We start from the raw sequence: 72,089 nt of genomic DNA, 5'->3' as shown, positions 1-72,089 counted from the left end.
AATAATTACTGATGAAAGCATTATTTGTTACGGTGTATCAAGAGGTTAAATGGAATTCAAAGCACAAATCTAGCACAAAGCAGTTAACTTATCAAAGCTCAGCATGATTCAATGCTGATTTTGGAAGGGTAAGAACTTCAGAAGAAGCAGACTGACCTATTGCAGCAGTTATAAACTTCTGGGATACATTTCACTATGAGTAAGTTGATCCCGTTATTCCAGTGCGATAGCTAAAATGTGCAGAAAATTACTCTAAACATAAAACAAAACAAAACAAAACAAAATCTATCTAATAAGGTCTGTAAGGTCTTTCAAATTAAATCAGCAAGATACTTCCATACCTGGTTTAATTTTCAGGTAGTCCTGTGCAGAGCCAGGAGTCAGTGATCTTTGGACTCAATGATCTTTGTGGGCCCCTCCCAGCTTGGGATGTTCTCTTCTGTTCTGTCATTAATTCAAACTAGATTTCAATAGGTCCTTACAAAACAATAAACTGAAGCAGTTGCATTTTATAATATTTCATTAACTACTACCATGACTACCATAGATCTTCTAATATGAATCAGAATCTTCTGACTTCCATATATCAAGTTTAGATTAGAACTGTTTTAGTCTCCTTGAGGACGAGATAAAGAAATTCCAGTCCTCTCCAAAAACATAGGCAGAAATATTTTAATAGCCTTATCATTGAACAATTTCAGAACAAACTTGCTCAGAAAAGTCCTCACAAGCCTGTTTTCTCAAAGTACTATTGAAATGAGAGTGCTTCGCCAGTGAACATATTTCTGACTCTCACTCTGACAAATATTTATTGTTGTTGTTGTAGTTATTGTTATCATTTACTCAGACATAACAGTAACATTCCCATTCAAAAAAAAAAATAAAAATCAGTAAAATGCAAGGTGCAAGGTAAAAACATTTTTAAAAGGCCACCAAGAAAATTTTAGAAGATCCTCTGCACCTAACAAGATCAAATCCTTTATCTCTACTAATTCCTAATGATCATGCTGCATTCCCTTATCTGAGCAATATGAACATGGATCACACAATCTCTGCCTACAAAAAGTAGGCATAAGAAAGTCAGCCAGGCATCAGAAACAAGTGAATGGCCTAAGTCAAATGTCTTAGCATGGAACATAATCTCCTTCATCTCTCTCATCCCTGAAAACACTGAGACACTTTTCTGGAGTGTGAGTAGAAGAGAGAAGTCAGTGTAAAATTTGTTGTTAATACCAGCTGGGAGTAAAAACAGAGTCATCCACAAACCAGGTTAGTAGCTGTGAATAAAAGTGGTATCATCCCACAAAACAGATATACATGTATCTCTAAACAGGGCTTTGTGCTTTATGATTCTACTAACTGCCCATGAATAACTTTTAAATTATCTGCCAATAACAAACTGTTAAACTGTTAGCCTAAGTCTGGTCAGTGCTTAGCATCAAATTTATCTATTTAAAAACATGGCATTTGGGTTAGTAAAGAAAAATAAATAAATAAATAAATACAAGCAAACAAACTTACAGTTTTGCTTTCTTTAGTAAAAAAAAAAAATCCTGTGTGGGTGAGAATAAAACATCATTATTTTCATTACTGTTAATGAATGTGTAAAATATAATGACCTGACATTTACTGTAGACTAGATATGTACATCTTAAAATAGATTCAGATAATACCAGAGAAAAGAAAGGAAGAATTTCAGGGTTTAACCATGCTTGTCAGGCAGAAGGTTTATATAAATTTTTTGGACTGCATTCCATTCTTGGTTACATGGTTAGTGCCTGGTGACAAGTGAAGCAATTCTAAAGTTTCAAGAGCAGAAAATGATTTTTAGTATTTAAGAAGTTTATAAGAAGAAATTACCCATTTATTAATGGTATTAATGGTATATCCCATATTGTTAATTACATGGATTTGCTAACTTTTTGGAAATGGGAACATCTCAGAAAGACTCAAAACTCTCATCTGTAATTATCAGCGACCCTCAGGTCCCGTGCTCCAGGCTATAGGACTCAATAATGAGGACAGTGCAGTCTTTCTTCTGCTTACGGTTTGGGACGTTCTTAATAAGTCATTAAGTGGAATTCCTATTCTGAAGTGAACAAAACTGGAATAAGACTTCCACACCTGTGTTGAAAAACACAATTTTTCTTACTTTCAAAAATATGGAGAAAACAAGTTTCTTATTTTGATTTGAAAATCTAGCTTTCTGTGTTAGAACTTGATGGGTTTTGTAGTGTTTTTGTTTTGTTTTGTTTTGTTTTGTTGATTGTTTTCTTTTTTTGATTTTTTTTTTTTCTGTTCTGAGGTTGCTTATCTTCCGAATATCAAAACAATGACAAAATACAAGAAGATTCTACAGCACTTCCAGCACTAAGCTTTTTCTGCACACTGGGGCTTCTTTGTAAATGAATAATTCAAGAATTCAAAAATCTTCATTTATATTAGTCTAATAATATTTAGAAAATCTCACAAGGTCTGTGCTCTGTTTCTTGAATGTCAGTCATTTCAGTCAATGCTGGAATTTACAAATGTGGTGGAACCATGCCACATATATTTTTACGTAAGCAAAAGTGTCCTATTAAGGGTAGCAGTACTTGTCATAGCTGTTAGATATTTTCCAGTAGGAAAAAGCGCAGTGTTGTAGGCTGCATATTAGCCACCAGCAATAAGCCTGAACTGAACCTGGAACAAAGCTTAACTTCCCCACAACTGTTAAGTAACAGATAAGTATTCAGGATTAGTGTGGGATGTAGATTGTTCAATTACAATTAAAGATATCAAGTACATTATGGCAGTCTGAATCTTAGGTAAGAATATTCTTTAGTTTTGAGCATTTTCTGCTAACATTAAGATTCTAAAACAATTAACTTTCAGTCTTCTAGACTGAATCTCTCCAGGTGAGTACAATTTCTATAGTATTCAGCATCAGTGATCTTTTCCTGGATAGAGTTGCCTCTCCTCTATGTTTGAGCTAGCCTGAAAATCACAAATCCAATCACAAAAATCAAGTTTTTCTCCTCTTTTCACATAAATAGCTTCATATATTTATTTATTTATTTATTTATATTTATTTAAAATGTATATATAAATATATATGTATATTTTATTTTTTTTTTTCAAAATAAGATGTTTTTCCCTAAAACTTTTTCTGAGGTTTGCACATTTAAACTGAACAGAGATGAGATGAAAGGGGATGAAGGTGAGATAAATGTTGCTTGTATATTTTCAGTTTCAGCTTCATTACAAGCTTTCTTAGAGCTCTAATATTTTTTATTAATCCCTTTTAACAGCTACAGATCTCTTAAAGAGTTGTACCTTAAGCATCCACAAATATGTGCAAGGAGCAACTGCCATATCACATATAACTGTACTTTACAAATATATATGACAAACTTCATCTGATGCATTTCATTCTTTAAATTTGTTTTACTTAATTAATATCTACATTTGGGTGTTTTTCCCCCCATATATAACTAGCTACTTCAATAATCATTGCTCCTTGCACTGTGTGGCAAGAGGTTGAACACAATTTGTAGTCACAAGACAGGTATCATAACCCTGTTTATAGTGAAGTTTTCAGATATTTCCCTTAGTTCTGTCCATTTCCAGATGGGCTTTGCTTTTCATTGGTCATGAATGAACTTTCTGCTGGCATAACACTGCTGCATTGCAGTTCACACAGCAGTGGCTATGGATCAAATCAACACTTTGAAAATCAACACTCCTTCCTCAAGTGCTAAGTAGAGCTTTTATGCAAACTGAATAACTCTAATGGTGAGGATATCCTCAATGACCTAACTCCTACTTGTGGATTGAAAATTAGGCCTGAGAAGGCCAATTGCCAGATAATGCCTTTACACTGGGACTTGTGTACAAACTGAAAGGTTGAAGTGCACCCTTTCAGCACCAGGATTCAATCCCAGCCAGGACACCCTCTTCTTGTGGCTCAGGCCTGAGGAGAACCCAGCACTGCAGTCTCTCAGCATTCAACAGGCACGCAGGGTGCCTGGAGCATCCCCTTCACCAACACATCTGAAGCAGCAAGGCCTGGCAGGGCCTGGTTCTTGATAGGCAGCCTGAATCAAGGCAGGGAAGTTTAAAGGAAAGAAAGGAAAAAAAAAAAGGGGGGGGAACAGGGGGAGGGGGTGATGCCCGGGGTGGGGGGGGGGGACAGACAGAGGAACATGTCATCTCACACTGTGCTGTGGTCACTTTAGCTGAACTGTGAAAGATGGCTCTTTTGAATGCAGAAAGTTCCTCTGATAACCCTGTCAGAGAATGATAGAGGAGAACAAGTTATATCTTGGAAAGACACCTCTCTTAAACCATAGCCACTTTAAGTTTTGCTCCCAGTTTTAACTCTTGGTAACTGCTGCAGTCAGGTTCCTTTGTGCAAAATATAGATTTATCACAAATTAAGGTTCATGTGTCTCCAGGTCAATCCAAGCTCATGCTTTCAAAGTGATTCATGGTCTTAGGTGCCTTTGGGTTTTGCTACCACAGAAATATGTGTGCTATCTGTCAGCATGTGCTGACCATTTTTCCTCTGAAACAGACACTAAATATCTGACTTCGTGTAGCCAAAGCCATTCAGAAAAATTCTGAATTTAATATTCTGTTAAATTTGAATACCAACAACTGGATTTCACCAAGGTAGCTAGACCACCTCCACACTGTTGTTTTAGTATCTCAGTCATTTAGCATGTAGTGCCATTTTAACTTACAGGAAGTACTGAAGGATCACCTCTGTTATTCACAGGTAGATTTTTGGTTTTTCTCCAGTATGACTTGAAACCACTCATTCTGTGCGAGCTAGGCCTCCTACACAAAAGTTCCCACTAGTTTTGTAATATTGGGCAGTCATTTTTACCCAATCAGTGTTTTATTGTTTATGTAGAGCAATCTGTTACAGCCACAGCTGCTCCCCCAGCACACTTCCTTTTCTGCCAGCAGACAACCAGGCCTTACTCTTCTGAATTCTCACTGTCTACACATCCCTAATCTACCAAATATCAGGTTTGTCTAAACTGTCAAAAATCCTACTTCTCTATCTGTGATCATATTGTGCCTCTTTTTCCTTGACTAGTTCTTTAGACAGAAATGCTAATCTTTATTTTCTTTTTCTTTTTCCTCCCCTCCACTGTTTTTAAGTAGCATAAATAGAGAAAGAGCAACTAACATTTATTAGGACTTATGCAAAGCATTTGACACTGTCCCCCATGATATCCTTGTCTCCAAATTGGAGAGACATGGATTTGACAGATGGACCACTCTGTGGGTAAGGAATTGGCTGAATGGCCGCTCTCAGACAGTTAGAGTCAACAGCTCCATGTCCATGGAGGTCAATGTCTAGTAGTGTTTGTTCCTCAGGAGTCAGTATTGGGACCAGTGCTATTTAACATCTTTGTCAGTGACATAGACAATGGGATTGAGTGCACCCTCAGCAAGTTTGCTCATGACACCAAGCTGTGTGGTGCAATCAGCATGCTAGAGGGAAAGAATGCCATCCAGAGGGACCTGAACAGGTTTGAGAGGTGGGCCTTTGCAGTGCAAGGTCCTGTCTCTGGGCTGGTCAACATGCTCCAACCCCATTAACAGCTAATTTTCTGAACTTAGTCATGCCACTTTGTGTCTTTTTTGCTGTTTTTTTTTTTTTTTTTTTTTTTTTTTGTGTGTGTGTGTGGTTTTTTTTGTTTGTTTGTTTTGTTTTGTTTTTTAAGAGACATAATGTTAAGTTTAAGGAAGTTCTTTGAAATCTGCATGAACATAATTAATATTTCTTAAAAGGTTTTCATTCTCTCTTCTAACAGATTTACAAGCCACTGTTCTAAACTTAGATGAATTTCTTATTTTCATAAAATGAGGGGCAACAAAATTAGTTACAGCTGAGACAGAGTCATATTTACTCAGAACAATTTTGAAGCCTGCTATCTGTGGAAGCACTTATATGGACTTCAGTGAGATTATATTTTAGCACTTAGCAGTCACTAATGGTTTTTATCCTCCCACTACCTCTCAGAGATAGGGGAGGATTGGTGCTATCTCTGTTATTCAGGTGGAGAAGTGAGGTGCAGGTTACCCGAGAACAGAGAGTCACATCACATTTCTGTGCCTGAGTCAAATGTGTCACAGATGTGTGCCAAGACCATCTATCTAGTAAGGGCACTTTTGCTTCTCAGAACAACACAGATCACAAAGTCCAGGACAAAGTATGTGATAGCAAGGACAAACTCTTCTTGGCAAAGGGTAACATACTTTCAGATAAATCCAAGAACTAAAAATTGTTGGTAAATGCTGGAAAGCTCTCCTATGAAAAGCCACTACATGGTACGGCACTTCTTGACTTTTAGTCAGTGAAACCAGCTGTTGTCTACTCCAAGCTTCGAAACACGCCTGCTGCTCTCACAGGTGGTGGAAGATGGCAGATAGAAGATAGTCTTCTACCCCCTGTTGCCACCAGCTAACTAATGCTGAGGCAGTTAACACCCATCCAAGTTCACTTTTAACACTTCAACATTTGTTCCCTGACTGGGCAGGCTGCTGAGGGTAACTGTCCCACACTAGCTGCAGATGACACTCCTTCCTCATGCTTTTTAGGGAATAGAGTGAGAATATATATTTATTTTTATATTTATTACTAAAACCTTAGATTCTGAAGCAAGGAACTGGTGACACTTTGTAAAACACCATATCCTGCTCTGCTTAGTGACCTTTGTCAGTTATTCAGAGCTACTGCCTGTGCTGTTTGAATTCTGTAATCTACCTCTGTTATCCGGCCTCTGGGTTTGATCCAAAGCCTATTGGTATTTGATGGGCTTTAGTGAATGAGTGCTTAGTGTACTCTGCATCTTGCAAATCAGCTGTCATAGAATCATAAAATCACAGAATCTAACCATACATTATTATCTTTAGGGTTACAATTTAAATACATGAGACCCATATATAATATAGTATGTTTTAATAGGAAAACATAAAAAAATACAGTTATGCTGAAAAGTAAATCATGTCTGAATCTCATGTGTATGGATTTGCATAGTGCTTATCTCAGGGCTGCAAATAAGGATATAAGTAGGCATTAAGTTGGCAGTTTCGGTTGTTACAGACAGAATTAATCAAATACATTACTTTAAAGAATAAATATGGAGTTAGCTGGGGAATCTGTATTGCATATAGTCTTGCACCCACTTCATAATTGCAGATTCAAGTGTCAGTTTTGTGGGCGTGAATTTTGTGAGAGAAAGGTCATTGATTAGCTTGCAACTGGAGAAAGTCTTTTTGTTAAAATAATTTGTTCATATGCAATGACTATGCAAAATATATGTTTATTTTGAAAAAATCAGCCACAATAGCTGGTTCACAGAAAAATACTCAGTGTGTACCTATAAGGATGTTTCAGATTTAAGGTTGTCCTGTAACAGTAAAACTAGAAATGTCTAAGGTTTACATCTGCCTGCTTTAAAAGATTGTTTTCTTTTTTATTTTTTTTATTTATTTTTTTTTTTTTTTTGAAAGAAGTTCAAAATGTCTGCCAAGCTTAGAAATGATACAGATCATGTTTCTATGTCTGTTTTGTGGTGCTTACTGGGCAGTCTGGCTCTTGTCAGCAATTCTTCAACTGTTTTGCTACAGTGGAATTACTGTAGAGTTAGAAGTTGGGGCTGGTGGGAGGGATTCTTTGTCCCATTTGCATTTAAAATTACATCTAATCTTATCAAGGAGTTCGTCGTTGTTTCTGGCTGCCCATAGCAGGTACAGTACTGCTTTTGTTCAAGTCTGTTGCTTTACCAAATAAAGGCAAGAACTGCTTGCTTTTCTCATACAAGTAGTCCAAATGATTTCTGCAGGAATACTTGCAAGAGCAAACAGGGTTTGGTAATAAAATTAATTAAAAAGAATCTGAACATAATATTATTCTAGAAGAGTTATCTGTTAATTGAAAATTGTTTAAAGAGACAGATAAAATTAATAGATACGATTAAAACGCAGATGCTAATTGTGTTTAAAACAAGTGGAAACATGAAAGAGTATGAAATAAAGAACAAAATAAAAGTAACAAACAGACAATAAAAAGTTTTCATTGTTCATCAAAAATTAGAACATTTTCCCTCAAATGGCAAGTTTTAAATTTGTCTTTGATGCCTTTGAATAGACATCAGAATACACAGAGAGATGCATAAATGCATAATGTTGTTCTCAAGACTTTAAGAACTCTATGGGGTTTCGCTTAAAATTGTGAGTGTCCCTGAAGTATGGAAGCTGACATCCCTAAAACTGAAAGAGTATTTGCTTGCCTCCTTAGGGGAGTTATGCACTTAAAACAAAATACAAACAGACATGTATATATATTTATATGTATACATATATGTACATACATATGTATACATATATATATACATACATACACAGATGTCCTTGCACTATTTTTCCAGGAGATGATCCTTGATGTCTTTTTGTGTTCATTGGATATCCAGTCTTCAAGGTCTAGTTCCTAAGACGGCATAACTTATTTTCCATATATGATATTGCCAAATGTTTAATAAGAAAGTAAGAGCTGTAAGTAGTATTGATGCCTTCATTTTGAAAACTTGCCCTGACCAGTACTGAGCAAATTATTGACACTGTAATACTAACTCTGAAAAAAAAAAAAAAAAAAATAAGAATAAACCACCAGTGTCAGTAAAGACTCCAAGTTAAATTAGACAGAAATAATAGGTATTAAGATTTAATGGAAACTCAATTAATGCCATTTTATGATTAAGATGCTAAATGTAACTTCCAAGCATGCCCCATTTGACATCATGAAAAAGATGGTGAATTAGCCAGAACTGTGTTTAGAAGTGCAACTGTTCCTAACAAGTTACCAAGCATTTTAAAGGAACTCAGGAAGAACCCAAGTCTAAATAAATTACCAGAATTTAAGAGTTCTGTACGTTGAGAAGTTTTCCCCAAAAATTATGCATTTACAATTTATCATAATTTGGTGGTATTTTTACTTAGAGATTAAGTTAAGCACTAAAGTTCCTGTTCATGGTAGTTGGTGTCTCTGCAAACAGCTCCGTGACAGCTGTGCTCAGTGCAACACTGGTTATTAGCACAGTAACACTTACATTAGAGCAACAGGTTATCAAACATTGCTGATAATTGATCAGTCATGAAAAAATGTGTTTTTTTTTTTTCCTCACTCTTGAAGACCAAATTTATAACTTTTGATGTTTATCAAATATGAAGCATTAGTCAGAATATATTAATTCACATTCTTGTTGCCCCCTACCCACTCCCTTTTATAGTCAATTTATACAAAATTACCTCAAGGGTGTAGTCTTTGTTACCATGGCATTACAGGAGTTTATAGTTAGCTTGATCCTAAATCACAAGCTTTAATTAAAAGCCTGAAATTCAGTGGCATAATTCCAAATTTTATTGGAAAACAAAAAAAAAATAATAATAAATGAAATGAAATGTTCAACTAGAAGAAAGATTCAGATTTTAGGATTAATGACTAAGAAAGGAAACAGATAAATTTTGCATAACAACAAAGGGAATACCGTAGAGAGAAATGGCAATGTATCCATCTCATAAATAAATTAACAGGGAATAAATAATCTAGCAAAGCAACAATGAACATATAAAGATGTTTTTAAAAGTAAATTATAATGAATTTAAAGAAACAATTTACATAAGGCATTACCAAAACAAGTATCTAAGTAGAAAGCATACAGAATTGTACTTTATATAGATAGTGAGATTTTCTGTACCTACATCAAAAAAAAACAAACAATAAAGTAGAATAAATGTATGGTTTCATAGTATGAGCCAACCACTACCTGATGACAAAGTGCTGATAAGAAGCTAGCTCCAGTTGTTCACTGGGGGGATTTTAGCATATTCCTGTAAAATACAATTTACAGTAATGAGTACAATAATAGGTACAGTAAAGGTCAATATGTTCATGTTGATTTTTTTCACCTTTATCTCAGATGACTGTTCCTGGCATTGCTACCAAGAAGAGTATATGGAAACATTTTCTCTTTCTATGTTTTGAGCAGAGAACACTGAACAAAACACCATGAACTTTGAAAACCTTTCAGGTTCATTTGTATGTCTCAAAGATCTTATTAGATTAATTAGATTTTTTAATTAGAGTAATTTTCTAGCAGCACAAAAGTGACTTAGAATGATCTTAAAATAATAATATTAATAGAATTGCACCCATTTCCTAAAGAAGGTCTTTAGCATACCAGCAGTAAATATTGTTCTTAGAGATGACAATATATAAGATGCCCATAAATAGAATTCTACAGGAAAATATAAAATGTGTGTAATATAGTTATAATATTCCCATGGTAAATAATAGGTAGGATATATACTACTGAAAGTCTCATTACTTCTATGCTCATCCCACCCCCACCCCCCTTTTTTTTTTTTCCCAAATATATCTACAGTGCCTTATAAGAACTCATTGGTGGCCCATAAAAGTTTTAGAATATTTTACTGCTGGAAACACTAAAATTAACCAATTTAAAGTGTTCCAATGTAGGTATCTAGGAAAGTTTACCTTCCAACATAATTTTGAAAGATGCTAGATACTTTTCTGATGATACATGCTTTTCTGAACATCTGAAATCAAACCACATTTAGTTAGGCATCTAAATTAAGATTTTAGCGTCTCACTTATGGTTTCCAGTTTGAAATGTTGGTGTAAATTTACCTGCCTGAGACTTCCCATTACCATCCAATTTTGACTAGAATTGGAGAATCAGGAATTCTTACCTTAATATATTAACAGTGTTGCTCTGTGAGCGGCAACACCTGGTACGTAGGAATGTATCCAGCCAATATATATATGTATATATGCATAAATATTTGTTTTGTTTCTGTTATTTGTGGCCATATATATATATATATATATATATATATATATATATATACTTTTTTTTTTTTAATTGTAAAAACAGAGAGCATTGTTGGCTGCAACCAGTCACAGACACATCTTCAGAGCAAAGCTGGTTTGAATATTATATATTTAATTTGCCTGCACAAAATTATAACAACAAGGTATGATTTTTGCTTGCCTTATTAGTTTTTCACTTGTTTATCCAATTGGTATAAAGTGCAGCAGAACTTTTAAGTGGCATCAAACCTTAGTTTACACAGCATGGAGTAAAAATTGTGTATTTAGGACAGAAGCTGGAATCTGAGTATTCTGTGTATAAAACCTATTCAGATAACCATAAACTCAAACCTGGATACCATTTGAACAGATGCTGACCAGGTATCCGCAGAGATCTGAGCTCACCTAATTTGTGACTCCTGTATCACCTTGGACTTTCTCTGCATCTCAGTTCTGACAGACTTGTGTGCTCTCTGTAGCTAGCATGCTCTACCAGGACTCACTGCAACCTACCAGCCTGGAACTTACATCCTCTCATTTAAAATTTACCTGTGCTAGAAAAGTGATGGAGAGTCTGAATAAACTCAAGTGAACTTAATTTGCACGAATTTATACAACACCTGCACACCTGACATGGTCTCCTAGAATGATGTCAGAAAATGAGCCAAACAGTATTCCTGCCACTATTTTTATGTTACAGGGCATTTACCAGGCATTGTTGTTAACATCCAGTTATGGTGTTCAAAACAACCAGAGGATACAGAAAATTCAGAATATCCTTCTTCCAAAGGGTCTTTAAATTCTCTTAGGTGATGTTCAGTTTTGAGAGACAATGATGTAAAAATGACACTTTATTCTCCTCTTATTCTATACATCTCTTTGTGCACATTTAGAGTTGGACTCTTATCTGTTGCCTGCAGAAACAAAATGTAGGCTTGATGATATCCTTGTCTCCAAATTGGAGAGACATGGATTTGACAGATGGTCCACTCTGTGGGTAAGGAATTGGCTGAATGGCCGCTCTCAGACAGTTAGAGTCAACAGCTCCATGTCCAAGTGGAGGTCAATGTCTAGTAGTGTTTGTTCCTCAGGAGTCAGTATTGGGACCAGTGCTATTTAACATCTTTGTCAGTGACATAGACAATGGGATTGAGTGCACCCTCAGCAAGTTTGCTCATGACACCAAGCTGTGTGGTGCAATCAGCATGCTGGAGGGAAAGAATGCCATCCAGAGGGACCTGAACAGGTTTGAGAGGTGGGCCTGAGCAAACCTCATGATGTTCAACAAAGCCAAGTGCAAGGTCCTGCTTCTGCGCTGGGGCAATCCCAGGCACAAACACAGGCTGAGTGGACAATGGATTGAGAACAGCCCTGAGGAGAAGGACCTGTGAGTGTTGGTAGATGAGAAACTCAACATGAGCTGGCAATGTGTGCTTGCAGCCCAGAAAGCCAACCATGTTCTGGGCTGCATCAAAAGCAGTATGGCCAACAGGTTGAGGGAGGTGATTCTCCAATTCAACTCTGCTCTCATTAGACCCCACCTGGAGGCCTGCTTTCAGCTCTAGGGCCCCTAGCACAAGAAGGACAAGGACCTGTTGAAAAAAGTCCAAAGGAGGGCTATAAAAATAATCAAAGGGCTGGAGCACTTCTGCTATAATGACAGACTTAAAGGGTTGAGGTTATTCATCCTGGAGAAGAGAAGGCTCCAGGGAGCTTTATCCCTGGATTTTTTAGGCCCCCATCAGACTTCCAGCCAGAGAGGGACTCTTTGTCAGGGAGTGGAGTGATAGGACAAGAAGTAATGGTTTTAAACTAAAAGAAGGTAGATTTAGATTAGATGTAAGGAAGAAATTCTTTACTCAGAGGGTGGTGATGCACTGGGACAGGTTGTGCAGAGAAGCTGTGGATGCCCTACCCCTGAAAGTGTTCAAGGCCAGATTGGATGGGTCTTTGAGCAACCTCATCTCCTGGGAGGGGTTTCTGCCCCTGTCAGGGGGATTGGAATTAGATGATCTTTGGATCCTTTCCAATCCAAACCATTCTATGATTCCATGATTCTATCACTGTATAATCTGTACAGATTTTTGGCAGATAATTTATAATCACCAATTCAGAAATGACCATTTCTTAATCTTCATTGATGCAAGAGGAAAAGTCTTATATTCCAGGGCAACTGTTTTCATCCAAATGTGTTCTGCCAATAAAATAAATCAATGTTTTTTTTTATAGATCCCTAAACCTAAACAACTAATTGGTCTTCTTCACTTTTTGATTTTCTCTTTCTTTATTTAATCCAACAAGATGCTTATTAACAGAAACAAGCAGCTTTTCTTCATGCCAGGCAAGTTACTGAAAATTGTTTTCATCAATTACACAAATATATACACAAAATCTGCAGTTAAGACTAATTAGTTCATGTTCTGTTAAGGGCTTAGTAATTATTAGCTTCTTTTTTGATTGATATTTTCTAGATGACTGCGGTAATCATTATATAGGGTTTTTAAGGTAGTATTTAAGAATGCAAATCCAGCAAGACAATGTATTCCCACTGATATTTAGGCTTGTGGCCAATTTGCATCCTTTCTACAATGCTGGCTTTGCAACAGCAGGGCAAAAAAATACAGAAGGGAAAGAAGGAAAGAAGGAAAGAAGGAAAGAAGGAAGGAAGGAAGGAAGGAAGGAAGGAAGGAAGGAAGGAAGGAAGGAAGGAAGGAAGGAAGGAAGGAAGGAAGGAAGGAAGGAAGGAAGGAAGGGAGGGAGGGAGGGAGGGAGGGAGGGAGGGAGGGAGGGAGGGAGGGAGGGAGGGAGGAAGGAAGGAAGGAAGGAAGGAAGGAAGGAAGGAAGGAAGGAAGGAAGGAAGGAAGGAAGGAAGGAAGGAAGGGAAGGGAGGGAGGGAGGGAGGGAGGGAGGGAGGGAGGGAGGGAGGGAGGGAGGAAGGAAGGAAGGAAGGAAAGAAGGAAGGAAGGAAGGAAGGAAGGAAGGAAGGAAGGAAGGAAGGAAGGAAGGAAGGAAGGAAGGAAGGAAGGAAGGAAGGAAGGAAGGAAGGAAGGAAGGAAGGAAGGAAGGAAGGAAGGAAGGAAGGAAGGAAGGGAGGTTGTTTTTTGTTTCAGAACTTGTGGTATAAATAATTTCCATTTCTTCCAAACCTCAGTAGAAGAAAATTTGCAGTAACTTCTTAATTTTGAAAAATAAAGATTTCAAGTATCTGTTGGTAATCTTTGACATATTTTCCTAATTTTTAATAAGGCTTTTCAGATACACAATCCATGGATAGATAAGATTTTTCTTAACATAATATCAGTACTTTAATCTTTGGTTTACACAAGAAAACTTCTTTAAAAAGACTTGCCATGAAAAAAAAAAAAAGACTTTGAAACTGGTTTTAATAATGTCAACAGGATTTAGGCATTGAAAAGTTTTTTTGGCCTACTGTCCTTTTCTTTGTTACCTGAAACCTACCATATGTATCATTATATTCATATAATGTAAGGTATAATTAAAGAGCAAGTGCTTTACACAAAATTAAACAATTGAGACTAAAACACAAAGAAATGAACTTTAGTACCAGCCTTGTCACCTTTTTTTATCAAAAGTGTCTGCACTACCCAACATAATGCAGAGACATCTGGTGGCAGACGGACATGTTGCAAATAGATGTTTAAGCCCAGAGAGCTGGAAGACCAACAGTGACTTCCCTAGAGACATTCCTCTGTAACCTTCACTGGTATATCCTGTTTATCTGACTGTAACTGGGGTTGTCCAGCTTTTCACGATTTTCCCAGAGTCAGTGGTTTTTCTTTGGTCCCTGTTTTCTAACAACTAGCAGGACAATTGGATGTGGTTGCTCTCAGTTTCTTGCAAAGATCATCAATTAGAAAATAAAACAAACGTTCTAAATCAACACCCAGAAGGCTCAGTTCGAAAACATTGCAGTTTAGTGCACAACCACATATATTCCACTGGTAAAAGTCCTTCTGTTAAAATATGTTGGGTTAGCAAATCTTTCATGATTAATTTCCACATGTTCCTTCAGCTCTGGAATGGGAGCCTATGAATTAATCCAAAGGCAAAGAGGAACTGGAAAGAAGAAGCCAAATATCAAGAAATAAATTACAATTTCTCTTTCCCTTCGAATACACCTCAAAATCAACTTTGATCCATCACACTTCAATGCCATTGTTCAGCCAATAAAATCATATTTGCCATAAATATGCTAAAAGAAGAAGCAAGAGTCTTTTAAGTGGAGAGGTTAAATTACGTTAAAAAATACAGAATGTTAAATTTTTTTTTTCAATGTATAACAAATTTAAAATATTCTTGGGTCAAATAAGATATAAATATTTACATTTCTACATGATAAGGTTTAGCATATATCAAGGTAGCAATTTTTAATGCAATTCATTGGACACAAAATCCATAGAGGTCTATTTTCTTGCACAAAGGCTTTTTCTTTTCAAAAATTTATATAGATGAATCATTGATGCTAACAGTCATAGCCATGCAGCATGAAGAGCTACGACAGACACACTACTTTGAAAATTTAAGGGCACTGCCTGTATTCTGAGATATCTTTAGTAAAATGCAGCCTCATCCTGATTTGAAGCTTAACAAGAAAAGGCAAAATCTAAATTACAAGATTCCCCACATAAAACTATTTATTGCCTATTGGGTGTTTTAAAGGTCATTGTTTTGGGCATATTGTGTTTTTGCTGCTGGTGGTTTTGTGTGTTTTGTTGTTGTTGCTTCCTTTCCTTTCCTTTCCTTTCCTTTCCTTTCCTTTCCTTTCCTTTCCTTTCCTTTCCTTTCCTTTCCTTTCCTTTCCTTTCCTTTCCTTTCCTTTCCTTTCCTTTCCTTTCCTTTCTTTCCTTTCCTTTCCTTTCCTTTCCTTTCCTTTCCTTTCCTTTCCTTTCCTTTCCTTTCCTTTCCTTTCCTTTCCTTTCCTTTCCTTTCCTTTCCTTTCCTTTCCTTTCCTTTCCTTTCCTTTCCTTTCCTTTCCTTTCCTCTCCTTTCCTTTCCTCTCCTTCCTTTCCTCTCCCTTCCTTTCCTCTCCTTTCCTTTCCTCTCCTTTCCTTTCCTCTCCTTTCCTTTCCTCTCCTTTCCTTTCCTCTCCTTTCCTTTCCTCTCCTTTCCTTTCCTCTCCTTTCCTTTCCTCTCCTTTCCTTTCCTTTCCTTTCCTTTCCTTTCCTTTCCTTTCCTTTCCTTTCCTTTCCTTTCCTTTCCTTTCCTTTCCTTTCCTTTCCTTTCCTTTCCTTTCCTTTCCTTTCCTTTCCTTTCCTTTCCTTTCCTTTCCTTTCCTTTCCTTTCCTTTCCTTTCCTTTCCTTTCCTTTCCTTTCCTTTCCTTTCCTTTCCTTTCCTTTCCTTTCCTTTCCTTTCCTTTCCTTTCCTTTTTCCTTTCCTTCTTTCTTCAGAACTGTTGGAAATTGTATTTCCTAGTACTGTCATGCAGTGACACTCTAATGTTTTCCAACAGTGATTCCTGGCTCTCAGGCAGCTGCTGGGAAAGAGGAAGTTGGCCTGTGGGGAGCTGACAAACCTCAGGGCTCACCATGTCACTTACAACAAATACAGACAGGTATTCATGTACTGTACTGAACAGAAATGGAACTGCTTCAGCCCTTTATTTTATTTTATTTTATTTTATTTTATTTTATTTTATTTTATTTTATTTTATTTTATTTTATTTTATTTTATTTTATTTTATTTTATTTTATTTATTTTATTTTATTTTATTTTATTTTATTTTATTTATTTTTTTCAAGTTTGATATCTTGATTTGATGAACCAAGGTTATACCAGAAGGTACTCACAAACTGGATGAGTGCTGAATGCGAAATCCTCCTAGCTCCAGGTAGGAAGCATGCCTAACAAAACCATTACTCCAATTCAGCCTTGTCTTGGAATAATCTTAAAAGCACTAAAATGCAGTAATACAGCTTCTATTAAATATATATATATAATTTATTATTTCTTCACATTTTTGTTAACTCTGTTTTTTAAACCTTTAAGCTGTCTTCCTGTGCACCAACCATTTCTCATTACACGTATTTCATGTCTGGCCAATGCAGGCTGTTCAGAGTGATGAATAAGGGTCTGTCTCTTCCTCTTCAACCCCCTATTCCTCAGCCATTTCTCACCAGTGTAGGCAGATGTCAGCTATGGTACCTGCACAGCCTTTCACAATGACCTATCAATGGCACATCCTGGATGTGAAAACATATAAGGTTGTAAACACAAACATTTCATAAGAGAAAGGAATTTAATTTTACAAAAGAGAGCTTGCGGGTAGGAAGGTGCGTATTGTTTTGTTTATGCTTAGGATGTGCTGTTCAATTTTTTGTAATCCATATATTCATACTTTAAAACTACTGTCCACTTAGACAATTAATTTATCAATGAATTACTCATTGCCAGTGATTCCCTTGTGCTGGGTACTTGGCAAGCCTTTTCACTTCCGTATTGAGTTCAAGTATTTGGGTGTCTCTGGCAGAAAATTTATCAGCCAACAAAAAGACTTTTTTCTGTATGACTGTCTATAACAATAGGGGATTATTAATCTGAAGTCATTACAGTCCTATGTCACTGCAGGTCCTTCTTATGTAGGTAACTATTAGGGATCTGGGTTAGATTTATTTTTATTTTTAATTTGCTTTTTCAAGGATTCTGATCACTGGGCTTTTTCAGTCTTACTCATAAAAGTTCTTTCCTATTGATAACTCCCTGTGGTTGCAATTGTTTGTACTTAGGGAGAGCTCCTGAATTTTTCAGTATCAACAGATTTTTATGGCTTTCCTTTTATTTTCTGTTGAAATAGAGTAATTCAGTTCACTGACAGCCAGTTTGGTGGTATAACTATTATACCTCTATTGCATATAAACAAGGTTGTATGTCATTTAATGAAATGTGAACTAGGACACATAAGGGTCTGGTCTCTGTCCTCCCACAAGCCTGATGGAGAAGGATGATCTTTCCCCTGATTCTTTTATCTATAGTTATCTCTAAAAGAGAATACAGCATACTAGTCTCCTCTAATAAACAGAATCATTATTATCAACCAGCACTGTAAGCACATTTCTATCCTCCTTTAATCTTCTAGTTTTGTTCACTAACCATATCCATATCCAGCTGTGAACCTTGTTTTGAGAATTACTTAATTTAGTTTGAATGAGAGCAGCTTGATGAAAATTGCTTTAGGTTTAGAAGCATTTTTGTTAATCACAGAATTTGTAAGTTCCTATTGTAGCTATATGCACATAATTAATTGTGGGTTTGCATTCTTTTTAAAGCTGATCTAATTGCTTCCTACTCCCACAGCAAATTGTGAAAATATCATAACAAGAGAGGTGTTAGTGGGCTTCAGTAGTCTTCAATACTAATGGAAACCTCAGTCAGCTGTTCTCACTAGTCTTCCATATCGCTATTGGTACCCCAGAGTACTGCATAGTCTTCTAGGCTTTTTGCATTCATCTGTGAACCAAATACTTCTGTAAGATCTTAAGCAAGTGCTTAATACGTGTTACAGCTAAAACATCATATATTTCTATGGGTTGTGCAGCTTTCAGATACAGTCTTTTGGACTGCAGACACAGTCCATTCTTAGCCAGAAGATTATCACTCACGTAAAAATGTCCACCTGATTCTGAAGAAAGCCTGAAAAAGTGGCTCAGAACCGTGATTTTTACTAGCTTTGAGGATACGTCAACCTTACTTCACAACCTTTCCACTTCACTGTCACCGTGTTGAACAAATGGTCCTATAGTGCTTATACTGGCCTGAGACTAAATTTTGTCTTAAAAAAAAATTTACGTGGAGGAAATATTTTTTTACAAAAGGATACTCACGGGACTCTGGAAAGAAGTAAAGGAGAAGATAAGAAAGAAGATATGAAAAAAAAAAAAAAAAAAAAAAAAAAAAAAAAAAAAGACCCCAGGAGAAGTTTTCTCTCCCTTTTCATTTATTTATTTATTCTCTCCAAAAAGGAAAGAGATTTTACTTGAATTTACTGATTTTAAAAAGAAAAAAAAAAAAAAAAAAAAAACTGCATATGAAATATTAAATTCAACATCAGACTGCTGAACATATGGCTGTTGCCTGAATCCAGACAGTTTCTCCAATCTGCAGCCCTTGCCTTGATTCCTTCTTTCATGGCTTGTCCTGGACATCCACTCTAGTTTGATTTTGTTCCCATACATATCCTTCTCCTGTCAAATGACTGGGGTTGCCCATCACAGTACTCACCACTATCACATGACAGACATACTTCTAGTCACAGACTAGGTGCAATAGGCTCATAAAGAAGGTATAATCCAACTAAAATATTGCCCTTGTATTATAAAAAGCATGCAGTTATGTCCCAATGCGAGTGCTGCAGCATGGCAGCTGTAGAGTCTTGGATTTCTGCCATAACCGAGGAATAACCACCCATTCAGTATAGAATCTGACAGTTTCTTTCAAATGAATCTAACCTTCCCCTTTTTTAAAATTCAGACATCATGAGACAGTAATAGGCAGTTCATTTCACTTGCTGTGCTGATAATTCATACATAATATAGCTGTTAATTTGCTGAGCCAAAGCATCAGACCTGCTGATACTGTGCATATACCTCTTCATCTCCTTTGGTTATTTTGTGTTCCATAATCTATGAAGATTTTTTTCCAATTCTGTGTTTCATAATAGGAAGGAAGTGAGCTGAAAAGCTGCAATGATTTCCATCTAAACTGCTCTCTTTTTGTCTGCATTATAAAAACTAACATCCTTTTGCCAACATTTGCTTAGACATTTTTCAAATCATAAGAAAGGAAATTATGGGAGTGAGAATACAAGAACGGAGCAAAATCTTCTTTTTACCATAAAGTGTGCATTGGAAATGAGTGAGTTTCCTACTGTTCAGAACATACATGTGAACAGTAGGAGACAATGAATACTCTAAGGACTGTCTCCTGCCTGCCAGCACAGCAATCAGAAGTGAGGAGGCTGTTTGCCTTTTCAAAATAAATAAATAAATATAGAAATCACTGTTTTTTGAGAGTCTGTGGCAGAGTTCTTTATTTTTATTTCTTCTGTGATGCTTCACAGTCTCATTGGACTTTTAAATTTAAATACCCACTACCTTTTTCTCTGTGCTTTCGGATCCTGGGATAATACAGATTCTTAGTGTTTTCCCTGGATTACATAAGATTCCCAAAGATAACATCTTTAATGATGCCATCACTTGGACGAAAAAACATGCAAAAACTTCTGCCAGTTCCATTCCACTTAAAAAATATATATATATTGTTTGTGGGTGGGTGTTTTTTGGTGTGTGTTTTTTGTTTTTGTTTTTGGGGAGGTGGTGGACCAGAGGAAGGGAGAAAATACTGTATGGTAGGTATACAGGAGATAACACTGATACAACCTGCTCACAACAAATCAAGTAGTGTTTCTTTGTATGTTGGCATTACTCAACAACTGAGATATGCAAAATACCAACTTCTGGACTGCATTTATCTGAAGTTTAGTCCATGATAATATTTAACCTAATCCAAATGTTCCACAGTATTGTCAGATTTAAACCTTCAAAAGGTCTGAGTATAAGCATCTCAAATCTTGATCTTACTATTATCTTAAATCACTTTTTTTTTTTTTTTTAAGTGAATCCAGTTAGTTTTCTTGTGCTCACCTTCTGGTTACTAAATTAACAGGTAATTTTCGTATCATGGTTGTGCTTTATATTTTCTCCAACCATAAGTTATAGAAACTGAAGTCTTTTATGATTATTTGCTCATTTGATCAACCAGCTGTGTGGTAAAAATGGTTAACACTTTAGGGAAATTATCTAAAATGACTGGTGTTTTAAGAAAATCCTTGAATATCTTGCAAGATGTGATATGATTATGAAAACTAGTGAAACTCCACCTCTGAAGTTCCTAAAATTTCCATTCATTCAAGTGCTGCATTTTATTGTCTAAAACTGACAGCATTTTAAACCAACAAGATATTAAAATTTTCCAGATAGTCCTTTGATAATCAAATAATGGTAAACATGCCAGTCTTCAAGATAAAGTCAGAGATTCTTCAGAGAGACTGAAAATTAGCATAGCTAGGTCAGGATGAACTTAATACAAAAAACAAGCTCTCCAATCTTGGGGCTTGGGTGATTTTACTGACTCTTGTGACACCACTGAGATTCTGTCATTCATACAAAGTCACTCAAGACTCAAGTGACTTTGAGCCTTCAGTCACAATCTTGAGTCTTGAGTCTTCAGTCACAATCAAGAGATCATCACAGAACCTGTCTGTCTTTGGCTTTGTGGAAGGGTTATAAGTAACACTTTCAAAAAAGAACTCCCACTGAGAGATAAATTCATCCTTAATAAGCTAGTCAGATAGTCAGATGAGGAGTTCTTTTTTCAAGGAAAAAATAAATAAAAATAAAAATAAAAATAAAAATAAAAATAAAAATAAAAATAGAAATAAAAAAGAACTGAAGAAACAAAAGTAGAAATAATTCAAAATTTATTCAAACATTGAAGTTTCTTTTCTTTTTAATTTGATTCTTTACTAAGATATCTTGTCATGATCATATCATTGCACATGTGTATGGTAATTTTTGCAATAAAATGCCTTTTTTAAAGGAAGAAAAAGAATAAGATGACATATATATATATACAATATATATATATATATATTGTGTATATATATATATATATATATATAAAATAATGTTTGGGTTTTTATAATAAAAAACATTTCATACATAAAACCAGTTTCATTAAAAAAAAAAAAGGAGAAAAAAAAAGTGGAATAATTGGCATTATGTCCAGCCACCTCAGATACATGATCAAAATCATTCTTTATATAAGGAGGTCAACTGGGAAAAGCAAGTGGAAGGAAGGAAAGATAGTACAGTGAGAACTGAGCTCTTGCTTCTGAAATCTCATCATGTGGAAATAGTTAAAAATTTTTGCAATCTTATGCACATTCATATTTTTATGCTGATACCTCTGGCATACTCAACCCAAATTATGAGATCACTGTCACTTTAAAAAGGATTTCAAGTCCTCAGTACAGGTGTATTTTGCTCTAAATACTCCAAAAAATGATTTGGTTGTAAACAATCTATATACAAAAACAAATATCTGGGTATATTGTTTAAATGTTTTTAATAAAAATGGGTCTTTTGACAAAAATAGAAGACATCATGAAAATGTTCTAGAAAATATTTCTTTTCTAAAAAATGGTTACTTTTGGGGAAAAAAAAAAAAAAAAGTTTCTCTTATTAGCCAATTATTATTTATTTACACATTATCAAGACCTCAATACTCTCTTGTACCTCAAAAAATAAGGAAAAATAAATTATATCAGTTGTTCACATCTGATAGCCTCCAGGATGTTTCAGGCTAGAGACCCAGTCCTACTGATTAGATTTTCTCATATATATACTTGCATTTTCACAGTGGAAAATGGTACACATACATAACTTTGTGGGAACTTTACTGTTAAAGATCAGCCATATGTAGGAGGTAACTGAAAAGATTGAATACTCAGTTAAAAAATGCAGCTGCATAAAATCCAGCACCCATGATACAGTTTGCCTTATGTTTTCATAGTATGAAGAAAACAATTCAAATTCATATCCACTCATCCTTCTGTAATTCTGGTTGTACCTCAGTACTGAAATGACTAAACAATCTAAACAAATCTCTCAAAAGTTATTTAAATATTCATTTTATCTCTTATATTCAGTGTTAATTTACACAAGGCCAAAGAAAAGGAATTAATTTTCTTCACCAGATTCAAACACACCATTAGGTGTAAATCTCAGCTAAACTGGATAAACTCTGATATCATGATTGGTATGGCCAACCAGTTTATATGATTCAGATGAAAATAAAATACAGAATAAATAAAATAAAATAAAATAAAATAAAATAAAATAAAATAAAATAAAATAAAATAAAATAAAATAATAAAATAAAATAATAAAATAAAATAAAATAAAATAAAATAAAATAAAATAAAATAAAATAAAATAAAATAAAATAAAATAAAATAAAATAAAATAAAATAAAATAAAATAAAATAAAATAAATAAAAAATAAAAAAATAAAAGACTAGAAAGGCAGTATATCTAATAGATCACTGAATCTTGTTCCTTATTAATTTGAGCAACTTCATCAATATTCTGTGTTGTAGAGCCTGAGAATAATAAGGTCAAGTCCCTATATGTAAGGATCAGGGGGAAGGCCAACAAGGTGGACATCTTGGTGGAGGTCTGTTATAGACCACCAAACCAGAATGAAGAGACAGATGAGGCATTCTATAAGCAGTTGGCAGAAGTCATAAAATCACCAGAAATTGCTGTCATGCGGGACTTCAACTTCCATGATACATGCTGGAAACACAATAGAGCCCAGAGGAAGCAGTCTAAGAGGTTCCTGGAGTGTGTGGAATATAACTTTCTGACACAGCTGGTTAGTGAGCCTACCAGGGGAGGTGCCCTGCTAGACCTGTTGTTCAAGAACAGAGAACGACTGATGGGAGATGTGGTGGTAGGGAGCTGTCTTGGGCAGAGTGACCATGAAATGGTAGAGTTCTCTATTCTTGATAGAGAAGTCAGGAGGGGGAGCAGCAAAACTGCTATCTTGGACTTGCAAAGGTCAGACTTTGAACTGTTCAGGACACTGGCAGGGAGGGTCTCTTGGGAGTCAGTCCTGAAGGGCAGGGAGGTCCAGGAAGACTGGAGCTCCTCAAGAAGGAAATCTTAAAGGCGAAGGAGCTGGCTGTGATAAAGATCAGTACAAGGACATCGAGGCCCTGGAACATCTCCAGAGAAGGGCTACAAAGCTGGTGAAGGGACTGGAACACAAATCCTTTGTGGAGCAGCTGAGGGAATTGGGGTTGTTTAGTCTGGAGAAGAGGAGGCTAAGGGGAGACCTTATTGTTCTCTACAACTACCTGAAAGGAAGTTGTGGCAAGCTAGGGGTCAGCCTCTCCTCGCAGATAACTAGCGATAGGACAATGGTGAAGATGGTGAAGAGCCTAGAGGGCCCTTATGAGGAGTGGCTGAGGTCACTTGGCCTGTTCAGTCTGGAGAAGAGGAGGCTGAGGGGGGACCTCATTGTGGTCTACAACTTCCTTGCGAGGGGGAGTGGAGAGGCAGGTGACCTATTCTCTGTAAACACCAGTGATAGGACCCACAGGAAAGGTATTAAGCTGAGGCAGGGGAAGCTTAGGATGGACATCAGGAAGAGATGCTTCACCAGGAGGGTGGCTGCACAATGGAACAGGCTCCCCAGTGAAGTAGTCACTGCACCAAGCCTGTCTGAATTTAAAAAGTGATTGGACTATGCACTTAGTAGCATGGTCTGAACTTTTGGATAGACCTGTGCAGTACCAGGAGTTGGACTTGATGATCCTTATGGGTCCCTTCCAACTCGGGATATTCTATGATTCTATGATTCTATGACAAGAAGGAATGGCCTCAGGTTGTACCAGGGAAGACTCAGGTTGGAAATTAGGATAAATTTCCTCTCAGAATGAATAGTTAGGCATTGTAACATATTGCACAGGGAGGTTGTGGATTCACTGTCTGTGGGGCTGTTTAAGGAATGTATGGATGTGGTACTTTAGGGATGTGGTTTAGTGGGTAATATTGGTAGTATGTGCACAGTTGGACTAGATGATCTTGGACGTCTTTTCTAACCTTAATGATTCTATGATAAAATCATATCATTAAATTTCTTAAATAACATCTCAAGACTAATGAAATTACCTCATGCTCATACATAAAGCCTACTCAACAGTCCCTATGCTTCTTTTTCATAACTTTTTTGTTGTTTAGGGAAAATTATGGAACAGGTTCTCATGGAAAGCTATTTCCAAGCACATGAAGGAAAAGGATCAAGAAAAAATCAACACAGATTTGCCAAGGGTAAATCATGTGTGACCAATCTGATTGCATTCTAGATCAAACAACTTTCTCAGTGGATAAGGGAGAACTGTTGATGTCTTCTGTCTCGAGTTCAGCAAGTCATTTGACATGGTGTCCTAAAACACACAGTTACTCACAAGCTGGTAAGATAGGGCCTGGAGAAATGGATCATAAGATGGATGGCTAGCCAGCTAGACTAATGAGCTTTAAGTTTGATAGTTAATGTCAACCAGTGTTAATAGCACCTGGTCATGAATGGTGTTCATCAGGAGCCATAACTGAATTCAATATTATTCAATATTTTTATGTACAACTTGGGTGACATGATAGAAGGCAACCTCACCAAGTCTACAGATAATTCTAGACTGGGAGGAGATATAAATATGCTCCAGGAAGAGCCACTGAATAGAGAGATTTTGAACAGGTAGCCCAAATTTCCAACAAGAATTGCATGAGAATTAACAAAAATAAATATGAAGTTCTGCACTGTGATGGAATAATCTGGAGCAGCCTTCCAGGCTGAGATGTTCCTGATAAGTTCACCAAGATTGTTACAGAGCTGGAGAACATGACATGTGAAGAAACATGGATTAAATTTGATTTGTTCAACCTAGAGGATGGAAGGTTCACGGGGAACCTAATCAGACAAGAAAAAATGGAAACAATTTGCTTTGGGAGAAATTCTCTCTGGATATAAGAAAAAGTCTTCACTGTGAGAACAATAAATAGAAGAGTAGGCTGCCCAAAGAAGTGGTGCAAACTCCCTTTCTGGAAAGGAACACTGGAAAACTGGTTTGACAGGACCCTGGAAAACCTAATCTAAAGCTATGTTTCAACAGAAAGTTGGACCAGATGTTCTCCAGAGGTTCTTTCCAACTTCGTAATGACTTGAATTATTCAGTTTTTCTTTTTCTTTGCTATTCTTGTTCCAGTTTGGAAGATTTTATCTTTTTCCTAAAACAACTCCTACTTTCTAAAATAATTTAGAAAAAAAAAATAAGTACATGGGAAGAAAATGTATCTTGTGTATTGATGCTCTGCTGAATTTTCAAGGACCTTAAAGGGATATGTGAAAGAAAAATGAGAATGTGCTCTTTATCTGACTCAACTGTTCGTGTAATTTCCATGGCAGAGACATATAATAAAGCTTTGAGTTTAAACTACACAGCCTTTGGGTTCCCCCCTTCAGTTATCAGGCTGCAACTCGAGTCACATTACACTTATACAAGAGTGGGATTACATTCCCCTAATGGGACAGGATTAAGCCAAAGGAGGTGGAACAGCTTTCAAAGAAACAACTTCAACACAGAGGGCCAAATACTACTCTCAATTACACACATGTGACTGTCACAGTGATTTCAGTGAGGATACTCAGGTGTAACCAGGGGCAGAACACCTTGGTCACATGGAGCAGATGTGAAAAATCCAAGTACATGTATAGACAAACTATGAGCACCTTTTTTAAACAGCTACTTTTTTGTGGATGGAAAACAACAGAGCTTTAAATGGGAGCACAGTCTATTGCATCTTATTGAAAAGTAAACTTTTCTTCCATGCTGGATTCATTTTCACACTCTTACAATTGTTACAAAATACAGCAAATTTACTAAAGAGAAAATGAAAAGTGAAGGTGAGATTCTTGCAGGTGAGATTCTCTTCTCAAAGAGCTTAGAATTTCTCTGCTAGTTGAAGTGCCTGTCTCACCTCCATCATCACAGCATCTGCAGTTGTTCAGAGCCGTTTTATGTCCTTCTATTTTAACTCTTGCAACTTAAAAGTGAATGTCTCCCTTTTTTGTCTTTATCTGTGTATTTTGGTCCTCATAGGTTTGCAAGTGTAATATAATAGCAATGAAGATTTAAAATACAAGGAACCTTTTTTTTTTTTTTCTTTGTTGTTGTTGTTGTTGTTGTTTGTTAGTTGGTTGTTTTTTGTTGTTATTGTTTTGTTCTTGTTTTGTTTCTAATGCAAGTAAAGAAGACTTTAACACAATTCACGTTATGGGTCCCTTCTTTGGAATAGAACAGATTGAAGTAAAATATCATTCATGTCTGTACAAGCATGTAAATCCAAGGATATTAATTCCCACAAGCAATTTTCCAGAGTGTTCATAAATTGTGTGAATAGCTAAGGTACATTCACATGGAAAGGAAGGGTAAAATATCAGTAGAAAAGCAAACAGGTGACTGGAACTCTTCTTTTCAATCTAACTTCTGCCCAAAATCAGCTCATCTTATCTGTGACATCAACATATACAGAGGGTTTCACAATATCATCCTTGTTATGTCACAATACGAGCAATGCTGACAGGATATATCATGCCACAGACAGTGTAGCTGTCTGTCACCCAAGCACAGGGAGCTACGCCTGTGCTGCCAGGAGTTTCCCAGCCCCAGAGAGAGTGCACTCTGCCACTTCACTCATCATGGCCAGGCATAGATATGTCATTGAAATAAAAAAGAGAAGGAAAGGTGAAAGGGAAGGGAAGATATTGTGCACTACAGAAATGGCTCCTATTACTTTTTTTTTCTTTTTTTTTTTTCCTTGAGAAAGTTTCCTTTTGCTCTTTGATCAACTGATTTCACTACAATCTTTTTAGAACTGACTGCTTCTGCATACTCAGCTTAGTGCTTGGGAATGTGAGAAAGGAATATAAAACAAGGAACAAAAATACATCAGTAACACATCTTCAGTTTATTAAAGTAAGCTATACCCAGACCAAATTTGGACAGTATTCTTAAATAGCTAAAAGCCAGGAAAAAAAAAAAAAAAAAGAGAGAGAGAGAGTCTCAGATAATACTGTGATTTAGAAATTTCCAAATTTCCACAAGCTGCCAGAGGCAAGCCTCATCACTATATCACTATGTTTAGCCATCCAAAAGTTGCATATCTTACCTGTATCACTTAGGACTGCAGTTGGAAGTCATTTAAAACTGGGATGTTAGGAGTTGACAAGAAAATATTTCTAGGCAAGTAGCTGATGTTTATCACCTAACAGATGGCAAAAGTTAAAAATCCTGCCCATAGAATAAGTTTAGCTTGGAGTTAGGTGTTACCTTTTAAGAGAGGCCAGGTTGGGATGTAGAAACTGTCCAGCACAGGCTAACCTCACTGTTGCAGAAAACAAGAGTAGCCATGCAGCCACCTAGTGAAAAACAGGACTAAACTCTTTCCCTGCCAAGCTGTGACATGTGTGATGCTCCTGTGGCCAGATGCTCCTGAATCTGTCTAGTATTTACTGAAGCTACCAGAAAGTGATTCTCCAGTAACAAATGGAGAAGGTATAACATGCTTTCTCTGTTGTATTTTAAGGCTATGAATTTTGTACAAAAACACAGAATACACTGAGTAGAGAAAATTAATAGGGAATAATTATGTGTCTGACAAGAAAAATGGCACAGAAAATTAGAAATATTAGAAAATTAGAAATATTAAGTGATCATTCTATTACCTGGGAACCAGGCAATACATTCTCAATAATGTATTCAGTAAAAGGCAGAGAAAAGCCATTGAGAAAATCATTTTATAAAAAATGTTTGACTCACAACCTAACTCAGGTTGAGTTAGTACTCAACCTAACTTCACACAGCTGTAAATAAAATTTACCATAACTGACTGCCTTTTACCATTATGATTAATATTAGTAAATAAAAGTCTAGTGAATAAAAAGTAGACTAGTAAATAAAAGTCTAGTGGTGTTTTTGTTTTATAACCTTGACAAAAAAAAAAAAAAAAAAAAAAAGCATAAGACAATTGGTTAGTACTGACTGACTGGTTAATACTGTATTGACTTGCAGTCATAAATATTACCAATTAATAAAGTGTGGTTCTGTCTTTTAATTACTGTTTCCACTCTTTTATTCAGTTGGGGTTTGATTGTTAATGGCTAGAATTACTAATATTGTGCCATAAATAGGCACAGAGGTATTCTCAGACTCTTTTAGGAAAATTTATTTGAATAACCTCAAATCTCAGTAACATTCATAAGGTATAAAAACAAAAATGCCTTATTAGATTAAACAAGAATAAAAATTGCAATAAAAATCACAGTTGTTTTCCTTGTACTTTTCTTGGAAAACCATTTGTTCATGTCATGTCCTGCCATTCTTCACAAATTTGCTAAGAAATTCATCCAAAGCATTACTTGGGAAAACTGTATAACATCTTTGTTTGATTGTTTGTTTGTTTTGCTTAGGGTGGTACAATATTATTTTTCTCAACAGAGTATAAGAAAAAAACATAAACTCCGGATTCATGAAGGAGACCAAAAATGAAAGAACACAAAAAGTAAAACCTCAATCAGTGTAGAAGAAAGAGAAGCAGTATTTATGTCACCTGTTTATATGTTATATCTTTGAGACAAATTCTTAATTTACAATGAGTTCTGTCCTTCAGTATGTACTCATATGACTCCTGTTACTCACTGGGACTTCACAATAAGGGACAGATGTTGGCATACAGTTTTATTTTTACATTACATTAGGATTCAAAGGTAGAAAACCTGGAATAATCCATCAAGAATATGTGTCAACTAGGTCAGTGGGATGTTTGTTCTGTGTTCATATTTGTTTAGAAATTCTTATTAAAATAAGAATTCACAAAAGATCAGAAAAGGAGATTGGTGTCTTAGATGAGCAATTACAATACAAAAATCCAATGATAATTAAAAGACAGCATCAAAACTGCTGGTTTGGGAGATTTTATGTGTTCTCCATATAAAACAATTTGAAAGATTTAGAATACCATATAGAAGCTTATATTAAAAATAAATAAAAAAAAAAGAGCTTAAAAAAAAAAAAAAAAAAAAAAAAAAAGCTAAAAGGAGAATCTCTTTCTCTAGACAAAAAGGAAAACTTTGAGGGAATCATATTAAGATATAACATGCCTTAGGGTTAATTGAGGAAATTGTCTGCTAAGGAGACATTTTATTAGGTAAAATTCCATACATATAATCTGATGATTACCTCATAATCCCTTTTTTTCTAATGCTTTGATCCTGCTACAAAACAAATACTAATTTAAAAAGCTAACCAGTGGTTACAAAGTCAGAGAGACAATAATGCAAGCACTAAGTTACTAAGAGAAATTTTGATGAAGAGCTGGTATAGGAACAAAGAAATTTTGTCCCTATCCTTAAACTGGCTACCCTCTCTCACTGCCTCAACATTAGCAAGGACATGTGTGAAGACATTGCACCTCTCAGCCTCCCCATATAGACTGAGACCACATCCACCTCCAGCAGAAGCAACCTTCAGAATGAGGAGAAAATGCCATTATCCTGATAACTGTGACAGCTATTTAAAAAGGATCTATTCAAAAGGCTAAGTTCAGTAACAAACAAGAACTCACATAAATGCCATAGAATTGTTCTTAGTATATCTGTAAAGAGTCTGTGGTAGTTTATAGTGATGGTGGCCTCTTGTAAAGATTTTACTAGTTGAGTTCTAAATGCCATAATTCAATATATTTTCTTTCTTCTCCAATGGGAATAAGAGGGAATGTACTTTTCATTTGAAATTGTCTCGTCCTAATGTTTTACAGAATCACAGAATCACAGAATTTCCTAGGTTGGAAGAGACCTCAAGGTCATCGAGTCCAACCTCTGACCTAACGCTAACAGCCCTCCACTAAACCATATCCCTAAGCTCTACATCTAAACGTCTTTTGAAGACTTCCAGGGATGGTGACTCCACCACTTCCCTGGGCAGCCTGTTCCAGTGCCTCACAACCCTTTCAGTGAAGAAGTTCTTCCTAACATCTAACCTAAAACTCCCCTGGCTCAACTTAAACCCATTCCCCCTCGTCCTGTCACCAGGCACGTGGGAGAACAGGCCAACCCCCACCTCGCTACAGCCTCCCTTGAGGTACCTAAAAAGAGCGATAAGGTCACCCCTGAGCCTCCTCTTCTCCAGGCTGAACAAGACCAGCTCCCTCAGCTGCTCCTCGTAGGACTTGTTCTCCAGGCCTCTCACCAGCTTCGTCGCCCTTCTCTGCACCCACTCAAGCACCTCGATGTCCTTCTTGTAGCGAGGGGCCCAAAACTGAACACAGTACTCGAGGTGCGGCCTCACCAGAGCCAAGTACAGGGGGACGATCACCTCCCTAGCCCTGCTGGTCACACTGTTCCTAATACAAGCCAGGATGCCGTTGGCCTTCTTGGCCACCTGAGCACACTGCTGGCTCATATTCAGCCGACTATCAACCATCACTCCCAGGTCCTTCTCTGCCTGGCAGCTTTCCAACCATTCCTCTCCCAGTCTGTAGCTCTGCTTGGGGTTATTGCGCCCCAGGTGCAGGACCCAGCACTTGGCCTTGTTAAACTTCATGCAGTTGACCTCAGCCCATCGGTGCAGCCTATCCAGATCCTCCTGCAGAGCTTTCCTACCCTCAAGCAGATCGACACACGCACCTAACTTGGTGTCATCTGCGAACTTACTGAGGGTGCACTCGATGCCCTCGTCCAGATCATCGATGAAGATATTAAAGAGGACCGACCCCAGCACCGAGCCCTGGGGGACGCCACTAGTGACTGGCCTCCAACTGGACTTGGCTCCATTCACCACGACTCTTTGGGCCCGGCTATCCAGCCAGTTTCTAACCCAACGAAGCGTGCGCCAGTCCAAGCCAAGAGCAACCAGTTTCTTGAGGAGAATGCTGTGGGAAACAGTGTCAAAAGCCTTGCTGAAGTCAAGGTAGACCACATCCACAGCCTTTCCCTCATCCACCCAGCGCGTCACTCTGTCATAGAAGGAGATCAGGTTCGTCAAGCATGACCTGCCTTTCATACACCCATGCTGACTGGGCCTGATCGCCTGCTTCCCCTTCAAGTGCTGCATGATGACTCTCAGGAGGATCTGCTCCATGAGCTTTCCTGGCACTGAGGTCAAACTGACAGGCCTGTAGTTTCCCGGGTCTGCCCTCCGGCCCTTCTTGCAGATGGGCATCACGTTTGCTAGCCGCCAGTCGATTGGGACCTCCCCCGATAGCCAGGACTGTTGATAAATGATGGACAGTGGCTTGGCCAGCTCCTCTGCCAGTTCCCTCAGTACCCTTGGGTGGATCCCATCCGGCCCCATCGACTTGTGCACATCTAAGTGCCGTAGCAGGTCACCAACCAGTTCTTCATGGATAATGAGGGCCACATCCTGTTCCCCATCCCCTTCCACCAGCTCAGGGTACTGGGTATCCAGAGAACATCCGGTATTGCCGCTAAAGACTGAGGCAAAGAAGGCATTGAGCACCTCCGCCTTTTCCTCATCTCTTGTAACTAAGTTTCCCCCCGCATCCAGTAAAGGATGGAGATTCTCCTTAGTCCTCCTTTTTGTGTAGATGTATTTATAGAAACATTTTTTGTTATCTTTAACGGCAGTAGCCAGATTGAGCTCCAGATGAGCTTTGGCCTTCCTAATTTTGTCCCTGCACAGCCTTGCTACTTCTTTAAAGTCCTCCTTAGTGGCCTGCCCACTTTTCCAAAGCTTATAAACCTTCTTTTTCCTCCTAAGATCAAGCCACAATTCTCTGTTGAGCCAGGCCGGTCTTCTTCCCCGCCAGCTCGTCTTTGGGCACGTGGGTACAGACCGTTCCTGCGCCATGAAGACTTCCCTCTTGAAGATCGCCCAGCCTTCCTGGACCCCTCTGCCCTTCAGAACCGCCTCCCAAGGGACTCCACCAACCAGTGTCCTGAGCAGTTCAAAGTCAGCCCTCCGAAAGTCCAATACAGCGGTTTTACTGGTCCCCTTCCTGGCCTCGCCAAGAATAGTGAACTCCACCATTGCGTGGTCACTCTGCCCGAGACAGCTCCCGACGATCACGTCCTCCACCAGTCCTTCTCTGTTTGTGAAGAGAAGGTCTAGCGGGGCACCTCCCCTGGTAGGCTCACTAACCAGCTGTGTCAGGAAGCTATCTTCCACGCTCTCCAGAAACCTCCTAGACTGCTTTCTCAGGGCTGTGTTGTGCTTCCAGGATATGTCAGGGAAGTTGAAGTCCCCCACGAGTACAAGAGCTGATGATTTTGCAACCTCTGTCAGCTGCCTGTAGAATTCCTCATCCGTCTCCTCATCCTGGTTCGGCGGTCTATAGCAGACCCCGACCAGGACACTAGCCTTGTTGTCCCTGCCGATCCTAACCCAAAGGGACTCGACCTTGTCATTCCCAACCTCGAGTTCTACAACCTCGAAAGACTCTCTAATATAGAGAGCCACACCACCACCCCTTCTATGCTGCCTGTCCCTTCTATAGAGCTTATAGCCAGGCATTGCAGCAATTTATTGCAGCAATGCCTGAGAGCATGCTGTTGTATTTAGTATAGAAAGATTCCAGACTAAAACTAGCATCATGTGTACCATGACAGTAAAGAGATCATATTCTGAGATTCATTCTTCACTGTATTATTTCTGATCTAGTCATTTGCTTGATTTGCAGGAATCAAGCCAATTTGTTTTTATGACAACATACATCCAAACCCTTCTGTTTGAAGAGTCATATCAGTTTATGCCAATTCAGTTCATACCTAAGTTCATATATTTGGACAAAATCCTGAATGATAAGAAGGAGGCGTTGCCCTTATCAAGGTTTTTGAAATACAGTTTCCTTAGGAATGACCTTCACTGAGGGTACATTCTGTTCATACAAAGAGCAGAGTCATTAATAAATTATATACAATGTAGGACTTGAAAAATACATAGAAGGTAGACAAAGCTTTGTAGTTTAAAGAGCTGCATAGAACTGTTAATAGGTGACATGACATGAATGAAAAGTAACAATATACACAATAAGTGTTTTTATAAAATCCAACATCATTTGATTGGAAATAAAAATCAAATCAAAGAGGTAATTCAACAAACTAACATTGCATCCTGTTTCATATGGACTGCTAGAAATAGAATAAAGTGGTAAAGAGATTATTTTAAAAGTTGCTCACAGTTTGGGGAAACAGAACCTATAGTAAATGTTGCTATTCTTTTTGAATTGGAGAGTTCAAACTAAAATTTTGGGGACAATTAAATGAAGAGGATACATTTTTAATATATATTTAAGAACATATTTGAAAGGTTATTAAGGTGACTGCTTATAATGTGGTACTAGCACTCATTTGAAAGAGTTTAGACATGTATAGACATAGACAAAATTTAATTTCAAACACTTTTGAGGACTCATTAACACTTACTCATTGTACAGAGTCATGGCAGCAGCACTAATACTGCTTCTTACCTCCTCAGCCATTCTCTGCTGTATCCTTTCCTGCAACCTATTCTCCTGTCATGGGTCTGAAGCTCTCCCAGCACTTTTGAAACTTATTAGTAACAAATACACTGGAATTATATGGGCTGAAAAGAAGTCTTTCAAGGAGTACTTCCAGGAAATGTCAAGAACCACATCCTCCAGGCCAAGAGTGCCTTCAAATACCTCAGTACAAATAAGTGAAAATTTATTTTAATACAAATGACAGAGCCTATATATATCAACCACTCAATCATCTTGACAGTGAAGTTAGTAGGCTGAATTTCCATGCCATGCAGTGAGAAAAGACAGAATACTGGCCATGTTAAGAATCATAGTACCAGGTCATATGAGGTCCTTCTAACCTGTCTATCTCTTAAAATGAGATACATATAGAGTAATCCATACCTGATAGATCTTTCTAGGCACAAAAAATTGGCTGTATGAACTGATCTTGTTCCTGTTGGAATCCATTTCCATCTAAGCATAACACCGTGTGACAGTGAGTGCAGCATAGTTATTAATTGTATGTTGGCTGAAAAAATGCTTCCTAATATCTGCTTTTATACCTGCTGCCTGATAAAGAGTTTTATTTATCTTTGACAGACCCTATATCATAACATAAAGCCATCATTTTATGGTACAAGAGTTCTCATTGTTTTCCATAAGAATACTTTAACAACTATTTAGGTAAATATAGTTTCCCTCTAAAAATATTCTGGAGCTTTACAACAGACCTTTCATGCTTTACTATTTGTTTTATACGCAAGAGTGTAGCACAGTATTATTTTCTTTAAAACTAAAAAGACTAATAAAGCACTCAGTTTTTGTTATTAAAATTTCAGCATATATAAATGTAGGCACAGAACCATTATATCTTCTAAGAATACAACTACACTCTGATTTTACAGGTATTTCCAACATGAAACATAAATGCTACTAGCAGTTTTGTAAGGGACTTCAGTGCAGCACAGCTGCTTCTGCTCAGTCATCTTTTCCTCAGGAACATCCAGTGGGTCCCATTTCCAGTAAGGCATTGTGTAAGATCCTGTTTATAACAGATCATCTAAAGTGGAGCAGGAATGGTGGCAAGACATTGCTCCATCATTCTGGTTAATAGCTATAGCTTATGCTGGGTCTCATTGGAGACCCAGAGGTCACACAGAGGAAGGCTGGTTGCTGAGAATGCATGAAGTGTAAAGGGTTGTGCCAATGTGTGGCAGTAACTTTCTAATTGTTTTCCTACCTGTTATGGGACTCACCAGATAAAGAATTTATTATGCTGTTGCTAATGTATGAATCTGAAGCAAGACTAATGAGTGTTCTAGACAGTGCTTTAGAAAAAAAAAAATAAAATAAAATAAAAAAACTCCTTTTGAGGTAATTCAAGTTCTGGTTCACTTGAGGAAATAAAAGTCTCTCTGGATATTTGTTTTATATTATACAGTCTTACAAATGTGGCAGTATCAGACAGATAAGGGATACTTCAGGATCAAGTCCTGATTTATACCCATCAAATTGTATTTAAACTAGTGGAATTCTGCAGGATGAATGTGAGAGAAATGAGTCACTATCTCCCTCTGATAGATCCACAGACATAGAGAAACTAAGATATATGTTTGTGAATTTCTACATGAAGTACATTCAATTCATCTGCAGTTTTGAGCAAACTTGCAGTGTAAAACATCGTGACAAAGAATTAATAGCCAGAACACTGACAAATGATAGAAACAGTAAATATCATGTTCAAGTGAGAACACATAATTTAGCTGAAAGAATAAAAGTTTACAAATTTATTTAATGTTACAAGGCAGAAAAAAAAAAAAAAAAAAAAAAACAAAAAAAAAACAGTTAAGCCCAGCAACAACTTTGCAGTTTCGGGGGGTGGGAGAGGTGGGGGTGGGGTTTTAGTTTTTCCTTAAGAAAGTATACAGTGCTTCATACTCCGATATTCTTCTCTATAAGTCTATACCATGAAGAATCTCCAACTCTCAGACAGAAAACCTTCCTGTGGGAAAATCAGAAAATCCCCAACCTTTTCTTTACAACCTTGAATTTTGATAGGGGCAAACAGAAAGAATGTTTTGGTGATTAAGTGTAGGATAAATTCTTTCAAAATGTCTTTGGGGAGGGTTAGCTTAGTCACTAGACATATGGTATTTTTAAACATCCTGGATCAGATCTTCACTCTGTGCACCAGCCTTTTTGTGTAGTGGGTGTGGTACCAAAGGGGAGAAAAAAAAAAAATTATTAATAATAATAAAAAAACCACCCTTGTAGGGCTTTGTCCTACCTCTAAAGTCCATGCTGTGTATAGTATGCATCAGGACAGAGCAGTGTACCTGATCAAGATACAATATGAAGAGGAAGAAAAGCTGCTAATTTCCTTAGTTGTACCTAAAACTGTATTTAGATGGTATTGAACTCTTTTGTAACTTCTACTATATGATGAAAAAAAATATGTTCAGAATGAATTGTGCTTCTCATGATCCTTAAAAATTCAGTATTCTGAAAAAAATGTTATATTGCTTCTCTATTTTGCACCTCTCAGTCATATTTTTCGTTTCTTCAGGTTTGAATTAATAATGGTGAAAGTAATGCATTTTTTTCACATGAAGCTGAATCTTTGTATTAACCATTCACTTCCCACCACCACTTTCCATCAAACATTAAATGATCCAGCTAACAGTTTTTATTATGGAAACCTGGTGAGATTCTTTCACAGCCTACCACAGCCCTCCATTGCCAAGAGATTTCTCCTAATATTCAGAAAGACAGTTGCATTACAAATTGCAATTGTTGCTGCAATTATACCTACAGCATGCTTTTAGACAAGTCTCCTTATAAATAAAAGCTTCTGAGTTTTGACTCACTTTGTAGAACTGAATAAAACAAGGATTAACAAATTAATATGAAGAGGCAAGAGTACCCCAGAGCTATGTGCTTGGCCAAGTGCTTGTACAGGAACCACTGTTGTTTGCACACAATGCTAATGGTTGCATAACAACTACAACAGTTTCAGAATTTCTCAGTAGAACAGTTGTATCCCTAATAAAAATAAAATGGTGTGAGTGTGGGTGTGCATGCTATTTCATGAGCTCCAGAAGAGGAGACCACATCTACTAGTACTCTAGGAAGAAATGCAATATTTACTCCCAGCCTGACAGGGAAATTTGGAATTATAGCTCTTGTGGATGCAAATATAATCCATTATAAAATTATAAAAAGAAAAAACAACCTCTAACTCAGAAAATAACTTCCCAAGATGAGCTGAAAACTTCATCCATGGTCATCTTTCTCAAATTCATGCATCTTCTTCTACAATTTCCTCTATCTTAGCCACCCTAATAACTTGATCCTGTCCTGCAGGTTAACATATTCTTACTACAGTGACATTAGAAAAAGGAAGTGAATATGCTCAAAAGCAGAGGCTCAGAGAAGCTTGCTGGCAGGTGGTTCATTCCCATTTTCATGTTGTGGCTACTCAAACTTAGCATCAGTGACAACAGGTTGCACCTGCAGACACATTTATCAGATAGATTCACATGCAGTATATATACACTCTGCAAGCCAAAATTAACTCCACCTGGAGACTAAACACTGGCTAACAGAGCTCTGGGAAATCTAGTGTTGTGTCCCAGTAAGACACGTTACTTAATTAATAGAGATGAAACTCACTGAGCTCAGACTAATTTGTTTGCTATAACGTAGAGACTATTGCAAGAAACTAAGTACCAGGGCATCGAACACAAGAGCAATGTCTTTGTCCAAAGGAAAAAATAACAACATCCTGGACAGAAAAAGATAGAGCAGTGTTGTGGAGAAGACCTTCCTTTGACCTGATGGAATCACCTAGCTGCAGTCAAAGCTAAATGTTTCTAACTTAGCAGCTAACAGAGCCCCCATGGAGCAGGGCTCTGTTGTATGGGCTCTGCCCTAGCTGCTAGCAGCCTCCTCCACACCATGGCACATGCCATGTGAAGGCCATGCTGTGGCCAGCAAGCACTCACATATTTTTCAGTCTTACTCACACACTGAGCAAGGCATTTGACAACAATGAGTGCATTAAATGAGGCAGAGATCAAGGGTCCCTCTTTTGCCTCGTGTGACCTTCTCCATGTTGCCAGGAAAATGGAAACTTCCCAGGTAGAAACTTCCAACTTTTCTCCAGTAGATGCTCTGGGCCTCTTCTAGCAGTTACTGTCAGAACACTGCAAACACAAGGGTGGCCATCAAAAAAAAAAAAAAAAAAAAAAAAAAAAAGATATAGGTGCCCAGCATGAGGTTTGGCTGCAATTTAAGCAACTAGGCCTGAAACTGGGATTCTCAAACCTTTGTCTACCTGATGACCAGTCCCAGAGACATCTGATCCTGGAGTCCTCAGCTGTCAACATTAGAGTTTCTAGAAAACCCATAGCTCTGTCTGGGCTTATGCTCAGACCTCCCTACTCCTGACAGGTCATATACCTTAGATATTTTTTTTTCCTCTGAGTGGATTCAGACCTGCTTCCAGTGACACAGGTTTCAAACCTCATACCCTCATTTACACTCTACAATCTTTCCTGTGCTTCAGTGGAAAAGACAGAAACACCCCACGACAAACACCAGCTTTTACGTACAAGTTCATCTCCCAACAATCTATAGCCCAAGGATTAGGGTGCTCCTTTAGCTGGGGCAAGGACATATGACTGCATGGTTGCCTCACCTCAGGCAAAGAGAGAATTTGAAACAAGGTCTGCCACATCCCAAATAAACGCTGTAGCCACAGACCACTCATAGAGTAGGGGGAGCTACCACCCTACATTTTCTGAAAGCTAAAAATGATACCATGATACCCCATATCTCTCTCTCTCTCTCTCAGTGGAAAAAAAAAAAAAAAAAAAAAAAGGGGGGAGGGGGACATAAGTGCCTGTTATTACAAAGGAGCCTGGGCTGTAAATTCTAGGAGGAAGAAATGACTTGGTAGCACTGGGGCCCAAGTCCTGAAGAAGAGCAGAATCTGTGATCTATCCCTGTGCTCAATCAGAAGCAGCTGTTTTTCCATTAATCCCACTCAGAAACACTCAGCTCTCCAACACCCAGCTCTCCCCATCTTTCCTCTACAGCACAAGATGCCACTCCAGAGCCAGTATTCCATTACAGAACCACATGTCCAAAATTAGCTGTTTCAGCATATACCCTGTCCCACTAAAGCTCACTTCCTAGAGCAGGCATAACTTGCTGTGTCCTTTGCTTCAGTTATGGCATAGGTATTCATGCAGACGTTAAACAGCAAGTGTCATGTGCTGAGTTTCACATCTCAGCATTTTGGAGCAGATCCTGTGCTGGCTGAGGAGACAGAGGCAGCCAGGAGAATCCTCACCAGCACCAGCCGCAGCATACTGCCCATCACAGGGAGCAAGGAGAGACAATGCCAAAGACAGGACCCGGGAGTGTGGGAACTCAGGCCAAGAAATCAGCCAGGGCTGGGCTCTCCCACATTTGGAGGCTTCCAGGTCATGGCCTGAGTGGTGCAGGGGGAGGAAGAGCAGCCATGCATTAAGGCAGCCCAACTCCTGAGAACAGGCACGTTTCAGCCTCACCACACCCAGCTGGACTGCTGCCATCCCCAGCCCCCCTGCAACTGCTCTGGAGAGGTTTTCACAGAGATGGAAAAAGCCTGCACTGAAACACAAGCCTGGGTCTCCCCTTCAAGCCCTGCAGACCAATTGCCAATATTTTGTGTATAGTAATGCATGGGGAAGTTCATCACAGATGCCTGATCTCTATCCATCATCAAGAGATCAGCTCTCCTTGTGGTCAGTGCCTCTTCCTGTACAGATGTGAGTCTGAGACAGCTTCATAATTTGGGAACTATATCTACAGCTCTTTTCAAGATCTCTGCTAGGAAGATAATATCTGTGTAACCATTCCTGCCAAGCCCAAGGTGCAGTAAACCACCCTTCCCCATCAGAAACGATGTTACCCCTCACAAGCAGTGAGTCAAAAAGCACGAGGCTGGGCTGCACAATGAAACCAGGGCTGTAGCTCCAGAGAATGTTATCAGGGTGTCACGGCTCTGTGTCATGTCAAAGGTAGATATAATCCTCCTCCATCTTCCCTTTCAATCTTGCACATTGCCCTCACAATTACATTTACCTTATCACTGTCCCTGAGAGTTTTGCTGACCTAAATTCAGCACAGGAACACTAATTATTTGTTCATTTTAAACCCCACATTCAAAAAATCACGTACTTTCACCTAACTCTACTCACTTTCATCCCCAAATAAAATTAATTCCTTACAATACATATATATAAAAAAAAAAAAAAGTGTTAAAAAATTACCTAAAAAACAATTCAGATTAACATGACCTGTCTTAAAAATGTGATTGAGAACTTGAGGAAATATCTCATCATACTTAAATGATCATTAACTGGTCAAATGTTTGCATTTTTCTTTCATCAACAGCTGCTTTAATGTCTGTCTTTTGTCCAATAGTACATTTAAATGTATATGGAAACTAAAATATTTTCTGAAATATAGACTGTAGAGTTCTCTTGCTAAATAGTGGAATGAAGGTAAAATTCTGAAGAATGAACATATTGTTTTCCTGACTGTAACAGTCAGACAAATATTTGATCCTGCATTATAGAACTTTTAGCTTTCAGGGTATTTTCCTTCCAGATTCAATTCTTGCAGCATAAAACGTGTACTGCTAATTGTAATGCTGCTACTACTTGTCACGCAATTTCATTCTTATTTTGTTTTGTTTTGTTTTGTTTTGTTTTGAGTCACTTGCTGAATGAAGAGACCAAATTGTCCTGTGGAAGTTAACAATATTTTTGCCTTAGAAATGGGAAAAAGTGCAGCACTGAAAGATTAGATTTTTTATTTTTATGGGAATTAAGCATATAAAAAACAAGAGACTTTACATCTATACTGTCCAGTTATTACTGTAGGGTTGTATTAATGACACCGTGGTGTTTTATTTACTCTTATTGACCATGTTCGTTAAAGAAATGTTCTAAGAACCTAAGAACCTGAGAGGAGCCTAGGTGCATTATACAACCATGAAAGAGTAGTAAACATCCCCAGATAAATCCTTGCATTTTAAAAGGAAACATCTTTAGATAAAGAAAATATTCACTAAGAAAATGGCAAACTGTCAAATTTAGCAATCTTGTTGATGTAAGAAGTACTATCTGCCTTTCTTAATCTTCTCTAGTATCTTCTTTCTTAATCTTCTGAAAAGAAGATTTTTCTGTAATGATGATTTAGTAAGTTAAATTAAAACTGTAAACATGTTTCCCTTATGTAGTCAGTTTTGAAGAACTTATGAAATGAAGAGCTGACATCCCAAATGGTGGTATTTCACTTTCTGGACTACTTTAATGGCCAATCCTTCTTCTCTGAAGTACCTCATAACTGTCTTGTTACCACAAATAAATATGGTATGTGTTGGGTCATTGTGAGACTCTAAATGTTCTTGCCTTTGCCACCATATTATTGGCAGAGATAGCTAACTTTGAAAAAGAATGAGCACGAGGGATTTGAGGACACGTGATTCTTTTAGAGTCCGTTTGTTTTGTTTTGTTTTGTTTAAAAAAAAAAAAAAAAGGAAGGAAGGAAGGAAGGAAGGAAGGAAGGAAGGAAGGAAGGAAGGAAGGAAGGAAGGAAGGAAGGAAGGAAGGAAGGAAGGAAGGAAGGAAGGAAGGAAGGAAGGAAGAGAGAAAGAGAGAGAGAGAGAGAAAGAGAGAGAGAAAGAGAGAGAGAGAGAGAGAGAGAAGAAAAAGAAAGAAAGAAAGAAAGAAAGAAAGAAAGAAAGAAAGAGAAAGAAAGAAAGAAAGAAAGAAAGAAAGAAAGAAAGAAAGAAAGAAAGAAAGAAAGAAAGAAAGAAAGAAAGAAAGAAAGAAAGAAAGAAAGAAAGAAAGAAAGAAAGAAAGAAAGAAAACTGTACTAAACAAGATGCTTTTACTGATGCACTGATAACTTAAGATGTTTTAATCTATTAATAGAAAACTTTACAGTTATTTAAGGTCAAATGAAGAAATGTCAATGAGTGTGTTAGAAAGGAAATTACATAATTGATACATCCACATTGTACAAAACAACAGTACTGATTTTATATCCACGTGTATAGGGATTTGATCTGCTATCTTTGAGGAGAATTGGGCTCAGGCCTTCAAAGACATGCATTCCTACTTCACTAGAGGTTAGCAGCAGATCTTTCACTACCTTTGCAAGAGATTCTGTGTAAACTGGGTATTTTGCCCCTGCAATTCCTGATTCACTAGTGTTGTCTAATTTTGGTTATTTCAAACTTACAGAAAACTTACTTACAGTACTTACTTCCAGGATTGGCACCTCAGTTTGTCTTCAAGCTGGGGGAAAATGTTTTGTCTGCAAATATTGGAATTTTTTAAAGTATTATATATATTATAAGAGCTTTTACATATCATCGTATCTTTGTAAAAAACGTTAATTTATGGGCTGTAGCTAAAACCTTCATAAACTTTTCAAGTTAATTCCCACCATATTTTACTTTATCATGCACAGTGACACGTTGGTATTATCTCTATATACCTGCTAAGTTTAACACATTTCAAACAACACCTTGTATTTGTGACAGATAAAAATAAACACTAAGTTTTACCCATGAGAAAGAGAGAGAGATTGGGGGGGGGGGGGGGGGGAGCAGTATCAGGATCATGGTTAAGATTCTTTTTCTTGGGAAATGTTGCATTCTTGATCCTGAATTTTCTGAGTTATAGGAAGTTTAAAATGGTTTAATTGTGTTTAATGGAAAAATGATTACAAAAGTTTTGCAGTATAATTTGCTCTGTACACAAGAAAATTTGCAACTTCTACATGTAAATCTAGAAAACAGCACTTACCCACAAACCTTCTAAATTTCAGAGAGAATGAGTTCTACCCAATGGCAAATTTCATAATTCTACATTAGCAGACTCAGTTACAATATCTTATGTATATAGGATATCAGTACATCATAGTAAGAGAAATCAGCTTGCTTTCTTCTAAAATGGAATATCACGGCCCTGAACTCAACTGCAAACAGCACAGGTTTTGGAGAGGAATCACACAGAGTCACTGCAAACCATATTGTGTTCCAGTAGAGGAACCACAGAGACAGCAGATGAGCTCTAGCAGTGTCCAGAAATCTGGAAACATACCATCCATCTGCCCAACATGCCAGGAGAGTTTGAAAGCTCAAGAACATGAATAAATAGAAAGAGTGACATCTAACCAAAAGATGTGTCTTTCTCCCTTTCCAAAATACTGCTTGCTATTGAGTTAAATGTTTTTATTGATCCTAACTGCATCAAACAAGCTTTACAGCTAGCAGTATCCAAAACCCATCATAACGGGATGAACACAAAAGGCAATTTTCTACTCCCAAAGAAGATCTTATATCTAAACCGACTTCCTCTCTTCCTCTCTGTTAATTGATATGCTTCAATCAATCCTTACTGTTGATGAACAGGATTGGATTTAGAGAGGTGTTTGTTTTTTGTGTTTTTTGTGTTTTTTTTTTTGTTTGTTTGTTTGTTTGTTTGTTTTATTTCATTCTCTACAAAACTTTAAGACTTTAAGTATATACATATATATGTATATGTATATATATGTATATATACATGTATATATATATATATATATATACATATACATATATATATAAAATAGTGGCACCAAACACAAGGGGAGGGAAAGATAGGAAGAGAGGAAGGGGTGGGAAGAAAGAAGGAGAGGAAGAGAGGAAGAGAGAAAGAAAGAGAGAAAGAGAGAGAGAGAAAAAGGAGAAAAGAGGGAAGGAAGGAAGGAAGGAAGGAAGGAAGGAAGGAAGGAAGGAAGGAAGGAAGGAAGGAAGGAAGGAAGGAAGGAAGGAAGGAAGGAAGGAAGGAAGGAAGGAAGGAAGGAAGGAAGGAAGGAAGGAAGGAAGGAAGGAAGGAAGGAAGGAAGGAAGGAAGGAAGGAAGGAAGGAAGGAAGAAAGAAAGAAAGAAAGAAAGAAAGAAAGAAAGAAAGAAAGAAAGAAAGAAAGAAAGAAAGAAAGAAAGAAAGAAAGAAAGAAAGAAAGAAAGAAAGAAAGAAAGAAAGAAAGAAAGAAAGAAAGAAAGAAAAAGGGAGAAAGGAAGAAAGAATGAAGGAGAGAGAGAGAGAGAACCAGCACTTCGAACCCTTTCAAGGTTCAATATTTTTTTCCCAAAGCTGGGAAAAACTGCCAACTGCCCCATCTTCCTGTGGAGGTGGCATTTCAGTGCCCGAGGGACGACAGGGCGAGCAGCGGGGTCTATGTTGTGTTAAACAGCTCGGGGGACGCGGGTTACCCCTGCCTGGCGGCTGAGGACATGGGGCGAGACAGGACTCGGGAACAACAAAGCGGGCTGTAAAGCCTCCAGGTGGTGGGTGTTTTTGTTGTCCTGTCTGCGAGGTGCGGTGGCTCCCCGGCCCCGGCAGATCCCAGTGCTGCTGTGGACATTAAGAAAAGTCTCTTTTGGCTGATTCCAAAACCAGATAAGGAGCCGCCGAGCCACCAGCTCTGTCTAGACTCCGGACCTCACAAGTCAAGCGGGTTGTTTGGATTAGCCTTGGAGATCTACCGGCCTGAACAGCCCTCCCAAAGAAAAGCCAGAGTAACACCCTATTTTCCTCTTCCCGCTGCCGCCTCAAGATAGGAGCCAAGCTCTGCTTTGCGCCGTGTCACTTATTTCTGGAAAACTTGCCCGCCCTCTCTCCACCAAACACACCTTGCTCTGTTTTGTCTTCCCGGAGAAAATAAAAATAAATAAAAATAAAATAAAAATAAAAATAAAAGTAAAAATAAAAATAAAGCAGAGGGGGGGGAGCGGCAAAAAAATACTCCAGGAAAAAAAAAAAAAAAAAAAAAAGTCTTGTTTTACAACCTTTCTCCTTCTCCCCACAACTCCCCCCTCGCCGCCCCTAGAGAAAGCCGGAGCTACAGGTAGTCAGTGCAGCCCCAAAAGCAGTGGGGAGGCCTCCCCGGTGCTGCTGCTCTCGGGTCCCCGGCGATGCGGCCGCGGACAGATGCTGCGCGGCTCCCCCGCCTCCGCTGCTCTCCCTCCCCGGCACCGGCCAAGCCCCGAGCACTTCTGCAGTGCGGCTCGGCCGCACCAAGGAAATTCGGTAAAATGAAAGAGCCGCCTTTTGTAAATGCCGCATCCTCCGGCTAGGATGCTGTGAAGAGAGACGCACTGGACCCTGCCCCGACCTTCGTCACGGGCAGAAGCCTTGGGGAAACGCACCGATTAATTTAGCACCCCTTTCTCTGACTAAGGACAGCAGATACGGAAACAGAGCAAGCCTTCCCCGCCCCCCCCGGAGCCTGCCTCCCCGCCGCCTCCTTGGGAGCTGCCTTCTCCGCCTGCACTTCACAAGTCCCGGGAGGTGAGGAGTGATCCTCCAGCAGGGCCGGCACACTGGGAGCTGTTAAGTTTATGTTTGTGGCGCCTGAGCTCAAACAGTCATTCAGTGGCTTGCTCTGTTATCAAGAAAACAACAATCAGGAACAATCAGTAAACAGGATCTCTTCCCAGCCCCTTTATTAACTACTTACAGTTCCGCTGAAGAGCCCAAAGCGCCCAGCAGCGGCACCTCGCACCGTAAAACGCTGCCGGCGCTTCGGGCGTGTAGACGGGTGAGCACGGGCGGTGCCGCGAAACCTGCCTGGCACCGGCGACCTAGACCAGTAAGGGGCTCCGTCCCGGTGGTGCGCTCAGGCTACGGCGGGCAACAGCGGTGGCAAGTGAGTCCTCCCCAAGCCAGCCGTTCCCTCCTCACTGCCGCTTTTGGGTGATCCAGAGTGGATTTATCAATATCTATTTAGGCACACGTATATAAAAGCAAGCACTCACCGTGGAGACGTTCGACTGATCTCTGTGCTGGAATTCACACCCCCGGTTTCAGCGTTCTTACTCCTGCGTTGGCTGGAGATGCTGAGAGCTCATTAACCTGGCACAAATATTGAAATTAGAAGAGTTTGAATATTGGCTTCTGTGTGTGCTAACAAAATTCTCATAGAAATGGTAGCAGGCTTTAACAGACCTTATTTGCCATCACTAAGATGGGCTGCAGCACGAAGAAAACAGTGGAACTGGGAATGTTAATTGCCGCCCTCCCCGAGTGGGAAGAAACGGTGACCGGCGCAGGGACCTGCACAGAGCACCATAAGTACACGTATTTCATACAGAGGATGTTTTCTCTCTCTTGCACAAATACTGCTGTTCGAGCTCAGGAAGGGTGTTCTCCTGAAGGCACTAGGAGGGTCGGCTTGAAAGTGTGTCTCTATTTGTTCCAGAGAGGAAAAAAATCAAAGTTTTGGGGGAGGGAATAAATATTCCACAAATATATGAAAATGAAAGGAGAACGGAAGGCCATCAAGGAATACACACACGAGCAAATTAAATAACTGTAAAATAAGACGAGGTGTGCTTCATTGAAGTTTCTGGGGGAGGCTCTGGCGTGACCCTGGGGCCCCAGGGCCGCGCAGCAGGACACCCGGAGCAGGGGGGACGCACACATCGACGTCGAACCCGAGACCCTAGGGCGGCCATGTCAAGAGCAACCGCAGGCCCCTCGCAAGCCTCGAGGGGATGGGTGGGTTTGTGAGGGCAGAAGGCTTTCCGTGGGGCAGGAGCCCCGCGGTGGGCGCGAATGCAGACACATCTCGAGCGGGGGGACCCCCAACAGCTGCAAGACCGGAGCCAGAGCTCGGCTGCAGCTCCCCGAGTCCGGGATGCCGTGTGCGCTTCGAGGAATAGGTCGCTCCCTTGCCAGTCCAAATGCAAAGCCCTTTGCCCTCCAGTGAGCCGCTTATCTCGGCGGCGGCCCCGGGCCTCCAGCAGGGCGCGGCGGGCCCGCGGGGCTCCGCGCAGCGCTGCGCGGCCCTGGCCCGTGCCCCACGCAAGGATGAGCTCCGTCCCCCGCGCAAGCAGGGACGGGAGCGGAAGCCGAAATGCGGCCCTTGGGGATAGCAGATCTTCACCGGCCCCAAGGTCCTGCCAGGAGGCCTCAGCTATGCCCTCTCGCAAGTTGGGCGCCCACTCATAACTCTCGAGGAGCGGCCGCGCTTCCCACCTACGCGCCAGCCGGGAGGCGAATGCACAGGCCGCGATTTTGCCCTGACTTTGCGCCAATTGAAGACCCCCGCCCCGAGTCGGAGACCCCATCTCCTCCCCAACACCCTCACCAGTAAGAGCGACTCAGACAACTTACACGTCGGACCACCGTGTAGAAATGACACCCTTTCTCCCTCCCAACCCCCCGAAGCTTCGTACCAATCCTCTGATCCTGCATGAAAACACAAGTGTTACTGGTCACACAGTTTAAGGTAGATTTCATATTTATTTAAATATTTATCAAGTACTCAAAAATGTATTACACTTGAGCATACAAAATGAATCCAGTTTCTAATCAGGATGATTGAAATCCTTGTATGAGGCTTTTAACCTTTATTATTATTATTATTATTATTATTATTATTATTTTATTTTCTACTGACGAAATGGTTTATCTCTATAGCTGAGCTCGCTCAGAGTGGACTGAGATGGGGAGGAGGGAGGAAAAAGAAGGTTATGTTAAGAAAACATTAGGCTTTGGAGTAACTATCATGCAAACCAACTTGTCCTTGTCACACTAAAAATCTCTGTATATTCCAGTCTTTAAGGATTTTTTAAAGTGAGCGTTTGTCTTGTGCTGGCCAGGAGCACTAGGGAACACTTGGATTGGAGCAAAAACAACCCTTTCAAATACTTTTTTCTTCTTTCTACTTTTCCCCAAGAACTCGCCCACGTTTCTAGCTTTCACCACCCTCTCCCCCGCAAATTAAAAAAGGAAGAAAAGAGGGAGTGAAGAGAGGGAAGTCGACAGAAAATAAGGAATACCGATCGTGCAATTTCACAGCAATATCCCTCATTCTACTCCTTCTGCAGCATTTTTTTCAATCGTTTTGACAGCAGACACTGATAAATAATGGTCATACTTGACTTGTTAAGCAAAAAGCGTCCCTTTTATCAGGAGCTTATACTTAAAGTACAGGTCACTTTAACAATCTCAACAACGAGGCTTTGGTATACAGCACTTTCTTTTTATTATTTTTAAAAAATAATAGAACTCAGAAAAAAGCCTGAGCTCCCGGTTCTTTAGACGTCTTAACATTATGTCAGATCATGCTTAGAGTAATATCACTTTTAAAGGTAAAGGATAGGGGGAGGGGGAGAACAAGAGAGTTTCTAATGTTATCGATTGAAAGCTAAGGCATCCAACTAGCCCTGATATAGTTGTTGAAACGGAAATTTACAAGCCGGTCATTAATACTTGCAATAAAATATCACACTCCTTGTATTCACTAACGACAGGCTTTGCATGCAATATTTTATTTCAGGTATTTCAGCTGCTAACTTGCAAATATTTAAGAGGGAACTTTGTTCATTATTTAATATTAATATTATTATTTTCTCTATTCCAAACGCTTAATTAGTGAAATAGTCCTGAAGATAAAATAATTCTACATATGGCGCTTTTATTTCACATAATATTTAAGGAAAAAAAAAAAAAAAAAAAAGACAAAACCACATAGAATTAGACATATAATTCAAAGACCACGGTACAACCTTTTCTTTTTTTTTTCCTTTTTTTTTTCTTTTACTTCAGCAAACAAAAAAATAGAATCAAATGACATGAAAAGTGGCAAGTCTTCCGATAATAAATAATAAATTACTTTATAATTTTGCAATGCAAGAGCAAACAAAAAAGGTTGGTGTTTTTTTCCTTTTCCTTTTCTTTTACTTTTTTTTTTTTTTTTTTTTTGCTTTTTTTCTGTTTATTTATTTAGAGAGAGAGAGGGAAAGAGAGGGAAAGAGAGGGAAAGAGAGGGAAAGAGAGGGAAAGAGAGGGAAAGAGAGGGAAAGAGAGGGAAAGAGAGGGAAAACAGTCGTTTTAACCAATAACTATACACATCTTTGGGGGAGGGGAAGGTTCTTGGACGGACACATTTCAAACACAATCCCGAGACGCTTTGTGGCAAAATAGAGGTATACCTTGTTGCAATGCTTTTATAAATTGGTTTTTAAAGAGTAATTCAAAAACCTATTTTTAATCGCTTCAGACTTGATAGAGGATGGATCTCAACCAAACAAAAACAAAACTCCGCTACAGTACATGCTATAAGAGACCCAGGAAACAACCCCTTGTTAAGAGTCAACTAAAAACAACATTGCAAACCAATGCAGCTCCACCTTCCTGCAATTAATCTTTCAACAATGCAAGGCTAAATCGTCTCTTTCCTGATGATGGAAAACCTACTGGAGCTCCTTTTGGCAAGGCAATGACCAATATAGAAACAGCACCATTCGGATTAGGAGGGACTCGATAGAAAGTCCCTCTACCTTGGTTTCTCTCTAAGATGTGCAGTCAAAGGAAAAGATAATTTTTTTTTTCACGTATTTTTTTTTTCTCTGAGATCCATGAGTACAAATCCTCTACGTTTTGAAAATGTCTTTTTTTTTATCCCCTTAAGAACACTGAATAGTGTTTTTTGTTTTTGTTTTCTTTTTTGTTTCTTTTGTTTTGCTTTTGTTGTTGTTGTTTGTTGTTGTTTGTTGTTGTTTTAATATTTATTCTAGTAAGATCCCATGATTGTCTTCACAGTGTTGCTACCATATTACCTTGTCTTTTCAAACATGATTCCATTCATTTCATGGAGTGGTTCCTTTACAGGGATGTTAAATACTTTTCCCCACTAAATTTCAGAGTCCCAATGCGATCATTTTCCCACTCTCTCCAACAGAGGTGAGGGCAAGGGCAGAAACAACAACAACAGAAATCTGAGTGAACGTTCTTCATGCCTCAATAGGGCTGGCTACCATGCTGTTGGGTGTATCTGGGAGCTGAGAGGACATGGATGCTACTTCACTTCCAGTAGAGTTGGAACCTGGTCCTCCTTCTGAGAAATTAACCTGGAAAAAAAAATAATAATAATAATTACATTTGTCACAATCAAAGAAGAGCTGCACTCCAAGAAAAAGAAAAATGCAAAAATAAATATACAGGCATGCAGCTGAATGGCCAGATACATTTCCATGGGAGTCTATGTCACTGTTGTTTTGTTTAATTACCCCACTGACTTCATACGAATCTTCTTCAGGACTTAGGCAAATCATGAAGGAAAAAAAAATAGATGGAGGGGGGGAGCAAACAACCTTATTAGTGCGGCTTTCTTCCATGTCTTGCAAGAGTGATGATCCCAACAGGATGTTCTTGTCAATTATTTAAGAATGTGTGTGTTTTTTGACACAAAACTTCAATGTTACATTTTTCCCCCTTTGTGCACTTATTAAAAGAAACCTGTGAGAAGCATCCAGGAGAAGAAAGCTTTTGAAACAAGCCATCTTATTTCACTTGCAATTTGAAGAATTTGGTATCTCTTTTAACAAGAGACAGTTTGATAAAGAAGGTTACACTTCTCCATCCTAAAGTGGTCCACGGCTCCTTTTAGTTTAGAAGAAGTGCTGGGAAAAGGCCTAATGTGAAGGATGGAACTTTGTTAATCCAAATGCATTTCTTTGGCACCTATCACAGGGTGATCCTATGATTAAGGCCCTTTCCAGAATAGAGAAGTGCCCTGAATGGTCGATTAACTGTCTGTTCCATCCACAATCTTTTATTTTATCTCTTTTCAGTATCAGACATTATGCACAATATACATCAATATTTATCTATCTAATGAATTATCCGTCTCTATATGTGAATATATTTGACCTATCCTTATTTGGCCTCTCCATATTCCACCATGACTTTTCTTTAGACCGATCCCTTAAATATATATATATATTTCAAAGGTTTTAAAAGTATCCTATTCTGTATAGGATACACAATAAACAAGGCAAATGAAGGATATCATTTTTTCTTGTGTCTGTTTGACAGCTTGATTAAAGCAGGAAAATGTTGCTTTTAGTGGTTACACAAAGTAAGATGGTGCAAACAGCTCTGTTTCTGTGCTGCAGTTTGTTGAATGAACATAGTGCTTGCATAGGCAAGCAGGCTGCAGCCTGCAACTTAGCAGGAAACAATGAAATAATAATAATAATAATAATAATAATAATAATAATAATAATAATAATAATAATAATAATAATAATAACAACAATAATAATAAGGGGACCCTGCAAAGGATTGTGATACTAAACTGTAAAAAGACTGAATATGTCTCCTGACACGGCTAAAAACTTTCATCTTCCGTCACTTATATGGAAAAAGATTCCTGACATATCAAAGAAGGGTCTGTATATTAATGTTTCATCATTAAGTATTATTTGGAATCACTGAAAAACCATACACAACATACCTTATTATATTAAAGATCTGGTTTTAACACACTTAGGCCAGGAAATTGAGTTAAGGTTGAACTTCTGTCCTTAATTCACCTGGTTGGGCCTAAGTATTGCTGATGATATGGTCCCATATGAGCTGCCAAATGATGTAGGCATAAGGAATTGAGTTAAAAACAGAATTTATTTAAAAATATCTGTTTTCTTTTGGCTTAAGGCAGTTCATTACATTGTTTGAATTTTGCATGTGAATACGTACTAACAATTCTATTTCCAAAGCACAACAACGTATGCTCTAGTTATATATTTGTATATATATAAATAGAGAAGTATAAAATGATATCGAGATTTATATAAGTAAAACAAGGAATTCAACATTTTAGTTAAACTGTTCATGTTTGTGGGACAAAAGAAGAATTCAGGCTGATGTTGCAACCACAGTTTTTAAGTCTATTGTATATTATAAGGTGAAAAATAGCCCGAAGTGGGAGTGGGGAACAAATTTTTGAAACTCCTTTCAGAAACGTGCATACAACTAAATGACACTGAGGAATAGTTTAGTATTTCAAGTGGAGGAGCTTTCGGTTTTCAGGGGCGTGCGAGCTGAATTAGACGCAGACGTGGGTCGGGCCTTACCCAGCTTGCACTCACCTCGACAAGATCTGCGGACCGTTTTGTACCAAGCCCTGCGAAATCAGTTTAATTCACTTCATTTACGGAGTGTCAAAATGCCCACCTCGTAATTTCAGGAAAACCCGGCTAGCCTGGATTGCTCATCTCCAGGGGCTGTGGGTCAGCGAACTCCCCCAGTGCTCTGGCTGGGAACCGACACTTACTAGCTGCTGAAAAGCAGGTTGGTCTATGTCACTCTGCAACGCGAAGTCACTCAGGACTTTCCAGGGCGGCTGGTAACTCTGCACCTCCACCGGGTTCGCCTGTAAACCACCGTCATGTCTCTCCGGACTAGCAGCCACCATCGGAGTTCCTGTCATCCCTTGGATATTCTGTAAACAGCCCAGCAAAAGATGTTAATGAGCTTGGTTAACTTTATTGTATATAAGCGCTGTGTCAATAAACTGCTTTCTATCTTATCTATACAGTCGCTTATATTTGCTTTGTTAATCTGCTGTGAATGTCTTACTCTATTCTACTTTAGGTCAGTCCATTTCTGCCCCGCTGCATTTATCACACTGGAAGTTTACTTTCTTTCCCTTTAATCCTCGTATTTCTCTCAAAGCATAACCTCCCTCCAGCCCCTCCCAGCCTTCTCAAACGCGAATAGCTAGTGTCTCGGCTGCCGATGGCTCGGCACAAGAAACGGTTAATCATGCTCGCTTTCTAGTTTGCATCCCGGCTGGTTTTGTTCTTAGTGACCTTAACTGGATCGTATATCCTCTGAACGATAAACCTGGGGAGCTCCAGTACCATGCTCTTTCAAAAGCAATAACTAAATAAATAAATATTAAAAAGGGAAACACCAGCTCCCCGGTATGCCCTGTGGATCAGGCACTGTATACAAAATAACTCCAACCCTCGACGAATAGATTGTTCAGGCGAGTTAATAACATCGTGTTTTATTGCATTCCAACACGGTAAAATGAAACTCCTTAAATTCCACTTAACTAGGCAGCCTTATGAATTAATAGTCATTCTCAAGTCAGTCAATATACAGAGAGAGAGTAACAGACTCTTCTTCAAGTAGATTAGCAACAACAGCAGAAAAAAAAAAAAAAAAAAAAAAAAAGTTGCAAGCAGAAAAGAACTCAATATATTTCTACGCAAGAACCATCTATCTATTAAGTAACCTGAAGACACGACGGTAATTCCAAAAACTTTGCACTTTTTTTTTTTTTTTTTCTACAGTAAATGCACCGAGAAACACACACATGTATATAAAGTGCTAAGGAAATACACCAAATTACCCTTTCACTCATGGGTTTTACTTCTGGGTTTACTCCTGTGTAAAACCATTGAAGAGGGTGAATGCGTCATTTTCCCTCAAGGAGTCCTTTGCATTTGCAATATAAATATTACACAAGGATGGGCTTTTTACATCCCATAAGCTCTGCAGGTCGCAATTCATGCTGCATAGAAGTTAGCCTAATCCACTGCGAATCCTCAGCCCCACAAAAATACATGTGTTCGCTTGAGCAGCCTATATCTGCTTCTCTCTGTGGTCTGTTTTAATTGCACTGAGAGCAGAACAAGCAGATAATATTTAAATGTTACTATTTTGTTGGTTTTAAGGGAGCTCCCATAAAATCAAATGCGCCCAATCGGCCCCAGAAGCTGGACAGACTGGCCTTAGCCTATGGGTTTCTCTTTAGGAAGGAAGGCAATGCATGGTCAGAGACTGAAGGCACTTACAGTTTTGTCATTTGGTTGCTGTTGCTGAAGTTGCTTCATCATGATGCTTCTCTTTTTGTCCTTGCACCTCTTGTTTTGAAACCAAACCCTGATAACCCTCGGGCTGAGGCCAGTCATTTCCACCAGTTGCTCCTTCATGAGGGCGTCGGGTCTGGGGTTGGCAGCATAGCAGGTCCTCAAGGTGTGAAGCTGTTTTTCGTTGAGGACAGTCCGGACTCGGGTGGTCTTCTCGGGCTGCTTGTGGACGTGGGGTCTCAGAGCTGGCTGTCTGGCAGAGATAGGTTCTGCTGTAAGGGAAGGGGAAGGGAGGAATAGGATCCCCATGAGTAGGAAACAGGGAGTCTGCAGAGGCTCTGAATCTAAGCCAGTGGGACAGGGGGAGGCGAGAGTGGTGGGAGTGGCGGGGGTGGGGGGGGGTGAATCCCTTTCAAAGGCCATTCAGGCAGTCACCTCTACCCGAGCTCTTGCTGCCGCCTCTGCTTTATGCGCTGGTAGAGTGACAGGACTGACATTTCTGACTCCACAGATAATTAATTTGCAAAAACAATCCACCCCTCCTAAAACCCTTAATGACAGAAGCTTGAACCTGTATGAGCCTAGACAGGGGAGGGTGAGTTAACAAAGGTGTGTGTGCATTAGGAAAGGAGGGGGAGGGTTTTATGTACTTATGTTCTGACAAATCACCAAAACAGTTTTTTGGCCCGAAAAATAATAAAAGAATACTTTTTAAAATTAATCATGATTCGGGTCTGCTTCTTGTATACTGAATCTATCTCAGTTTAGCCAGAGGCCACGATAACGTGTAACAGCTCCCGGCTGTTTGGTGCTTCCAAATTAAAGCATAACAAGCCAAATCCACTGCACCGTGACGACGGAGGGAAGTCCTGTGAGAGCTCCGTATCCCAGAGCTCAGGAGACAAGCGTCTATCTTAGAAAGTTGAGGTGTTAGGTGAATTTATGTCAACTTTTGTTGAATACTTTAAAAAAATGACAGGAAAAAAAAATAAATAAAAATTAATTCTTCCCCAATTTAAAAGTGGAGAAAAGTACGCCGGGCTTCTGACTTATCTGCTTATAACAATAAGTCAGCAATGATTCGATGAAGATAATATGGAGGGTTCAAATATTAGCAGTATTTTACCCGCAGACACAATATGCTTTTCAAAGACATGCACAAATACACCCTAGAGAGCACGTACAACCTTTCTAAAATTCCGAAATTATCTATTACGTGGTGTTTTTTTCCCCTCATATAGATATGTCACTTAAAAAAAAATGCTCAGAAGCAGGAAAGTAGCCCATTTAAACAAAGCAGTGTTTGTAAATAACCTTTCATATTATAGTTACTTGCCCAGCAACACTGCCGGCAAACATTATTTTATCGAGCTTTGTTTGTCTCTAAGAAACGTTCCTCTTCTTCTGCTAAGCGTCCCTAACTCTTAGCACATGGCGAGAACTAAAAGTGTGAGTAAAGTTGCAAGGTGGTTTGACTGCGAAGTGACAATGCTGAGTTTTAAGATGAAATTCTCATCAAATCACATAAAACGTTTCAAGACGGCAGAGTCACTTTAAAAGGCAATTACTGAAGATTAGTTTTTTGACAGTTTTAAATTACAGCCTAAGTGCTCGCCTGTAGTTATGAAGTCTATCTCTGCTCGGCCCCTGCTTCCACCAGTGCTTCAAGCAGCTTTTCCCCGTGCTCCGCAGGACCGGCCGCGGAGGGGTCCGCGCCGCAGACCTGCTCCCGGCCGTCGGGGGCTCGGGGAGGGGGAGCTCTCCCGCAGCCGCTGCCTGGCCGTCGGAGGATGCAGGCAGGCGAATGGGGGATGCTGCGGGGCGCGACCCCCGCGCAGGTGTCGGCAGCCGGACCCGTGGCGCTCCGTGGCCGCACAGGCTGGGAGGAGCGGAGCCCCCCAAACCCCGCGGGCTTCCTCCGGGCGCCTTGCGCGGGCAGTACCTGCCATCTGCAGCGGCCGGGAGGGGTGCAGGGGGCTGAGGGGGTCCCCGGCGCCCAGGCTGGCCCGCTCCACCACGTCGTGGTCCGCCCGGCAGAAGAGGCCGTCCTCCCGCAGCGCGAATTCATCACCGGGGATGAGCTGGCGGCTGCAGGCCACGCAGCGGAAACACTCGATGTGGTACACCTTGGCGCGGGCGCGCATCACGAAGTCATTCTTGCTGAAGCCGATGCTGCACTTGGCACACTTGATGCCGTATAACCTGAGCAGGGCCCAGCCCAGAGAGAAGGAGACAGGAGGGAAAGAGGGAGAGCACGGGGTGGGGGAAAGGGGAGGGCGAGGAATAGGGAGGGAGGGAGGGAGGGAGGGAGGGGGGAAGGAAGGGGAAAAAGAAAGAGAGAGGTTTTCAGTTGCGCTCGTGGGCAGCCCGTGGCTCCGCGTAGCCGCGCGACGCGCAGCACGCAAGATAAATAAGGCTTGAAAATACGGGAGCCAGAAGGGCAAAGGAATAAAACGGATTCTGCTGCTGGCGGTGCGCTGCCTACCTCCTTCCCTCTTCCCCTCGCCCCCCGCAATAAAACGTGGCGGAGACTCAGATACGGCGGTGGGCAAGGAAAAGGGACGGAAGGATTGGAAGAAAAAAATAAAAAAAAAGACCCCTCTCAGTCCCTGGGAGACGCCGACCTCCCGCCCCAGAGCCCGTGCTGCTCGGGGCCAGGGGGCGTCTGTGCCCTCACGCCGGCCGTCGCGGTGGGGGAACCTGACCTGGACGGGCCCGCAGCTGAACCGTCCCGCACGGGTACATTGGGGACAGGCGAAGCTGGCGAGGCTGACACCCACTCCACACACCCAAACAGGCCTGCCTCGCCAAGTGATTTATTTATTTTTTTTTTTTTTGAGAAACCTACTTAGGACTTCTGTCGTTTAACGCGTGGCCGGGCTCCCGCCGGCATAGCCTTCAGGACGCGGCTCTGCCGGCGCTCTTCCCCTTTCCCTCTCTCGCTAGGTTCATTTTATTTAACAGCTAGAGGCACACACACACCCTTATATCCTTATGTACATGCACACTCACTAGCAGTGCAACTCCCCTCCTCCGCCCCCTGCTAAAAGGCATTCTCGATGCTCTGGCTCTGCAAGCCAGCCTCACGGCTCCTTCTCCCCTCCTACTTTCTCCCACCTTGAACCGGGGTCGAAGCCCTACAGCACGAGTGAAAGGGCAACCTCTCGCCGACAGCCCCCCACAGCAACTACTGCATCTCTGGGAGGGGGTGGGGGGTTCCTCGTCTTCCGTGGAGGAGGGGGGGACAGCTCACCCGTTGGTAGATGAGCAGGAGAAAATGTTCCAACTCCGGTGTCTATAACTGCTGTCTCTCGGCTGCCACCCAGTACTCATTGCTAGTACTCTTTGGTATTAAGTAAAATTAATAATCTTTCCGCAAACCGCACAGATGCACACACACAAACGTGGATGCAATTCACAGAACTGTAAAAGCTGCTCTTAAAACTGAGCTAATATTCATTCACACCCGTTTCCTCACCAGTACACTTCGTTAGCGATACAGCCTGTGATGTATACTTGTGTGTACGTGTTTATTTACACACTTATTTAGCTTCTATAGACTTGTACTCGCCTTACATTCATACAATTTGCAAATTATAATGTTTAGAGAAACAACAACAAACTGTAAAACTGCTAAACTACAAAAGAGCAGAGTGTATGCATTAATTGGTACAAAAGTTGGAGGGTGTTGCCTACATGCCTGACAATTATAGATTAGGCTCATGGTCTAATTCAAAGCCGACTTGCACATAATGGACAACTTACTTTTAAAACTGTAGCAAATGAAGTGTACTGCGCAAAAACTTATAAGAGTTACATTTTTGTTGTTGTTGTTTTTTAAATTTCTCCCACTGAGTTCCTGCAGGAGGTAAGTGAGTACACCTCAGTCTAAAACGTTTTCCCTTCATGTGAAACTTGTGAAAGGATGACGCTAGTAGCACATCTCCAAAGTGCGATTGAAAGAAGATAATAATAATAACAATAACAATAACAATAACAATAATAATAATAATAATAAGGCTCTTTTTTGCCACAGTAAAACTTTGAGAATAACCTCACGGCATGGCTTGTACAAATGATCTGGTTATGAATTGTGTACTGGAGAAGAAAAGACTCAACCGTTTTATTTCAATTCAGAATTACAAAGAAACTAGAGAAGGTATTTTAGGAGGGTAGGTAGGTACTTGTTCCCAAAACTTTCCGAAAAAAAAATTATTTAAAAAAAAAAATAAAAACACTGTCCCTACCTCAGTGTCAAAGTTCTGGTTTTTCAAGCCCAGTAGAAGACACCGAAATGGATCAGTATGACCCAGGAGAACAAATAATAAGCACTCTCGAAATTCCCGCTTTGGTTTCTCTATAGTGTCAGGATTGGCAACTCTCACATTTTATCAGTTACCAGATTTTAATGTGAGGAAGGAAGCGGTTCCATTATCTAAATATACCCAATTGTTCGCCAACAGATGATGGGCAATTTGATCTGCTCTGTCTAATTCATCAGTACAGATAAGATAAGAAAGAAAAGACAGTCAGATATCACCAAAGGGGTTAATATTTAAAAAGATTATGTCAGTTATTTTAACGAAGAAACGTTTCAATCTAGGTTTTAACCTTCCCATAAAAGCTTTCTTCATTCTGAAAGAAACTTCAACGTGTTTTCTGTTCTTTTACCTATTTGTTTTTTAATAGGCCTAGTTTATTTTTATTTCCCCCCACGTATTTATTTTTACGGCATAAATGCTTTAAGTGGTTTTCTTTTGAGTGCCATTATGGCTTTGCAAAAAAACAAACATACATTTCTTAGGTCATGTTAAAATTGCTCAGTTCTGCGTTGTCCATAATTCTATGCTATTGAAAACATTCTCCCTTACCTACGATTTCCCACTTTGATAGAATCACAGGATACGTTGCCAAAGTCCTCAGGAAGGTCCCACCGAGTCGCTAGCTGTTTCTGAGTGTGGTTTTGTTTATACAGAGATTTGCATTTGAATTTGTGAAATAAAATCTTGAAGACTAGAACTCTCCCTCCCACCCCCACCCCCGTCTGTGTACCTTTGGAAAATCACTTAAAATATAGCAATTGCCCATTTCTCACTATTTTTCCTCTCCCTGCTTCTTTTAGATTTATAAAATTTAATAAATAAATAAATAAATAATAAAAATCTCACCGAAGAATTAAACAATGTAAACGGCGTACCTGATATAATCTCTTTTACAGTAGGTTTTTCCATCCCTAACAAAGCACGTACAGGTCTCGTCCAAATACTGATTACACTCTGCACACTTCAAACACGCCGCATGCCATTCCAAATCCGGAGAAACCCTTAGAATATACTGATCGTGAATTTGATTGCCGCAACCAACACATAGGGAAATCAGGCGTTTTTCTGAAATGAAAATAAATACATGATTGACTAACCATTTATTCTCCTACAGAGATAAACACTTTTAGTGTCGTTCCCTTATAGGGCTTACTCTGGGAGGGTTTTTTGTTTGTTTGTTTGTTTAAAGAGTACTACACTTTTGGATGGTAATTGAAGTGTGCCATCAAAACCTTGCCTCGTTTAGTAGGGAGGCGGAACATATGTTAAAATGCAGATGTGAACATTTTTCGGGGTGAAGGTCCTCATTTCAAGAGCCTCACACAGAATCAAAACTCCAAACTTCATATTTGTTATATTTTTATTTTATTGTTTGCTCGTTCGGATTCCTTTCCTTACAGGGAGAGCACCTATACATTACATATAATTTTTTAAGAGGCTCTGATTGGAAACGTTGCATGCTTGGCTCTTGCGCTTCCCATTCAGCTCTTTGACATAGAAGAGGGGGCTCTAGGCTGTTAGCAAGAACAAGCATCATTAAGGTTGTCACTTGCTCTCTTTTGCAAGTCTAATGCTAATTCCCCTAGACGAACTAGGTGCTGGATAGTCAGACAGCCTCACTGTAGTCTATCACGAAGAGAATTTAAGTCTCCGTGTTTGGTTAGCCCATTAAAACCTTGCCTGCTCCTCAAACTTTAAAAAAGAGCAGGACCCCAGGCTATTAACATACAAGGCTACGAGGTTAAAACACAGCAAGCATGCAGGCATGGCAACAAAGGCACCTTCTCTACCATTCAAATGAAGTTCAGCTCGCCTGCCTGAGACGATTACAATAGATAGCATATTTATTCCAACAACGGTAAAAATTCCGCCTTACTTTTTGGTGGGTCTCCCATGTCTCCCATATCTGTAAGAGGGTGTAATGTCCACAGTGAAATGGTGTACGGTTTCGTTTTAAGACCCCAAAGTAGGTTTGAGAGCTGTCGCTAAAAAAATAATAAAAAATAATCAAAAATAATAAAAAATAATCAAAAATCAGAAGTATAACAACAACAAAAGGAAAAAAATAGAGACTGTAAGCTTAAAAAAAAAAAAAAGCAAAACAAAAACACCACCGGCGTGGGAGATACTGTCAGGGCTGCGGAGAGAGAAGGGGGCGCGCGGCGCCGGGTGCGCGGCGGGGTCCGGCCGCGCGGTGCGGTAACTGCGCGGTGCGGCGCGGTGCGTTTCGGTGCGGTGCGGTGCGGCGGCGCGGCGGTGCCGGACTGGGCGCTGGCGGCTCGGGCGCTCGCCTCGCCCTTATCTCTTACTCAAACTTCTCTGCTCCAACTCAGCCCGCTCGCCATTGGCCTGACGTCATGCGCGGGGACGTCACGGCTGCGCGGCGCCCATTGGCTGCGGGCGGCGCGGCGCAGCTGCCCTCATTATCATATTTCAGCGCCCGGCGGCGCGGCGGCCCCAGCGCGGGGCTCTCGCAGGCAACTTTTCCTCTCTCCTCATTTGTATTTCTCTTTATACTTTCTGCCTGTCGCTCTCCTCCGTCCCTGCCGCTTATCTCCCGTCACACCTTTCATTTTCCTTCCCGGCCCCGCTCGGGCTCCTCCACCCCTTCCCCCTCGCGGGCTCGCCGTGCCGTATTTACTTTATATATAATATATAATATATAATATATAATATATAATATATAATATATAATATATAATATATAATATATAATATATAATATATAATATATAATATGTTATATGTTATATGTTATATGTTATATGTTATATGTTATATGTTATATGTTATATGTTATATGTTATATGTTATATGTTATATGTTATATGTTATATATATTATATATAATGCGTACGTAAAGGTATTATATTTGGGGGGAGGGTGGTGTTAATCCTGCTATTTCCTACCCGAGCGTTTATCTTTCCCAGGCGGCAGCCGCCGCTGCTCTGGCTCGCCCAGGCGACGCTCCCCTGATCAGGGAGGATAGACTGGCTGGCTGGGCATGGCCCCAGCAGCAAAATGGGATTGTTTATGTTTTCCTCCAGCCTCCTTCTCTCTTAAAACTGTGAATAAAAGCTTCAAGTATTTCTGTTAAACACGAGATCGAAGTAGGTACAAATATTTACCTTAAATTGTCTCTAAACACTCCCTCCCTTCTATTTATGTTTTCCAGTCCCTTTTAGATCCTTTTCCTTTCTTTCTCTCTCTCTCTCTTTCTTTCCCCCCTCATCTGTAAATAGAAATGCATCTTGTGTTTGGACGGTTTCTTAGCTTGGCCGAAAATGGAGGTTCGCACAGAACAGTGGAAAGCTCCTGTCTTTCCCCTTGGAGAATCCCTTTAAAAACAAACAAACAAACAAACAAAAAAAAACAAAAACAAAACAAACAAAAAAAAAAAACAAACAAAAAAAAAAAAGGGGGGGGGGGATAGGACGCGAACTCTGCCGTTTGAGTGGCGCTGGTCCCTCGAGGAGGTGTTGGATGCTCAGATCCGCGTCGAGGTGCGGCAGAGTGCAATACCCGTGCCCCCGGCTGCGCACCGGCGCAGAGCACCCGGCAGCTCGCTCTGCCGTGCACCGGCCCCTGCGGAGCTGCTGGCTGCAGCAGGAGGTTATCTGAAAGCTTCCCGAACCAGGCAAAATGCTACTTTCCCGTGGGCACTGATTTCTTTTGGTGTGTTTGCAAAGGGCAGGCTCCGCTTAGGCTACCCACTGCGTCTCCTTTAGTCTATGCTCGGAGCTGCAGCGGCTCCCCAGCCTATGCACCCAGAACCATCAGAATCCACACACCCAACTTAAACGTCCCATTTGGAGTTTGTTTAGATCCCATTTTTGTGTTCTGTTCCATATGGGGTATTACACCGCCCTCATCAACGTAGTGTATAAGTGCCCTCCAATCACTACTCATCAGGATTTTTTTTTGCAGTCATCACATTTTTTTTTTTAAAGGCAACCGACGAGTCTAGAGTTTGGGTGAAAGAGAGGCAAAAGCCATATTCATACGGAATATCTTCCCGCAGGGAAATCTGGCTGCAATGAAACAGACAAGAAAAAGTTCTGAAACTTGCATCTGCTGATGAGACAGCTGCTAAACAACAGATCTCCTCGCAGTCCTAACTTAGTTTGCAAGATGTTTTCCTTTGCAAAGCTGAGGGAGCAAACACATCCTCCAACTTTATTTCAAACAAGAAGTGGGACTCAGCTTTGGCACTTGTAGAGATAACTAAGCTGTCTTAAATGATATCAAGATAGTGTCAGGAGGTAAAGATATGGTTGCAAACACACACACACTTACTTTACATATTCGACGTTTATATAAACAGTGGGAAACGCAACCCTGTAAAACGATTGCTTCTACTTCCAAGAAACTGGCGTTACACATACATGTGTACATTTACGTATATGCGTATACATATGTATATAAGAGATTACCTATTGATGTAGTTTATAATTCTGTGTTTTAGCTGAGTAACCAAAAAGCAATTATCAAGAATTATCGCTTGTCAGCTCCTGACAAGCCCGGCACGTGTTTGGGGCAAACCTTTGGAAATGGGCACCTTCGCTCCCATCGACACTGACGGCTCTGCAGGAGTGGGCTTGGGGAGCACCGCTGTGACCCCCACCCCCGCCATCCGCCTCCCCGTGTTCCGCAGCCCGCAGCAACCCCGCCGCGCACCCCCCGGCTCGATGCGGCCGCTCCCTGGCAGGGCCTCCGTGCGCACATCCCCACCGCCCGCGGAAGGCGAGATGCGGTGCTCGGCGTGAGCAGCGTGGCGAGGGCTGCGGACACGGGAAGAGCGCAGCACTCCGCACGGGTCGGTTCCCTGCCGGCGGCCCCTTCCCCAGCCGGCCTCTGCCCGCGCCGGGGCGCGCAGGCTGCGCGCAGGCGGGCACCGCGGCGACCTCTGCTGGTCACGGGGCGACCGGCCGCGGCCCCGCGCGGTGGGCGCGTTTCTGACCTTTTGTGCCTTTCCGCCCCGGTATTCTGCAAATATCCACCCCCCCTCACCGCTGCACGGAGCATGCCGATTCCCCCTCTCCCCGGGTGACCTCGCGGGCTGCGGGCTGGCAAAAGGTTCGTGGTAATTAAAAAATAAAGAGGCATCCCAGTGATCGAGAACAGCATCCACGGATTCTGTGGGAGAGGCTGAAGCGGGGAAGGTGTTTTTCCGTTCTCCGTCTTGTGCATTTTTCCCCGTGGATGTCTACGTTCCCATTTTAAAAATTTAGTCTGATTAAAAATACACACATCCCCAACTCTGAAAGAACGCATTTTATTTTCCAGCGTTTCATCTTTACTTGAAAATAATTTAGTCTTTTTAATTCTATTAAGACCCCATCCCATAACTTTTTTTTTTTTTTTTTTTTTTTTTTTAAATCTACTACTTCTGGCAGAGGTTATTGCATTTTAAGCTTGATTTTTGCAAATGATTTGCAATAAGTGAGAGACCTGTCTCCGCCCCAACAAACTAGGATTGGGAAGAAAAGGAGGGCTTTGATCAAGGGTTTTTTTTCCCCCTCCTGTGCTACTGATTTGCTTACTGTGTATTCGATTCGCGTTCCCAGGAAGGCGAAGCTCTATATTTAGCCAGCATCAGAATCGGGTTTAGGGGAGTGGAATAATAAGTGGAACTGCCAGTTTCAATGAATAAAGTATTGAGAGAAAAACCTCGCTGAAGGATTTCTCTTTTATGATATCAATATACACGTGAATGGGAAGACATAAAACGGGATTTGTACGTTTGTACGTATTTGGGACACTTCCAAAAGTGTGTATATATATATATATATTTTTTTTTTTTGCTTGCTTTTTTTTTTTTTTTTTTTCCTCTTCTTATATATTTACTTTTGGGAAGGGGGCTTGGGGAGCCTGCTAAAAGTCGGTGGATCTACATAGCAATCAATACCTTTCACCACTTTGAGGGGCTCAAATGAGATTGTATGCGTTCGAGGGAAAAAGAAAAAAAAAATAGCAAAAACAAAACCAACCCAAACCCCAAATCGACAGCGGCGATTAACCCTTTCCATCCCGTAAAGAACAGCTATTAATTCTGCCCTGAGATTGTTTAGTGGCGAAAACCGGGAGGGCTCCAGAGGGGAAAATAATAAAGTAAAGGGGGGGGAAAAAAAAACTGCTTTGATAAATGAATAAAGTAGTGGTCGTTTTCGGAAAGGAGGCAGCTTTAACAGTCGAGTGAGATGCCCTTGCAGTGAGGGCTAGGGGCCCGTCGCTGTCGCCGTCCAGGCTCGGAGCCTCGCAGCGGGAGACAGCGAGGTCCCTGCACGCAGAGCGACTCCGCCTGCGCTTAGGATGGGTATTTTTGCCCCACCGCACCGCGATGGCTCGGTAGAGCCTCGCCACTCGGGCACACGGAAAGGATCTTTCAGTTTAAAACTTTTCTTGAGGCGCATTGGGCAGAAAAAATGTTTTCCAAAAGGGAAAACCTCCCTGAGGTTCCGACCTCCCCTCGCTGCCTTGCGGGATGCGGCGAGGACCCCAGCAGTGTGTCGAGAGTGGACAGAGGTTTCTCACAGGGCTGAAACGGGAAACATCTCAGCGGGAAAATCAATCACGAAGTGTATTAGCTGCTCCGGGAGTAGGCTTTGAGTCGTCTAGAGGTGTACGATCTTAAATCTTCAAGTCTTAGCTACTGGAGGGAGAAGTGTACGGAAACAGTACTAAATCTATCAAAGCACAAGAAAACCTGTCAGTGGGCTTCTGCGCGTCCAGGAAACCTTCGTGACTTTAATAATGCCATTTGACTTGTTAAATCTTGTTACCATAATGCCATCCTTTCTTCCTGGAGCCTTCCCGGAGAGCCCTACCTCTAGCACAAGGGCAGTGGCACCGGCCCCTCTTGAATCCGGGCTGCAATAGGCAGGCTGGAAGGGGGAGCACAGGCTGGGGAACAAGGTCTTTGGCAGCTGTAGGAAAATAAACCCTAGAGGTTCGGGTGGCGGGAGGAAAATCCTCTAAGATGCTAAGAAAGTGGCAGAACCCTGTGTAGGAAGAACGGTCCGGTCGACGGCTGGAAAGCCCGATTTCTCCTCGGCCAAGTGCCTCCTGGCTTCAGCGCCGGCCGAAGACGGGGGACGGGGCGGATGGAGCATATTTATTGCTTTAAACTTTCCCCTTTGTTATCTTCCCCGTGTCAGGAAGTGTTCGAGAACAGGAAATAGAGAGCGGATTTTGTCTCTGGGGTGAACAAAAGTCTCTAGGTAGCGAGGTTTCTCAAGGCCCGCTTTTCAGCCACGACTCCAACGAGGTCCCTCCGGGGAGGATCGGGCCCCGTTGTTCTCACCGAGAGGGCCGGAGGGGAGCAGCAAGCCAAGCCCGGCTCCGCGCCGGCTGCTGCGGCCCACTTCTAAGGGTACAGACTGCCGGGAGAAGGGGGGATGTGGGGCAGCGGGAAAACTCTGTCCACACGGAGCTTGTCTCGCAAGGAGTGTACGTGGGGCCACTTCCACACCATACACATGCTCGTTCTCAATGGAAATTTTCTTCTCCAAAACAGCCCGGACCCCTAGCTCTGGAGTGTGGCTTTAGAGGAAAAAAAACAAAACAAAACAAAACAAAACAAAACAAAACAAAACAAAACTTTAAATAATTAATAGCAACATCATAATCAACAAAATAACAACAGCACAAGCGGCAGCGAGATGGCCGAGGGGGACGGTGCTGGCAGGGAAGCGCAGGATAGCTGCGGGGTGGGTGAGGTTTGCCCGCTCCTTGGCTGCCTCGCCTGCCTCGGGGGGCACCGGGGTGACCCCTCAGGGGCGGCCCGCAGCGCTTGCTTTGGGGTTCGCGGCTCCTGGCTGTGCAGCAGAGAGCGGAGGCTCCGCGCCGCGCTGCTGCCGGGCCGGCTCTGGCTGCTCCGCGTGGTTCCGCGGGGGCTCACGGCTGCGCGGCCGCCCGGCCGGGGCCAAAACGCGGAGCCAAAGGCGGAGGGGAGAGCTGCAACCCCCTACGAGCGGCACCAGCTGCCGTACAAAGGGGCTCCTCCTGGCTAAGGGAAGGCGCCTTCCATCTGAAGCAATTAAGCATTCATTATCGCCACCCTGCTCACTGCGACGTCTTTAATGTCTTAGGAACTTTGGATATTTCTATGTGGAAGGCAATGGCCGGGTTTCCTTCTGACAGGCTCACTCTTTTCCTCTGCATCTCACTGACCTTCGCAAAGTGGTTTCAAGGAATGGAAGAATATATATATATGCAAATACTAATAAAAAATAACGGCAAAAACTTAAAAAGAACAACTGCAAAGGAGAAATGGCAGCAAATAAATGAAGCAATATAGCAACGAGAAGTTGGCACTTGGTAGTGGATTAGTTGTCTGATGGGCAGTGATCTGCTTTAGACTTTGCAGAGGGTATATCACCCAGTTTTGGTCATTATAACTCGTATTTACTGCTTCCCAAAAGAGCACAATAAAATTGACAACTTCATTAAAAAAAAAAAAAAAAAAAGTGTTCTATTATCAATATATTTGCATGTATTTTATAAACAAGCACACAGACTTACCTGCATGGAGGTTAGGCAGGTCAACTTAATTAGCTGAAGAGAATATATGTGTAAACACAAAACGATGCCCCGTTAAATTAGCTTCGACCTTGTTGCTTAGACCTTGAAAAACAAATCTTGTAAAATGAATGACCAGACAAACAGTAGGGAGACCCAGAAAGACGAATGAACAAGGAAGAGTTAGAAGATGTTTACCTCAGTGTTCGGTGTGCTTGCAAATATCATTGCAGATCCAGCAGTGCAGTTTGTGCTGGGAAGAGTTTGCCTTGCTACTGCAGGGGAAAAACAAACAAGCAAACAAACACACACACACAATTTGCATAATAGCATCTATGCAAGTTTCACAACTGCAGACACAAACTTGTTAAAGTGGTGACATAGAAAGCAGGAGAATTCTAAGTGATAGTGGTCTAATCAGCACGTTAGAGAAATGAATTAAAGACAGACTGTGACCCTTTGTACAATAATTTCTCATGCATGAAAGCAAAAGAATGGGGGAGGGGATTTTTATGTACTGTCCACTGTTCAGTGGTCTCTGTTTTGAACAGGGACAAATAAAAGCCATCAATAAATCATAAATCATACATTAAGAGCAAGCACACACAACATACTTGTATGGCTTAGTATTTTTTCCCACTAGTAGGACATGTGCCATCCATTACTTACGAAGATGAAAGGTATATCATACAATACAGTGGTATTGGGTTATGTATGTATATAGACAGAAAAAGAATCAGAGTATTAATGCAATAGATACCGCCAATACATTTGTTACACATTTGTAACATTCATCTGGAGCATATAATCATTATTGAAGCTACTTGTGGTTTCCTTTGTACTGCTCAGAATTCTGCATTCAGAGCTCATGAAAATAAATGTATCATGAGTGAGTGTAGCAAGAGCTTGAACTGCCTTTTTTTTTTTTTTTCCTACAGAATATGTTTTTCTGGTTATTTGCATCTGCATATTGTGACTTTTCCAACTCAGTTGCACACAGCTTCTGTTTTCATGTGTAAACAGACATGTACAAGGTGAACTCAGCATCTGAAGACCCAAAGAGTAGGGGGTATGTTTTAACAGTTTCACTGCCATGTATTTTGCAGATCACGATTTTTAAAACAATATATAAATTTTCTGAATGTACATGTAGTATACAGTAGTGAACTACAGGTAAGAGGAAATTTTATGTCTTTGTGATGATTTTACAGTTTACTTGTAGGCCATACACAAGTCCACTTGGTTTCATGAAAGGTTGGAAAGAAAATAAAATATTTTTGGAGGAGACAGGTCAGTAAATGTGTTCTAGCCCTAGAACTTATTTGATGTCATGTACTGTGGGTTGTGAGTGCAATCCGTAAAGAGGCCATATCATTCCTACTGCTGTCAAGAGTGTCAAAATGAAAGTGGGGAATCTTGGAATAAGGCTAGACATGAACTGATCTGATGCTTTTGTGCCATGTGGTGGGACAAGATGTTTATGTGAGGAGTGACTACAGTGCAGAGAATGAGACTCAGAGAAAAGATAAAAAAGGATGAACACGGTGGTAGGATTTGGAGAAACATAAGCAAAAATGTATAGAGGAATAGGTGGAACCACAGAGAGGATGAGGTGAGAAAAATTTTTAACAAATTAAATGCAGTGCCACAGAAAACTAAAAAAAAAAAGAGGAGGATAGAAACTGATGTTGAAACAAATATAAAAGGAGCATGGCAGAACAAGGAATGAAGAGAGGGAAGATAAAAATGGAGGAGAAAAATAAAAAGAGGAGAGTTACCGGATATTTGAGATGGTGTTTGTGTTTGACACTGAAGCTGTGACAAATCAGATGCTGTCACCGATGATGATGATTTGGCATTAGACTGCAGAAGTTTTCCACTCTCTTTCACAAAAATATTTTTCTGTTTAGGCTACAACAATCAGTTTTGATACATTTGACAAAATAAGGATATGTTTATATTTGTTGCAGCATTGCATTTTTTTAATTATTTGCCACTCTTGAATTTGCATAGAATTTTGCTCTTTAAAATATATATATATATATATATATATATATATATATATATATTTACATAAAGCATTGTTATTTCGGAAGAAAATTACCCCCTCCAAAACTCCCTCCCCTAAAGCCTCCCTCTCTGTAACTCCTGTAGGTCAAAGAGGACCCCTGCTCTGCACATGTGCAGAAACTAACAGGCCTATAAAATCTTGATGTGAGTCAGCACTGCTCTATAAAAGGTCAAATACAGCTGAATGACGCTCCTTTTAAAAAGCATCTAACACAGAGAAGAAATATGAGACAGACAGGAACAGTATAGAAGGATCGGTATTAATCAGAGCAAAAGGCAGAAGGCAAAGAACAGAAAATTCTGCCAAGCCTTAATACTTTCCACTAATATGTTTGACAACTCCTGTATACCCTACGCAGGCTGGCTGGCTAAGGTCAGGTTGATCTTAGCAATGCAAAAGGAAGCAGCTGTCAACTGTAGCACATGGCAGATGGAGAACTCTTATCAGATTTTTAAAAACCTGAAATTACTTTTTGTTTTGTTTTGTTTTTAATTTAGAAATTGATTTGCTGTGTGACATTAGAAACCCTAATACTGGAACCACATGTTGCAATGAACCACCTTCCACCTCTGTGTGACAAGATAAGGATGTTTTTATGATGTGTGTACACTTTGCCATACTTGGATTTTCAAAGATAATTGGGGTCAGCCTTATTTATTTTAAGCCTTCTCTCTCCCCCCCCCTCCCCTTTAGTCTGCATTGTAAATATTGTTCTGAGACTATTGGGTTTGATAACATTTGCTTATGTGATAGGAAGGAGAAAAAAACCTTAACTGCAAGAACAATGACAGGAGATCAGAGCAGATGAGCAGAACAGTCTTTTCTCACCCTCAGTCCTCTGTCAGGCATTTGGAAGTGTCTCTTACTGGAGTTTCAACAAAGTCACCAGTTACAGCACCCATGACTCAAAAGCTGAGCAAGTGGCTATCATATTGAGATAAACGTAAGCTATACTTAAGCTATATCAGATGCATGAAGTACCTGTTTAAAAGCACCAATTTTAAAATGTATTTTGTAACAGAGGTGAAATTATTGTCTGTAGTGATAATGATAATACTATGCTCACCTGCTGATTTCTCAGGGTCTCAAAGACTCAATACAGTTACTACCTTAAGGTCTGAATTCTTAATAATGGGAGTTGCAGATATCTGTACACAGAGGGCACCTGAGATAGTGTTTTTCAAGTGAAAAAAAAAAAAAAAAAGTGAAATTCTACTGCTGATAGTCAGAGGTTTGTAAGTGGCAACCTGGCATATTTCTCATTCTTAATAATCTGAGTAATATTGCCTCTGCATCTTTATGTTCTGGCAAATAAACATATATGTTACAAAGGTAGTTGTGTTTGCATTATTGTACTGGGGCATCACCTTTAATACTTAATATAAAAACCCAGATAATTTTAAATACATTTTCAGCTGTGATCCAACAACATCTGCAAATCTTACAGATGCTCCTGCTTACTAATATGCAGTTATAAACTGGGAAAAAAAAAAATAAAAAAAATATTGGACACTATTTTCTCCCTTATGTGCTTTACAGTACACATAAGTGACCTTTGACTTTAAGATTATTTATTAGGCAAGCAGACTCCTTATGGACTTAAGAACTCTGTTTATACAGTGGTTAAGCATATGGTGTATTTTTAAGAACTCAAGTCAGTCCACCATCATAAAAAGCTTCCCAAACCTCATTTACAGCACTTCTCACATACTGTCATCATCACAAAATGCCAGTTTTAGTTATTTTGGGTGATATCTTCTTACCTCTACTCACAATAGCTCTTCTAGGAGAAGAAGGAGAACCACTGGCAGAGTGGGAAAAGTGAGAGTAACCCCACCATCTCACAGATGTTTTGAGAAGAAAATTTCTAGTGAAAACGGATTTCAACCAATATAATGTGTGTGAGTGTAATTTATTCCCTAATTCCCAGAGGATTTGGTTCTGTGATATGTGTATTCCTATCTCCCAACTGTCCCCCAAAATGCAGTTCTGGTAGGGAGATCAGTATTTTGCCCTTTAATCTGAGCACCCCTAACTCTGACTGATGAATAGCACTTGATTTTGAGAATCTCTCTGGCTTCTTTTGTTCTCCATGGCAATGTACCTTTAGACTATGTATTTTCATAAAACAACGGGAGACTAAGTGCCCTGCTTACCTTCTAATCTTCTATGTACAGTAGTTTCATCCAGGTATAACTTCAACAATTTCCTTTGAGTCTCTTCTGATCTAGGAACAAGAAGCAAAACAAATTATATATACCTTAAATAGTAAATCCCTGAAAACAAAGTTGACGAGAACTTTCTGAAAGACACCAACTTGAACTCTTAGAAGACTTCACATCTCCCTTTCCTATGGAAGAAGTGCCTTAGATTTTCTGCATCTGAATTCATGTTGCCTCTGGAGTTTTCCTGAAATTTTAGAGGTCAAAAACAAACCCAGTCATGTACTTTGGAAGGGTTGCTCTTTGGTTTAGGGAATTAACAGACCAACAGTTTCATGGTATTTATCAAAAGTCAAGCAGATGTTAGGCAAACATTCTCACAGCTTGCTTCTGTTTTATGAGAATAGTTCATCTAAATCTCCTTTTATCTTTTATTCCAATGAGTTACTCCTATTCAATATAGTTAAGTGGAAGAAAAATGCATGATTGAATGTACATGAACACAACTTAGATTAATGGGATTATCTGGAATAATCAAGTATGACAGTCCAGATCTGTAGAAACATGCATTTTGGGGCCTAAGCATACAAATTCTTACCAGATAATCAATGGTATTGATGCCAGTCAAACTAAAGGTATGCATAGTTTTATTCACATAAACCAAGAGCACTGTTATAAAAGTTCCAGTACTCAAAACTTTTGGAGCGCTGTGGCAGAAAGCTCAGTAAAATGTACTATTTTGTTTAAGGCAGTATAATTTTCACATGAGAAGGTTCCATTGTACTCAAACATTTTTTTATCTGTTTAATATCCATACTATAGCTGACACTTTTTTCCTTTTTCTTCAGAAAGTAACAATATGGAGCATATCATAGTTATTAGAATTCTTTTTGTCAAGAGCTAGAAATATATCCCTAATCTATGTCCGGTTACAGAAACAAAATTTATATGAGCTTCATAAAATTGTACCTAAGACAAACCCAATTTGTTCAAACCAATTAACAAAAGTGCTTTTATAGAAAAGAAATGAGCACTGGAAATTACTTATAGACAGCCAAAATACTGTTGAAATGGAACTGTTAGGCTTAAATATATATCAAAAATGAAGTATAATTTTATGAATCCTTTAATGCCTTCAAATTCAAGTTCTGATGGCACAGAAACAATGGAAAAGAAATGAGGAGGGGCAAGAAGTGAAGTGGAATTAAGTGGAATCATACATAACTATAGCTGATTTGACAGAAGGAATATCTTGTGGCTATTTAATG

General features: G+C 39.9%; 1 protein-coding gene across 1 annotated transcript; it reads right to left on the bottom strand.

Annotated features, from left to right (window-relative positions):
• Positions 1-49,405: 49,405 nt before the first annotated feature.
• Positions 49,406-64,097, bottom strand: ISL1 (ISL LIM homeobox 1; the record flags this gene model as incomplete). The annotated part of the gene is made up of 9 exons (XM_082782812.1): positions 49,406-49,993; positions 52,201-52,368; positions 53,732-54,018; positions 55,689-55,948; positions 58,944-59,133; positions 59,945-60,053; positions 60,978-61,126; positions 62,611-63,274; positions 64,059-64,097. The coding sequence occupies 9 exons, from the start codon at positions 64,095-64,097 to the stop codon at positions 49,877-49,879; spliced, it is 1,983 nt and encodes a 660-aa protein (XP_082638938.1). The 3' UTR covers positions 49,406-49,876.
• Between the last annotated feature and the right edge of the window lie 7,992 nt (positions 64,098-72,089).

The sequence above is a fragment of the Aythya marila genome, assembly GCF_965140915.1.
Source record: "Aythya marila genome assembly, chromosome: Z".
NCBI lineage: Eukaryota > Metazoa > Chordata > Aves > Anseriformes > Anatidae > Aythya > Aythya marila.
Note: the sequence above shows the minus strand (reverse complement) of the source record. Positions and strands in the feature narration are given on the sequence as shown.